The sequence below is a fragment of the Salvelinus sp. IW2-2015 genome, linkage group LG4q.1:29 (genome assembly GCF_002910315.2).
Source record: "Salvelinus sp. IW2-2015 linkage group LG4q.1:29, ASM291031v2, whole genome shotgun sequence".
Lineage (NCBI taxonomy): Eukaryota > Metazoa > Chordata > Actinopteri > Salmoniformes > Salmonidae > Salvelinus > Salvelinus sp. IW2-2015.
In genome coordinates this window covers 28,100,929-28,171,926 of record NC_036842.1, presented here as the reverse complement: position 1 = coordinate 28,171,926, position 70,998 = coordinate 28,100,929, and the positions used below count along the sequence as shown (strand labels likewise).

General features: G+C 43.8%; 4 protein-coding genes across 6 annotated transcripts; 1 reads left to right on the top strand and 3 right to left on the bottom strand.

Annotated features, from left to right (window-relative positions):
- Window positions 1-19,131: 19,131 nt before the first annotated feature.
- LOC111961775 (cytochrome c oxidase subunit 5B, mitochondrial) lies at window positions 19,132-20,958 on the bottom strand. The gene is made up of 4 exons (XM_023984302.2): window positions 20,814-20,958; window positions 20,291-20,361; window positions 19,918-20,017; window positions 19,132-19,706 (listed from the first exon to the last, which is right to left on the bottom strand). The coding sequence occupies exons 1-4, from the start codon at window positions 20,908-20,910 to the stop codon at window positions 19,594-19,596; spliced, it is 381 nt and encodes a 126-aa protein (XP_023840070.1). The 5' UTR covers window positions 20,911-20,958; the 3' UTR covers window positions 19,132-19,593.
- A 383-nt stretch (window positions 20,959-21,341) lies between these two features.
- Window positions 21,342-30,369, bottom strand: LOC111961774 (drebrin-like protein B). Its single transcript, XM_070442631.1, has 16 exons — window positions 29,913-30,369; window positions 29,727-29,782; window positions 29,418-29,530; window positions 29,243-29,317; window positions 29,000-29,143; window positions 28,834-28,918; window positions 24,440-24,537; window positions 24,018-24,169; window positions 23,864-23,918; window positions 23,678-23,743; window positions 23,372-23,474; window positions 22,966-23,151; window positions 22,552-22,626; window positions 22,314-22,447; window positions 22,091-22,160; window positions 21,342-21,867 (listed from the first exon to the last, which is right to left on the bottom strand). Exons 1-16 carry the CDS (start codon window positions 29,993-29,995, stop codon window positions 21,731-21,733), a joined length of 1,632 nt encoding a protein of 543 aa, XP_070298732.1. The 5' UTR covers window positions 29,996-30,369; the 3' UTR covers window positions 21,342-21,730.
- Window positions 30,370-31,835: 1,466 nt separating this feature from the next.
- On the top strand, window positions 31,836-61,025 carry LOC111961773 (transcription factor 7-like 1-B). Of its 3 annotated transcripts, none has more exons than XM_023984298.3 (12): window positions 31,836-32,790; window positions 32,930-33,008; window positions 33,903-34,069; window positions 57,311-57,394; window positions 58,044-58,161; window positions 58,324-58,417; window positions 58,555-58,641; window positions 58,783-58,899; window positions 58,986-59,151; window positions 59,290-59,397; window positions 59,481-59,568; window positions 59,692-61,025. In XM_023984298.3, the coding sequence occupies exons 1-12, from the start codon at window positions 32,605-32,607 to the stop codon at window positions 60,270-60,272; spliced, it is 1,875 nt and encodes a 624-aa protein (XP_023840066.1). In that variant the 5' UTR covers window positions 31,836-32,604; the 3' UTR covers window positions 60,273-61,025. The 3 variants fall into 3 exon arrangements, with proteins under 3 accessions (XP_023840066.1, XP_023840065.1, XP_023840067.1); XM_023984297.3 differs by having other exon boundaries at window positions 32,927-33,008; XM_023984299.3 differs by lacking the exon at window positions 57,311-57,394 and having other exon boundaries at window positions 32,927-33,008.
- Window positions 61,026-63,011: 1,986 nt separating this feature from the next.
- LOC111961772 (caspase-7-like) lies at window positions 63,012-66,872 on the bottom strand. Its single transcript, XM_023984296.2, has 3 exons — window positions 66,041-66,872; window positions 64,553-64,716; window positions 63,012-64,448 (listed from the first exon to the last, which is right to left on the bottom strand). Exons 1-3 carry the CDS (start codon window positions 66,276-66,278, stop codon window positions 63,999-64,001), a joined length of 852 nt encoding a protein of 283 aa, XP_023840064.1. The 5' UTR covers window positions 66,279-66,872; the 3' UTR covers window positions 63,012-63,998.
- Between the last annotated feature and the right edge of the window lie 4,126 nt (window positions 66,873-70,998).

Below are 70,998 nucleotides of genomic sequence, written 5' to 3'. Positions count from 1 at the left end.
AACATAGAAATACATCAACTAGAACACCCCCTAGTCACGCCCTGACCTACAACACCATAGAGAACCAAGGGCTCTCCATGGTGTTGTAGGTCAGGGCGTGATTAGGGGTGTTCTAGTTGATGTAGTTGAAGGGCTCACCATGGTCAGGGCGTGACAGTACCCTCCCCCCCAAAGGTGCGGACTCCGGCCGCAAAACCTGAAACCAAATGGGGAGGGTAGGGGGGGTGACTAATGTCGGTGGTGGCTCCGGTGCAGGTCGTAGCCCCCGACCAGACCCCGAATCCGGCCATGGCGCCGGGCTGAACGCCGTGCCTGGACTGGGCATCGGCGCAGAGGAAGGCTCCGGCCTTGGAGCGGGACTGGATGCCGTGCCTGAACTGGGCACCGGCGCAGAGGAAGGCTCCGGCCATGGAGCGCGGGACTGGACGCCGTGCCTGGACGCCGTGCCTGGACTGGGCACCGGCGAAGAGGAAGGCTCCGGCCTTGGAGCGGGACTGGATGCCGTGCCTGGACACCAGGGCAGAGGAAGGCTCCTGCCATGGAGCTGGACTGGACACCGTGCCTGGACTGGACACCAGCGCAGAGGAAGGCTACTGCCATGGAGCGGGACTGGACGCCGTGCCTGTGCACCGGCGAAGAGGAAGGCTCCGGCCTTGGAGCGGGACTGGACGCCGTGCCTGGACACCAGCGCAGAGGAAGGCTCCTGCCATGGAGCGGGACAGGACGCCGTGCCTAGACTGGGCACCAGCGCAGAGGAAGGCTCCTGCCATGGAGCGGGACTGGACACCGTGCCTGGACCGGGCATCGGCGCAGAGGAAGGCTCCGGCCATGGAGCTGGGTTGGACGCCGTGCCTGGACTGGGCATCTGCGTAGGTTGCACCGTACTGATGACACGTTCCTCAGGTCGAGTGCGTGGAGCCGGCACAGGACGCTCCGGGCTGGGGAGGCGCACCGAGTTTGAGTTTATTTTTACAGGGACAGTGCACATTAATCAACGTTTCAGTAAAAGTGCCGGTTTTAGCCAGCCGGCTAATTTTCAACCGCAGTCCCTGGGCAGGTTATTAAAAACAATTACAATATAGACAGTGAGCACACGCAGAGCAACATAGGACAAGCAAGACATAGCATACAGACAGAGCAACATAGGACAAGCAAGACATAGCATACAGACAGAGCAACATAGAACAAAAAGCAGCAATACAAAATTCATAAAAGCAACAGTGTTTCCACACCTCACAAGCTACAGACAACAGACAACATGGAAAGCGGCAATACACAGCTACGGATTATGTTCACAAATCTGATTGACCTTTAGCCATGTCTTCATGCATTTTGTGAAAGTGTGATATGTGGTGCAGTTATGTGTGTCTGATGGCAGTATATTCCAGAGATGGGAAGTTCTCACAGTGAAAGCGGATTTACTAAAGGTGCTTTTCCTTAAGGGAACTATACAGTCACCTCTCATGGCAGACCTTGCGGATCTGCTGCCATATGTTTGGGTTTTCTGTTTAAACAAAAATACTGAGTGGAGGGGGAGCCAGGCCATTTAGAATCTTGAATACGAGACATGCATCGGTGTATTGCACAAGATTTTCCCAACTCAGGAACTCATGCTTTCTGAGGATGCAACAGTGATGATGGCTATTGGGCTTCCTATCAAGCACTTTGAGAGCCTGTTTGTAGACAGACTGAATATGTTTTAATGTTGTACAGCAAGCTTGGGCCCAACTAGTCAAGCAGTATGTTAAGTGGGGGAGTATTATAGATTTGAAGTACAGTTTTGCTACCTCTGTAGTCAAACAATTTCGTATAAATCGGAAATTAGCTAGGTTGAATTTGGTTATCTGAATTACCTTTTTCACATGCTTTTTAAAAGAGAGGTTGGAATCAAGTATGATGCCAAGGTACTTAAAATCAGATACAACCTGGAGCTTCTCCCCTGACACATATACATCTGGCTCAGTAGCATCTGTTGCCCTCTTTGTGAAGAACATACAAACAGTTTTTTTCACATTGAGATGCAAACACGAGTCACTGAGCCACTTTGTAACCTGGACCATTACAGTAGAGAGTTCTTGTGCAGCTTGTTGTTTGCTCTTRGCATGCACATATATCACTGTATCATCTGCATACATTTGAACTTCAGACCCAGTACAYACAGAAGGCAGATCATTAATGTWCAGGCTGAACAGYAGGGYCCCCAYTATTGACCCTTGGGGCACGCCCACATCATAGCTAAGAGTGGGCGACAGCTCATTGCTCACTCTGACACACTGAGTTCTGCCTTCAAGGTATGATTTCATCTATCTCAAGGCATCGGGAGAAAAGTTGAACTTGGACAATTTTGTGATGAGAATCTCATGGTTAACAGTATCAAAAGCCTTCCTTAGGTCCAGAAACACAGCCCCATCAACGCACCCTTTGTTCATCTTGGACTTCACATTTTCCATAAGAAAGCAGTTGGCCGTTTCTGTGGAGTGTTTCGCTCTGAAGCCAAACTGCATGGAGTGTAATGTGAAGGGGCTGTTGTTGAGGTGGGCAATCAGTTGTTCTGCTACACACTTTTCAACAACCTTTGACATCACGTCAGCAGGGTCGCCCGATTTAAAGATGGCCGTTATTATGGCCAACTTCCATACCCTTGGAAACACCCGAGACCAATAGATGAGTTGGTGACCTTAGTAATGGGGCCAATGAGTGACTCTTTGTAGTTTTTAAGAAAGGTAGAGTCCAGCCCAAACACATCTTTGGCTTTAGAGGTCTTTAGTGAGCTAATCACCTTGTTCACCTTTGACTCAGAAACTTATGATGAAGACAGGTTGAGCGTCATTCACTAGCACTGAGCCCAAGAAACCAGTGGAGGTTTCAATAAAGTAGGAATTGAAGGCTATTGCTATTTCGACTGCATCCTGTGTTAGATTGTTATTCACCATGATTTCTAGTCTTTTTGCAGTGTTACTATGGTCTTTCCCTGTTAACTTTTTTAGATTCTCCAAGATCAATTTAGAATTTCCCTTTGCTTCACCAATTATGTTAATAAAAAAGTTTGCTTTGGCCTTTCATCACCTTATTTCTCAACATGGTAAACCTACGTCTGTCATGCTCTAATTTGGATCTTAGGGATATTTTTTAGAGCATAATCTCATTCTTTCATCAATTTCCATATTTCTCCATTTAGCCAAGGAAGAGTGCTCTTTTGGCCAGGTTTGTATTTGATTTTCTTTAGGAAACCATTTATTGTAGTCTGGATTGTGGATAGAAAAACCTGACTATCAGTTTCCACGTCTGTATAGGACAAGAGATCATTCCAGTTAATTCCCTTAATTGCGTTTTCAAAATTGTTTAATTCACTCTTAGGTATTCTTAGTTGATCCGGCTTTCTAGCAGTAGAGAGGTTAAACCTGCTCTTAGACAGCTTTCTGGCTATAAGTGTCAGATTACGATCAGATAGCTCAGTAGCAACATTGAATGATTTAGTCACTCTCTCTGGTTTATTACTGAACACCAAATCAATCTGTGTTTTAGAGCAACAAGTCACCCTGGTTGGCCCTTTAACTAGCTGTGTAAGGTCAAAGGTATTAGTGATCCGTTTGAGGGTTTTCCTACAAGACTTGTCTTCATAATTAATATTAAAATCTCCCATTAAGATGACCTCTTTCCCAAAATCACATTCCCTAAGCATGTTATTAAACTGATCAAAAAACGAACTTTTGTTGTGTTTACATTCCAATAAGGGTAAAAGACATTTGAGGAGACAGTGTAACGTTCAGGCCAATACATTCTAGTTCATTGTCACATGACCATACAATTTGTTTACATCGGATATGTTCTTTAATGTAAATCATCACACCCCCTCCGCTTCCTTCAATCCTGTCTCTCCTGAAAACATTGTAGCCAGGCACAATCAAAGCAGCATATGGAGAGTTTTTATGGAGCCATGTCTCTGAGAGGCAGASYAAYTCAAGGTTGGYGTCTGTGAGTAGATGTTGAATTTGATCACTTTTTGGAATGACACTACGAATGTTCAAGTGCCCCCCTAGTAGTCCCTTGGGCTTAGCTCGTGGGTCCCAGATGACTCGAGAGTGATTGACACATTGAAAAAAGTTACATTTTCTGTGTTTTCTGACGGCTGGGTTTAGTTTTGTTTTGATTAGGGGCAGTTCAGTAGCGCAATTAACAATCCCTCCTGCCTGCACTGGATGCAGGAAATTAATTAAAACAACTTGCGTACCAGAAGCAGAGTCAGGGATCGCATATAGCGACTTGGGTATGTTTGAAGAGTCAAAATCTATTCTGGAGCCGGGTGAGTCGAGAGAAACCATGGGACCATAGCACTCACCCACTTCCACAGCGGCGACGATCAGTGGACGAAGCCATCCACTGCTTTCCACTCCGGTGAGTATCGCTGGCTCGGTGATGTTAGGCCCAGGATTGAGTTGCACATCCCCGGGGAGCAGGAGGGTAGTGAACAGGTAGTTTAACAGTTTCCGATAAATGTTGGACTTGTGTTTGTTACGCCTAAGCGGTTCAGTGGAATAGGGAGCGAGGTAGACTTGGCCATTATTCAGAACATTATGGTATGTTGTGTACTGTCCGCTCCCGTGGAACGGTGAACCAATGTGTTTGGTGTTAATATTCTCCGGCAGTAGATTTATTGTGTCATCCCAGCAAGGACGCACTGAGATTATCAATAGAGCAACTACATAACTGACAATCATGGCAAAGTACTGGGGATAAAACACATAATTGCGCTTTAACTCTTTGCATGAGTTACTTAGCTGGGGTCGGCCTACACCTGATGTTTTAGATAAAATAACAGCATTCTTATGAGAAGCGGCACCTGCCGCACCACCCTGTCTTCCGTCCTCCATTATCCTGTTAAGGCACTGGAGGCATAGTGCGTGGAGCCGGCACAGGTCACACCGGACTGGTGACACGCACTTCAGGGCGAGTGTGGGGAGCTGGCACAGGACGTACCCGGACTGGGGAGGCGCACTGGAGGCCTGGTGCGTGGAGCCGGCACAGGTGGCACCGGACTGGTTCCCCGCACTTCAGGGTGAGTGCGGGGAACTGGCACAGGACATACCGGACTGGGGAGGCGCACTGGAGGCCAGATGCGTGGAGCCGGCACAGACTTCACCAGACTGCTGACAGGCTCTTCAGGTCGATTGTTGAGCCGAACACACTTGACCAACATCTCTCTCCTCTCTCTCTCCCCCAACTTCTCCATCGTCTCCCTGACGGTCTCTGGCTCTTCCCTCTGCTCAGCCGCCAGCTCCATGTGGCAGTGGACTGAAGACACGCTCCTCATGGCGAGTGCGAGGAATTCGGGCTCTTGTACTCTCCACTGCTCAGCCGACAGCTCCATGTGCCCCCCCACCCCCAAAAATCTTTGGGTTTCTGTTCGTTGCTGTCCTTCCTGAGTCCTCTGCGACTCCCGCCAAGGAAGGGTCTCGCATCCACTCATGACCTCCTCCCATGTCCAAAACTCCTTTACCTCATTAACACGCTGCTTGGTCCTTGTTTGGTGGGATATTCTGTCACGATTGTTGAAATGGACGGACCAAGGCGCAGCTTCTCAACAAAACAATAAACAAGCAATGAAACGTGACCAAACATAGAAATACATCAACTAGAACACCCCCTAGTTACGCCCTGACCTACAACACCATAGAGAACTGATAATGGAATTTATATGTTTAAATTAATGATTAGAATATTCCACCCTGAAACCATATAATTGTATGAAATTGATTAGAATCATAACATTATTATTAATGATGTGTGTAGTTTTAGTCAGTAAAATTATAATTAATGATGTGTGTAGTTTTAGTCAGAATTAGGGTAAAACAATATATCTGTATAATATATCTTTATAGTATCTTAAACACAGACGGTCTGAGAAAAATTCGGTGCCGACCTGGCTATGAGAGATTTGGGATGGGAGTACTTCTCACGGTCTCCCTAATCTTGGGGGAGGACAGGGAGTACTTCTCACGGTCTCCCTAATCTTTGTCGGCTGGGTAGTGATACAGTATGTGCGTAGGATACCTGCTGTTTGTGTGGAAGTATGTGCGCCGCTATAAAATGGATGTCTTTGTATTGTGGACTTCAGAACGTTCTTGTGAATAAACTGTACTAACCTTTTGCATGAGCTGAGTCTTTGCCTAATTATTATTATACCCATGGTCTTACAAACCTCGGGATTGGTCAAAGCTATTGATTGATAGTTATTATCATTGGGATTGAAAATTCTCGTGACAAGAACCAAGGGCTCTCCATGGTCAGGGCATGACAACCTGCAAGGAAACACGTGCCGTCATCATTGCTTTGCACAAAAAGGGCTTCACAGGCAAGGATATTGCTGCCAGTAAGATTGCACCTAAATCTACCATTTATCGGATCATCAAGAACTTCAAGGAGAGCGGTTCAATTGTTGTGAAGAAGGCTTCAGGGCGCCCAAGAAAGTCCAGCAAGCGCCAGGACCGTCTCTTAAAGTTGATTCAGCTGCGGGATCGGGGCAACACCAGTACAAATCTTGCTCAGGAATGGCAGCAGGCAGGTGTGAGTACATCTGCACACACAGTGAGGCAAAGACTTTTGGAGGATGGCCTGGTGTCAAGAAGGGCAGCAAAGAAGCCACTTCTCTCAAGGAAAAACATCAGGCGCAGACTGATATTCTGCAAAAGGTACAGGGATTGTACTGCTGAGAACTGGGGTAAAGTCATTTTCTCTGATGAATCCCCTTTCCGATTGTTTGGGGCATCCGGAAAAAAGCTTGTCCGGAGAAGACAAGGTGAGCGATACCATCAGTCCTGTGTCATGCCAACAGTAAAGCATCCTGAGATCATTCATGTGTGGGGTTGCTTCGCAGCCAAGGGAGTGATCCCACTCACAATTTTGCCTAAGAACACAGCCATGAATAAAGAATGGTTCCAACACATCCTCCGAGAGCAACTTCTCCCAACCATCCAGGAACAGTTTGGTGACGAACAATGCCTTTTCCAGCATGATGGAGCACCTTGCCATAAGGCAAAAGTGATAACTAAGTGGCTCGGGGAACAAAACATCAATATTTTGGGTCCATGGCTAGGAAACTCCCCAGACCTTAATCCCATTGAGAACTTGTGGTCAATCCTCAAGAGGCGGGTGGACAAACAAAAACCCACAAATTCTGACAAACTCCAAGCATTGATTATGCAAGAATGGGCTGCCATCAGTCAGGATGTGGCCCAGAAGTTAATTGACAGCATGCTAGGGCGGATTGCAAAGGTCTTGAAAAAGAAGGGTCAACACTGCAAATATTGACTCTTTGCATGAACTTCATGTAATTGTCAATAGAAGCCTTTGACACTTATAAAATGCTTGTAATTATACTTCAGTATTCCATAGTAACATCTGACAAAAATATCTAAAGACACTGAAGCAGCAAACTTTGTGGAAATTAATATTTGTGTCATTCTCAAAACTTTTGGCCACGACTGTAAGTACACAATTATTCAGACCACTTGACTTTTTCTACATTTTGTTACGTTACAGGCTTATTCAAAAAAAAAAAAATCTTCCCCTCAGCAATCTGCACACAATACCCCATAACGACAAAGCAAAAACAGGTTCATTTTTGCAAATTTACAAACAAATAGAAATTAAATATTACATTTAGATAAGTATTCAGACACTTTACTCAATACTTTGTTGAAGCACCTTTGGCAGCGATTACAGCCATGATTGTTTTTGGGTATGACGCTACAAGCTTGGCACACCTGTATTTGGGGAGTTCCTCCCATTCTTCTCGGCAGATCCTCTCAAGATCTGCACAGCTATTTCCAGGCGTCTCCAGAGATGTTCGTTCGGGTTCAAGTGCGGTCTCTGGCTGGGCCACTCAAGGACATACAGAGACTTTCAGAGTCTCGAAACAACTCCTGCGTTGTCTTGGCTGTGTGCTTACGGTTGTTGTCCTGTTGAAAGGTGAACCTTTGACCCAGTCTGAGGTCTTGAGCGCTCTGGAGCAGGTTTTCATGAAGGATCTCTCTGTACTTTGCATTCCCTCGATCCTGACTAGTCTCCCAGTCCCTGCCGCTAATACCATTCTTCACCCTAGGGATAGTGCCACGTTTCCTCCAGTAGTGACGCTTGGCATTCAGGCCAAGAGTTCAATCTTGGTTTGATCATTTGACAAACTCCAAGCGGGCTGTCATGTGCCTTTTACTGAGGACTGGCTTCAGTAAAGAGATGGTTGTCCTTCTGGAAGGTTCTGTCAGAGTGACCATCGGGTTCTTGGTCACCTCCCTGACCAAGTGCCTTGTCCCCCGATTGCTCAGTTTGGCCGGGAGGCCAGCTCTAGGAAGAGTCTTGGTGGTTCTAAACTTCTTCCATTTAAGAATGATGAAGGCCACTGTGTTCTTGGGTCCTTCAATGCTGCATAAATGTTTTGGTACCCTTCCCCAGATCTATGTGTGTCACGAATCCCGCCGAAGGTGCTTCCTCTTCCTGTTCGGGCGGCACTCGGCGGTCGTTGTCGCCGGTCTACTAGCTGCCACCGATCCCCTTTTCTGTTTCAGTTAGTTTTGTCTGATTTGTTACACCTGTTTCTTGTTTGGGTTTTGATTTGGGCTATTTAAACCAGGTATGCCCGCCTGCTTTTGTGTGGGCTTGTTTTTCTGTTCATGTGTGTATGTATTCTCGTGGACTATTTTCTCCGGACTGTTTGGTCCTGCTTTTGGGCTGGTTTAAGTGATGCGCCTTAGTGTTTGGCGTTACCGTTACTTGTTGTTCTGGATTAAAAGATCACGATTGAACTACCTCTGCTCTCTGCGCCTGACTCCTCCACCCACTACTCCTAGAAGTCGTGACAATGTGGCTTTCCAAATCATGTCCAATCAATTGAATTTACCACAGGTCAATCAAGTTGTAGATACATCTCAAGGATGATCAATAGAAACAGGATGAACCTGAGCTTTATTTCGAGTCTCATTGCTAAGTGTCTGAATACTTATGTAAATAAATAAGTATTTAACCCATCATAGCACTGAGACTGCACTTGTGAAGGTGGTAAATGACCTTTTATCTGTCCTCGTGCTCCTAGACCTTTGTGCTGCTTTTTTATACCATCGATCACCACATTCTTTTGGAGAGATTGGAAACCCAAATTGGTCATCACGGACAAGTTCTGGCCTGGTTTAGATCTTATCTGTCGGAAAAATATCAGTTTTTCTCTGTGGATGGTTTGTCTTCAGACAAATCAACTGTACCTTTTGGTGTTCCTCAAGGTTCCGTTTTAGGACCACTATTGTTTTCACTATATATTTTACCTCTTGGTGATGTCATTCGTAAACACAATGTCAACTATCACTGCTATCCGGGCGACACACAGCTGTTCATTTCGATGAAACATGGTGAAGCCCCAAAATTGCTCTCCCTGGAAGCCTGTGTTTCAGACATAAGGAAGTGGATGGCGGCAAATGTTCTACTTTTAAACTCGGATATAACAGAGATGCTAGTTCTAGGTCCTAAGAAACAAAGAGATCTTCTGTTGAATCTGACAATTAATCTTGATGGTTGTAGTCATCTCAAATAAAACTGTGAAGGACCTCGGCGTTACTCTGGACCCTGATCTCTCTTTTGACGAACATATCAAGACTGTGTCAAGGACAGATTTTTTCCATCTACGTAACAATGCAAAAATCAGGAACTTTCTGTCCAAAAATTATGCTGAAAAATGTATCCATGCTTTTGTCACTTCTAGATTAGACTACTGCAATGCTCTACTTTCCAGCTACCTGGATAAAGCACTAAGTAAACTTCAGTTAGTGCTAAACATGGCTGCTAGAATCTTGACAAGAACCAACAATTTTGATCATATTACTCCAGTGCTAGCCTCTCTACACTGGCTTCCTGTTAAGGCTAGGGCTGACTTCAAGGTTTTACTGCTAACCTACAAAGCGTTACATGGGCTTGCTCCTGTCTCTTATACACATCTAGATGTGTATAAGAGACAGGTCTGGGGGTATCGTTGGACGGGTCCACGGTGTCTCCCGACCCCTCCTGTCTCATCCTCCAGTATTTATGCTGCAATAGTTTATGTGTCGAGGGGCTAGGGTCAGTCTGTTATATCTGGAGTATTTCTCCTGTCTTATCTGGGGTCCTGTATGAATATACTTATACCTGTCTCTTATACACATCTAGATGTGTATAAGAGACAGGTTTAGCCCCCTCCTGTCTCATCCTCCAGTATTTATGCTGCAATAGTTTATGTGTCGAGGGGCTAGGGTCAGTCTGTTATATCTGGAGTATTTCTCCTGTCTTATCTGGGGTCCTGTATGAATATAAGTATACTCTCTCTAATTCTCTCTCTCTTTCTCTCGGAGGACCTAGGCCCTAGGACCATGCCTCAGGACTACCTGGCCTGATGACTCCTTGCTGTCCCCAGTCCACCTGATAGTGCTGCTGCTCCAGTTTCAACTGTTCTGACTGCGGCTATGGAACCCTAACCTTTTCACTGGACGTGCTGCCTGTCCCAGACCTGCTGTTTTCAACTCTCTAGAGACAGCAGGTGTGGTAGAGATACTCTGAATGATCGGCTATGAAAAGCCAACTGACATTTACTCCTGAGGTGCTGACCTGTTGCACCCTCTACAACCACTGTGATTATTATTATCTGACCCTGCTGGTCATCTCTGAACATTTGAACATCTTGGCCATGTTCTGTTATAATCTCCACCCCGCACAGCCAGAAGAGGACTGGCCACCCCTCATAGCCTGGTTCCTCTCTAGGTTTCTTCCTAGGTTTCGGCCTTTCTAGGGAGTTTTTCCTAGCCACCGTGCTTCTACACCTGCATTGCTTGCTGTTTGGGGTTTTAGGCTGGGGTTTTGTACAGCACTTTGTGACATCAGCTGATGTAAGAAGGGCTTTATAAATACATTTGATTGATTGATGTTTATTTATTTTTATTTGCAAACATTTCTAAAAACCTGTTTTCACTTCATCATGATGGGGTAGTGTGTGCAGATTGATGAGGATTTTTATTTATTTAATCCATTTTAGAATAAGGCTGTAACGTAACAAAATGTGGAAAAATTCATGGGATCTGAATACTTTCCAAATGCGCTGTATATAACAGTGGTATCCAGTTGATCTAGTAGATCTGATCCCTGGCCCACATGGAGGATTCCAAGAACTCCGCCATAGTGCAGGATTTCATTTCCACTTCAATTTGATTTGGGTGGAGCCGCCAGCCATGTCAGAAAGTGCATAAAGGAGGGAGATGAAAATCAAGATTCAGTCATTTTTTCAAGGGTGCAGTTAGAGTGGAAAGTTAGTAGATTGGAGAATTAGGGTGGCGAGTGTGTGAATAAAGTACACAGTGTTATGGTGTTTAGGGTGCCGACTTAGCTAATAGTGAAGGTAGATTTGAGTCTGAAGTTATCAGTGTTGGACCAAGCGATCATGGGACCTGGGGGTACCACTTTTTCCAGACCTGGGAGTTAGTTCTGAGGATAAATAGTTTGTTTTAGCTTGAACATGAGCATCTAAAGATATACAAACTCAAAAAGGAGAATGGTGTAATAACATGCTGTTAAACACAACACACACACTCCCCCGCCTCAACATTTGCTTGTTAGCAGACACACCCTCTCCACTGCAATCACAGGACTGTAGGGGCCCGGTTTCCATGACAGCAATTATCACTTTGATCCTCCAATCAGGGGGCAGCCTCAACAGTAAATGTGCTTAATGAAGTAAGTGGTGGCACTGGCTCGCGATGACGGGCTGTGTGTTTTTGTGTAACGGACACCACGCTGCTTGCTTAGCGAGTACCGCTTCCTGCAGAAGCGGTACTCAAACCCATAACCTCAGCCCTGCTAGCACATGAATGCCCTCCTGAAGCGTCTTACCTGTCGCGCCACATGAAAAGCTAACTATTGGGACACTTCAGGCTGAGGAGTGTTTCACACATTGCCAATGTGCTACAATGAAGTTATATTCTAGTGCTTGGCTAGGCAGACGGGTGTTCGCACGCACGAGCGTGCGGGGTGAAATTATTGGATTTGTTTTGCAACGATCGTGTACTGCAACATGGCAGGTTTGGATGAAAGACAGACAGAGGAAAAAAAGAGAGGTGGGGTGTGTGGGTGGGAGACTGACAGGCTAGAGATTACACCGATCTGCTCTATCTGTATGCAGACTATGCTGTCTGCCTTCACCGTAATAACCACCATGCTAATATTGACATGGTTGATAGAGGTTAATAATTGAAAGTGTTGACTATTTATCTCTCTCTCTGTGTGTGTAATCTTTCCATATTCAGGCAGCCTGTAGGCCAGTGCTTTTGTTCCCATCTCTCAGCTGCGTATCAAATAGAAAAATACACGTGTTAATGAGCCGGACGTGATGGGTGGCATATGTGCGTGTTGGCGTGTTAATAGGCTAATGAGCAACAGCTTGATACAACCTCAGTGTGTATGTGTCTGGGAATAAGTTAAACAGACCATCAGCTATCCTTCACAATCAGTTACAGCCAGATGTCAATGAAGTGGCCAAGGCGTCGGGGGCCTCTTTCACAAAAGAGACACCGAAATACAGCGATGTACCCAGAGAACCTGTAGTGAGAACACACACACACACACACACACACACACACACACACACACACACACACACACACACACACACACACACACACACACACACACACACACACACACACACACACACACACACACACACACACACACACACACACACACACACACACACACACACACACACACACACACACACACACACACACACACACACACACACACACACACACACACACACACAAACAGAAATACAGCAGGGTCAGGGAGAGGAAGGTCTGACTGACTCAGATGCATCGGGCTGATCTGACCCTAGTAGCCCCGGGCTAGAGCTGACAGGAGGCTCTTGCAGCAGACATGCCCATAGACATTAAGCCCTCCATGGGGTGGATGACAGGGTCAGACACCCTGGACCTCAAGGAGGGGAGACCAGGCCAGCAGCAGCCTGAAGGCAGGACAGTTTCCTCCACATCAGACCTCTGTGTCTCGGAAAGAAGGAGAGAAGAGAGAAGAGACAGGAGTTGCATTGCAATAGAGTGAGAGTGAGCGAGAGAGAGAAAAAGGAATGAGAAGGAATGAAGAGCAGTAAACAAGTAGCATCCTCTCTGCATCTTAAATTCAGCACAGTTTACGTAATCCTCCTGGGTTCTCCTCCCTAAACCCATGGCCTTTCTCCCTCCTTTCTATTTACCTCTTGACCTCTCTATGCCATTCATCCTCTCCCTTATCACTCATCATATCCCCCCTCTTTTTCTCTCTACACCCTCCCAACCTCCTTTCCTTCAGTATAAATCATTTCCCAGGTTGCCCTGCTCAAGTCTGGCATTTCTCAGACCTGTAGGACGTGACTGTCCTTCTCTCTTCCACCCCCTCCCTCCCCCTTCATCCTATCCACTCTTCCTCCTCTCAAACTCTCCCCTCTAAGTGAGAGTAAATTAGTAGTAATGTGTAGAGGAGAGGGCAGTAAAGAAGGACCAGGAATGATTCCTAAATACGCAGAAAAAAGCATACAGACACACACACAATGATTAATTGGGCATCACTGTCCTTTCCTTTCAGTAACCATGGAAACTCAACTTCATAGGCCACAGGGGATTATAGCCCTGGGCAAATCTCCAGTGACAACCTAAACCTAGGCTATTCCCTCTCCATTTAGTTGCCCTATATGGGGATCAGGGTGCCATTTAAATGTAGTGCACTCTATGGGGATATGGTGTCATTTAAAAGGAGTGCACTATACAGGATTTGTCATTTGAGACACAGTTGGTGCCTTTGAAAGAATCCACATATTTCTTGCCACAATAGCACCACCAGCACTGTGGTAAGACTTGGGTGATCATCAACATACTATGAAAGAGAATGGAATAACACTAATGAGACTATGATTCAAGACTAAAAAACTGAGACATTTGTTGATGTTCTGTCTGATACAGGATGAATTGTGGCGAGAGCATGACAGAGATGTAGATGAGCTTGAAACAAACAGCTGTTCCTCTCTCTAAACTAACCAGCTCTATGACTCCCTTACAAAGTCTGAAGAACTAGCCAGATGAGATATGGTTTTATAATGACACCAATCAGTCAGTGCCTGAATAACATCTGATGTCATTTTGTAGGATGTCCATGGAACATCTGAAGAAAAACACAAAACTGGGATAATCTGGTGGTAAATATTACCCTCTGCTGGTGACTCCACAAGTTGCAGAAGCAAGTCATATCGAATCAAATCAAATATGATGTCGCATGCACTGAATACAACATTGTGAAATGCTTATTTAGAAGCCCTTAACCATCAATGCAGTTAAGAAAATATTTACTAAATCACCTAAAGTAAAAAATAAAAAAAGTAACAATAATGAGGCCATATACAGTGGGTACCAGTACAGAGTCAATGTGCGGTGATACAGGTTAGTTGAGGTAATTTGTACAGGTAGGTGTAAAGTGACTATGCATAGATAATAAACAGTGAGTAGCAGCAGTGTAAAAACAAAGGGGGGGGGGGTAAAGGCAAATCGTCCGGGTGGCCATTTGATTAGCTGCTCAGCAGTTTTATGGCTTGGGGATAGAAGCTGTTCAGGAAGGAGCCTTTTGAACGTAGACTTGGCTCTCCGGCACCAATTGCCGTGCAGAGTCTTTGACAATTTTTTGGGCCTTCCTCTGATACCTCCTACTATATAGGCACTGGATGGCAGGAAGCTTGGCCGTACTCACTACCCTCTGTTGCGCCTTATGGTTGGATGCAGAGTAGTTGCCATACCAGGGTTGATGCAACTGGTCAGGATGCTCTCGATGGTGCAGCTTTAGAACTTTTTGAGGATCTGGAGACCCATGCCAAATCTTTTCAGTCTCCTGAGAGGGAAAAGGCATTGTCGTGCCCTCTTTACAACTGTCTTGGTGTGTTTGGACAATGATAGTTTGTTGGTGATGTGGACACTAAGGAACTTGAAACTCTCGACCCGCTCCACTACAGCCCTGACGATGTGAATAGGGGTGTGTTCGGACCTGCTTTTCCTGTAGCCCACGATCATCTCTTTTGTCTTGCTCACGTTGAGGGAGAGGTTGTTATCCTGGCACCACACTGCCAGTTCTCTGACCTCCTCCCTATAGGCTGTCTCATCGTTGCCGGTGATCAGACCTACCACTGTTGTGCCGTCAGCTAACTTAATGATGGTGTGGGAGTTGTGCTTGGCCACGCAGTCGTGGGTGAACAGCGAGTACAGGAGGAGACTAAGCACTCACCCCTGAGGGGCCCCCGTGTTGAGGATCAGCGTGGCAGATGTGTTGTTGCCTACCCTTACCACCTGGGTGCAGCTCGTCAGGAAGTCTAGGATCCAGTTGCAGAAGGTGTTTAGTCCCAGGGTCCTTAGCTTAGTGATGACCTTTGTGGGCACTACGATGTTGAACGCTGAGCTGTAGTCAATGAACAGCATTCTCACATAGGTGTTCCTTTAGTCCAGGTGAGAAAGGGCAGAGTGGAGTGCAATTGAGATTGCATCATCTGTGGATTTGTTGGTCTGGTATGCGAATTGGAATGGGACTAGTGTTTCTGGGATGATGGTGTTGATGTGAGCCATGACCAGCCTTTTAAAGCAATTTATAGCTACCGATGTGAGTGCTACGGGGTGGTAGTCATTTAGGGAGGTTACCTTCGCTTTCTTGGGCACAGGGACTATGGTGGTCTGCTTGAAACATATACAGTTGAAGTCGGAAGTTTACATACACTTAGGTTGGAGTCATTAAAACTCGTTTTTCAACCACTCCACAAACTTCTTGTTAACAAACTATAGTTTTGGCAAGTCGGTTAGGACATCTACTTCGTGCATGACACAAGTAATTTTTAATTGTTTACAGACAGATTATTTCACTTATAATTCACTGTATCACAATTCCATAATTCCAGTGGGTCAGAAGTTTACATACACTAAGTTGACGGTGCTTTTCAACAGCTTGGAGAATTCCCCAAAATTATGTCATGGCTTTAGAAGCTTCTGATAGGCTAATTGACATAATTTGAGTCAATTGGAGGTGTATCTGTGGATGTTTTTCAAGGCCTACCTTCAAACGCAGTGCCTCTTTGCTTGACATCATGGGAAATCAAAAGAAATCAGCCAAGACCTCAGAAAAAAAATGGTAGACCTCCACAAGTCTGGTTCATCCTTAGGAGCAATTTCCAAACGCCTGAAGGTACCACGTTCATCTGTACAAACAACAGTACGCAAGTATAAACACCATGGGACCACGCAGCTGTCATACCGCTCACGCATTCTGTCTCCTAGATATGAATGAACTTTGGTGAGAAAAGTGCYAATCAATCCCAGAACAACAGCAAAGGACCTTGTGAAGATGCTGGAGGAAACAGGTACAAAAGTATCTATAGCCACAGTAAAATGAGTCCTATATCGACATAACCTGAAAGGCCGCTCAGCAAGGAAGAAGCCACTGCTCCAAAACCACCATAAAAAAGCCAGACTACAGTTTGCAACTGCACATGGGGACAAAGATCATACTTTTTGGAGAAATGTCCTCTGGTCTGATTAAACAAAAATTGAATTGTTTGACCATAATGACCATTGTTATGTTTGGAGGAAAAAGGGGGAGGCTTGCAAGCCGAAGAACACCATCCCACGTATGAAGCACGGGGGTGGCAGCATCATGTTGTGGGGGTGCTTTGCTGCAGGAGGGACTGGTGCACTTCACAAAATAGATAGCATCATGAGGGAGGAAAATTATGTGGATATATTGAAGCACCATCTATGTGATGAAAGAAATAAAAGCTGAAATAAATAATTCTCTCCACTACTATTCTGACATTTCACATTCTTAAAATAAAGTGGTGATCCTAACTGACCTAAGACAGCTAATATTTACTAGGATTAAATGTCAGGAATTGTGAAAAACTGAGTTTAAATGTATTAGTCTATGGTGTATGTAAACTTCCGACTTCAACTGTAGATATTACAGACTCGGTCAGGGAAAGGTTGAAAATGCCAGTGAAGACACTTGCCAGTTGGTCCGCGCATGCTCTGAGTACACGTTCTGGTAATCCGTTTGGCCCCATGACCTTGTGAATTTTGACCTGTATAAAGGTCTTGCTCAAATCGGCTACGGAGAGCGTGATCACACAGTCGTCCGGAAAAGTTTGTGCTCTCATACATGCTTCAGTGTTGCTTGCCTTGAAGCAATAATAAAAAAGGCATTTAGACTGTCAGGTAGGCTCACGTCACTGGGCAGCTCGCGGCTGGGTTTCCCTTTGTAGTCCGTAATAGTTTGCAAGCCCCATCACATCCGACGAACGTCAGTGACGGCGTAGTAGAATTCAATCTTAGTCCTGTAGTGACACTTTGCTTGTTTGATGGTTCGTCTGAGGGCAGAGCGGGATTTCTTATAAGCGTCCGGGTTAGTGTCCCACTCCTTGAAAGCGGCGGCTCTAGCCTTTAGTTCGGTACCGATGTTGCCTGTAATCCATGGCTTCTGGTTGGGATATATACGTACGGTCACTGTGGGGACGACGACGTCGATGCACTTATTGGTGAAGCCGGTGACTGAGGTGGTATACTCCTCAATGACATTGGATGAATTCCAGAACATATTCCAGTCTGTGCTAGCAAAACAGTCCTGTAGCATAGCATCCGTGTCATCTGACCACTTTCGTACTGAGCGAGTCACTGGTACTTCCTGCTTTAGTTTTTGCTTGTAAGCAGGAATCAGGAGGATAGAATTATGGTCAGACTTGCCAAAAGGAGGCCAAGGGGGAACTTTGTATGCGTCTCTGTGTGTGGAGTATTGGTGGTCTACAGTTTTTTTCCCCTCTGGTTGCATGTGACATGCTGGTAGAGATGAGGTAAAACAGATTTGTCTGCCTGCATTAAAATCCCCATCCACTAGTAGCGCCGCTTCTGGATGAGCATTTTTCTTGTTTGTTTATGGCCTTATACAGTCTTGGTGCCAGCATCGGTTTTGTGATGGTCAATATACAGCTATGAAAAATATAGATGAAAACTCTTTGTAGATAGTGTGGTCTACGGCTTATCATGAGGTACTCTACCTCAGGCAAGCAATACCTTGAGACTTTCTTAATATTAGACATCGCCCACCAGCTGCTATTGACAAATAGACACACCACCACCCCTTTTCTTCCCGGACGTAGCAGTTGTACTGCCGATGCACAGAAAACCCAGCCAATTGTATATTATCCGTGTCGTCGTTCAGCCACGACTTGGTGACAAAATATGTTACCGTTTTTTATGTTCTGTTGGTAGGAGTCTTGGACGGAGCTCATCCAGTTTATTCTCCAATTATTGTACGTTGGCCAATAGAATGGATGGTAGAGGCGGGTTACCCACTCACCAAACGAATTATCACATGGCACCCAGAACTGTCCCCCCTGGAACTGTCTTTTTTTCCATGCAAATGACAGGGATTTGGGCCTGGTCTGGGAGAAACAATATATCCTTCACATCAGACTCATTAAAGAAAACAATCTTTGTCCAGTTACAGGTGAGTAATCGCTGTTCTGATATCCAGAAGCTCTTTTCAGTCATGAGACAGAAGCAACAACATTATGTACAAAATAAGTTAATGTGAAAAAAAACACAATTGGTTAGGAGCCCGTAAAACGTAATTTATCCCCTCCGTGCCATTAGCTCGCTCTTACAAGTAGCAGGGTACTATACATTACACATGGCACCACAATGAAAACTGTCAAAATAAGTGCGACAAGCATAGTCCTTGAATGAATACACCATTATATGCGCCGGCTTCTCAGATCCAGATCAGCTAAATAATCTTTAATTTTGGCTCGAGGGCCACATTGGGATATCAAAATTTAACAGAGTACCACTGATTTTATGTGGACAGATTTGCTGGTCAAAATCAACTTACAGCCTAGAAAACTGTCACTCATGTCTAATTATATAGGTCTATTTCTACATACTTTCCATCCGGTTTTAGGGATTTAGTATTATTTATTTTAATTTTTAACATAGGCTGTATTTTGCCCACCCCTGACCTAAACCATCACACTATTCTACATCACCACCGAAACAGTAAGAGGAGTTAAGGAGTAGACTTTATTGATTTGATAAGACCAAGTGTACAGTACATACATCACCGTAAACTGCTGTTTGAATGGAATTGCTTGACAAATAACATTGCGTCCCACACCGTTAGGCCTAGACCTTCGGTAAGTTTTAAACAATAACTGGTCCTGTGATCACAGACTGACATTGAGGTTAGCAGGTTAGATAGATTTTCAAGTAGACGTTAGGATGAGAAAGATAAATTGGACAGCGAACACATGATTAAAAGAAACCAAAGGGTACACACAGAGGCCCAACATTCTAATTTAACACAACTAACTCCCAGTGCAAATACACTTCCTGAAAGAACATTGAGAATTGACGTCACCATCTAACCCCCTTCATCCTAAAGAAGCTGGAATCTTTCAGTGAATGTAATGTCATGTAAAGGTACTAGGTGATGTGTGTATGTATATAAGAGGGTGTGTGTATTTTAGTGGGGCAGCTCATGGGGCACCAGTTTGTAGTGGGAGCCACATGAGGGACAGCGCTGAGCATCGCCCTGATGGAGCCAGAACCACACCACTGCAGTGTTATCCTCCTCACCTAGAGAGAGAGGATGGAGAAAGTGAGAGAGGGGGAGAAAGGGAGGGGGAGGGAGAAAGGGAGGGGGGAGGGAGAGATCAGTTGAAGGAGACATTAGATATGAGTAGGAAGAACAACCCTCAGACAGCCATGACAAATCAGAGTGGTACAGCTTCTGGCCACAGAACTACCAGACAGCTGTAGAAAGACTAATATAAAACTAGTCACATACAGACACAGCCCACAATCCTCTTGGTGGTGATGGAGGGCACCAGATGGGGGTCGGCCTTTGAGCCAGCATACTCTTTGGGCTTCAACATGCTGTAGGGGTCCTGGAAAGAAATCACACAAGACAGGTTCAGTATTAGACCTAGGTATGACTTGGTGACATGGAGAACAAAGCACACAGAAACCTTCTAAGGATCCTAAATGTGGCTAGAAAAAGTTAGAGGCATGTCGGGCCAATGCTGAGAGAAGAGAGTGAGATTACTGCCAAACTAATTAATACTTGACATGTTAAACTACCGGTGTTACGTAAATGTTGGCCAGGGCAACACAGTTGACGCAAATAATATTAATTTCAAACAAATGTAATCTAGACTCACCGCGCCCTGTTGCGCAGCCTTCATAACGATCTTCTCCAGACCAGTAGCCTGTTCCTCGTCGGTGGGGATGCCTGAAAACATGTCAGTGTTAGCTAGCAAGGTTAACTAGTTAGTTGGCTAGTCACTTAGTTGGCATTAGCTAGTTTATTAGCTAGCAAAATTAGCAGTGGGCTACTTCCGCGCTGAGCACATTCGATGATAAAGTCGACACGGATAGCTCGCTAACGCGCTAGCTAGAACCCTAAACTAAGGTACCATCTTTGACTTTGACAAAGGTCGCTATATAAAGCAAAATAGCTCAATATAGGACATGAAAACATCATCTGCTCAGCTAGCTACTTAATGAGAACAAAATGTGGACAGATTGAAAATTGTATTTTGATACAACGAATATTGTGATAACTTGGCTAGGAAACCTTGCGCCATTGCCTGGCAATGCATCGCCTGTCCTTGGCAAGACATCCATATGTCAAATACGATGCTTCCATGGCTTCTGCCCAAAACCTCCACATTACCGACTCACCACCAACCGCCATGCCGCGGGTGAGAGCAGGGACCGGGGCGGCCCGGCAAGTTGTAGCGGCCCTGACGGCCGAGCGAAGCAATAACCTTGCAGCCATTTCTCCTTCTGGTCGAAAGCACTGATGTATAATAAGAGGTCGAAATACAACTGGCAGCACACTGATGACGTTTAATATTTACGTGACAGTCGCATTATTCTGACGTCTGTGCTCTTGCATTTAAAAAAAATAGACGCGTTCAAGGCTCTGGTGGTTGACTAACGTTACCTGAAAAGGTAAGTTATGCATATACTTTATCATGCAAACTTATTCAACCTTTCGTTCCCCAAAACAACTAAGAAAACATTGCAGTCCATTCAGTAGGCCTACATGACATCCTCTGTTAATAATCTATTTTTTATTTAACCTTTATTAGACTAGGCAAGATTAGTCCAAATGAATACACCATCCCCATTTCATAGAAGAGGGATGAGCATAAATAATCCTGAACTCACGAGGCTTCAAATGGTAGAAAAGATTAAGCACATGGAAACAGTTGGACATGCATCTTTATTTATTGAAAAGTGGATCAAAAGCAAAAGTCTGACAACTTCAAGACACATATAAAACCCCAAACATCCCCATAATCCCATAGAAGACTACTAGTCTGAGACCTGACTAAAACCAGACAATCATAAAGAATATAATAGCTCTGTTGTACATTAAAATACAGTAATCAAGTGACAGTCACTTTCCCTGACATCCCTGATAAGCCCCGCACCCCCATTCTCTTCACTTTCTACTTATAAACCTAATCTAATATCTGTGCAGAGAGGGAAACATCCCCCTTCCTACCCCTGTATTGTTCGCATGGGTCGCAGTCAGAATGATCCAACTGATGCTCTAATTGGTTGTACAGGCATGTGGGAGGGCTTTGTAACTACAGGAGCTCAACGTAATTGGCCGGGAACATTCCGTAGTGTCCATCCGGTCCGTAGCCTCTCCACCAACCCTCATCCGCCATGTCTATCCCTGTGATGATGTCATCAGGATCAAAGGTAATCTCAGAGTCGTCAGCTGAGGAGGAGAGGAGAGAAGGATGAAAGAAGATTAAATTCAATACAACTTTATGGATAGAGATGAGATAGGGATGAGTGGTGCCAAAAGAGATGGAAGAAGGGAAGGAATATGACTTGGGACATCAGAGAAGATTAGAAAAGCAAAGAAGGATCAGATGAAAGAAGATGAAATGAGAAAAAAAGAGGGACTTGATTTGAACCCAGAGCTGGGCAACACTCACTGGCTTGGTAGTCATACAGAGCCCTGGCATGCACATCCTGTCCACTGGCCTCCTTTCTCTGCTCCAGCACCTGAGAGAGATTGTTCAAGTGATAGGGAGTTAAAGAAGATTTGAAGAGGAATAAAACAGTGGAGTCATAACACCACAGAATTTTTCAACCTATTTGGAATAATATTTGATAACATGGCTAAGAGCAACGCCATCATACTTCCTGTAGACTTACTGTGGGTGTGTCCTGGTAGATATCATCATAAATGTTATCCTCCTCATTTGTTGCTGCCAATGGCAGGAGCTCGTATACCTCATCTGGGCCAATGTGCCCCTCTCTACCCTGAACCAGGCCGGCAACTGTTGGCTCTGAGAGATTCAATATTTAAAGACCCTCACCAGCTGTAGTTTTTAAGTGCTAACAATGTGAGAGTGGAAATTAGTTCGCGTGTGTGTGTGAGGTGGAGGCCTACCGTCCTCTGGTGCTGTGTCCTGTGTATCATCATCAAAATCATCTGACCAGTACTCCTCTTCAGTGAAGGAAGACTCTGTGACACACATACACACACATATTATTTAGACAGCCTTATCACTACGACATGAATCAGCATGTGGTGGAAAGAGTTAGCTGTATGCCTGTATGCATGCGTGTTTGGCTTGTGGGTTGGACATGTGAGTGTAGGGCAGCTGGTGCCTCAAGCTGTAGGAACACAGTAGCAGGGGTTTCTGGGAGTAGTGAAGTAAGGGGTTAAAGGCTTAGCTATGATACAGATGTGTGTGTGCATTCATGTGTGCATGCGTGTCTGACTTGTGGGTTAGACAGGTGAGAGTGGGGCAGGGGTTAAAGGGTTATCTATGATACAGGTGTGGGTGGGTGCATGTATTACCTGCGGGTTGGACAGGTGAGAGCGGGGCTGCCTGTGCCTTGGGCTCTGAGAGCAGAGCAGGTGTTTTTGGGAGCAGTGGAGCCGGGGCTTCTGGGTGAAGAAAAGCAGGGTATTGTGGGGAACGTGGTTCGATGGGTGTTTCTCGCTCAGTGGACTTCTGAGCCAGGAATTGGCTCTGCAGCTTCCCTGAGGGAGGAGGGGAATAATATGTGCTATATGTTATTGGGGCTAGGGGTATATGTGTTATGGGGGGGGGGGGCAGAATGTGTTATTGATATGTCATAAGGATATATTGATAACTTCATTTAAGTTATTAAGTGTGTTTAGCGTTGACCAGTTTTCTATATCGATTCCCACCTTGTTGCTTATCTATACAACACTATTACAACATTCTAGGTGATTTTACCAGGTCTGGAGCTGGGCGTGTTGTCCAGTGAAGCACTCTGCTCTCTCTTTATAAACAGCTCTCTGGGGTTCAAGGACCTCTGGGAGATCAGACGTGCTGCCTCCTGACACAGACACACACACACACACACACACACACACACACACACACACACACACACACACACACACACAAATTCAGTAATTATGACATATTGAACACAACACACACACACAACACAACCACACAACACCACACACCACACACACACCACACACACACAATCACACAACTCAACACACACACACAGTGAGTGCGGACTCTCACGTTTGCATTTTGTACAGATGCAGGTCTTATCCTCTGAGAGTTCTGACGCTCACTGTCCTGCTGCTCCTAAAAAGCAGACACACACAGAAAAACACACACACACAAATAAGTGTGGAATACTGCAACTCACAAAAGCATTTTGTGCAACGCATAGAAATCACACATAGTACCACAGAGAAGGCTCACCGGTTGATGTTGTTCCTGGTCTCTATACCCTGACTCCTGCTGCTTCTGGTAAGTCCTGTCAAACACAAACACACACACAAACGGACACACACACAGACAATATTATATTATTGAGCATGTGTTTGTGTGTGTCTGCGCATGTGTGATGACTGACTTTGTCTGGTCGATTTGAGAGGTTCTCTCCTTTGCCCTCATTTCTCTCTCTGCAGCCTCCTTTTCATCCCTCTCTTTTCGCTCTCTTTTCACCCTTTGCCTCTCCTCCTCCACTCTCTTGCTCTCCTCCTTCTGACGCACCTCCTCATCTCTCTGAGCGAGAGAGAGAGAGAGAGAGAGAGAGAGTGTGAGAAATGTAACCTTCTGTTGGAACCAAACTCCCAAAGAACCAGCAGCAGAGTAACTCAAAACAGGATTGCATACCGCATACTACTTGCACATTCATCTTCTGCACAATAACAATATAGTATAGTATTACTTTTGTCTGGAATTTTGTTATGTCTTAAGAGCAAGCACTTCAATGTAGCTTACTAGTTACATACGACAAATAAAATGTAGGCTTGGCTATCTGAGAAGGTCTACCTGAGATTGGGCCCAGAAGTTGTCCTTGTTGGTTTGCAGAATCTCATCCACAGCGTTAGTCTTCTGGTACACCGACCCCTGAAACACAACAACACATTCTCTGCTGCCAATGACTGGAACAAATTGCAAAAATCACTGAAGCTGGAGACTCATATCTCCCTCACTAACTTTAAGCATCAACTGTCAGAGCAGCTCACAGATCATTGCACCTGTACATAGACCATCTGTAAATAGCCCATCCAGCTACCTCATTCCATATTGTTATTTATTTATTTATTTTGCTCCTTTGCACCCCAGTATCTCTACTTGCACATTCATCTTCTGCACATCTATCACTCCAGTGTTTAATTGCTAAATTAACTCCCTAATCTTACCTCATTTGCACACACTGTATATAGATTTTTCTTCCTATTGTGTTATTGACTGTACGTTTGTTTATTTCATGTGTAACTCTGTGTTGTTGTTTGTGTCGCACTGCTTTGCTTTATCTTGGCCAGGTCGCAGTTGTAAATGAGAACTTGTTCTCAACTGGCCTACTTGGTTAAATAAAGGTGAAATAAAAAAATAAAAACATTACAGCTGTTTGTGTGTGTGTGTCAAATCAAATCAAATTTGATTGGTCACATACACATGTTTAGCAGAAGTTATTGTGGGTGTAGCGAAATGCTTGTGTTTTTAGCTCCGCCCGTGCAGTAAAATCTAACAAGTAATATATAACAATTTCACAATATATACCCAATATCCTTGTAAAAATAAAATAAACTCAACTCAACTCAATACACATAAATCTAAGTTAAGGAATGGAATTAAGAATATATAAATATATGGACAAGCAACGTCAGAGCGGCATAGACTAAGATACAGTAGAATAAAATAGAATACAGTATATACATATGAGATGAGTAATGCACAATATGTAAACATTATTAAAGTGACTATTGTTCCATTTTTTGATTTGATTTCAAGTCTATGTACAGTTGAAGTCGGTAGTTTACATACACCTTAGCCAAGTACATTTAAACTCAGTATTTCACAATTCCTGACATTTAATCCTAGTAAAAATTCCCTGTTTTAGGTCAGTTAGGATCAACGCTTTATTTGAAGAATGTGAAATGTCAGAATAATAATAGAAAGAATGATTTATTTCAGCTTTTATTTCTTTCATCAGAAGTTTACATACACTCAATTAGTATTTGGTAGCATTGCCTTTAAATTGTTTAACTTGGGTAAAACGTTTCGGGTAGCCTTCCACAAGCTTCCCACAATAAGTTGGGTGAATTTTGGCCCATTCCTCCTGACAGAGCTGGTGTAAATGAGTCAAGTTGGTAGGCCTCCTTGCTCGCACATACTTATTCAGTTCTGCCCACAAATTTACTATAGGATTGAGGTCAGGGCTTTGTGATGGCCACTCCAATACCTTGACTTTGTTGTCCTTAAGCCATTTTGCCACAACTTTGGAAGTATGCTTGGGGCCATTGTTCATTGTGAAGACCCATTTAAGACCAGGCTTTAACTTCCTGACTGATGTCTTGAGATGTTGCTTCAATATATCCACATAATTTTCCTCCCTCATGATGCCATCTATTTTGTGAAGTGCACCAGTCCCTACTGCAGCAATGTACCCCGACAACATGATGCTGCCACCCCTGTGCTTCACGGTTGGGATGGTGTTCTTCGGCTTGCAAGCCACCCCCTTTTTCCTCCAAATATAACGATGGTCATTATGGCCAAACAGTTCTATTTTTGTTTCATTAAACCAGAGGAAATTTCTCCAAAAAGTATGATCTTTGTCCCCATGTGCAGTTGCAAACCGTAGTCTGGCTTTTTTATCACGGTTTGGGAGCAGTGGCTTCTTCCTTGCTGAGCGGCCTTTCAGGTTATGTTGATTTAGGACTCGTTTTACTGTGGATATAGATACTTTTGTACCTGTTTCACAAGGTCTTTTGCTGTTGTCCTGGAATTGATTTGCACTTTTCGCACCAAAGTACGTTCATCTCTAGGAGACAGAACATGTCTCCTTCCTGAGCGGTATGACGGCTGCGTGGTCCCATGGTGTTTATACTTGCATACTATTGTTTGTACAGATGAACGTGGTACCTTCAGGCGTTTGGAAATTGCTCCTAAGGATGAACCAGACTTGTGGAGGTCTACCATTTTATTCTGAAGTCTTGGCTGATTTCATTTGATTTTCCCATGATGTCAAGCAAAGAGGCACTGCGTTTGAAGGTAGGCCTTGAAATACATTCACAGGTACACCTCCAATTGACTCAAATGATGTCAATTAGCCTACCAGAAGCTTTTAAAGCCATGACATAATTTTGGGGAATTTTCCAAGCTGTTTAAAGGCACAGTCAATTTAGTGTATGTAAACGTCTTACCCACTGGAATTGTGATACAGTGAATTATAAGTGAAATAATCTGAATGTAAACAAATGTTGGAAAAATTTCCTGTGTCATGCACAAAGTAGATGTCCTACCCGACTTGCCAAAACTATAGTTTGTTAACAAGAAATTTGTGAAGTGGATGAAAAACGAGTTTTAATGACTCCAACCTAAGTGTATGTAAACTTCCGACTTCAACTGTATATAGGCAGCAGCCTCTAATGTGCTAGTGATGGCTATTTAACAGTCTGATGGCCTTGAGATCGAAGCTGTTTTTCAGTCTTTCAGTCCGAACTTTGATGCACCTGTACTGACCTCGCATTCTGGATGATAGCGGGGTGAACAGGCAGTGGCTCAGGTAGTTGTTGTCCTTGATGATCTTTTTGGCCTTCCTGTGATATCAGGTGCTGCAGGTGTCCTGGAGGGCAGGTAGTTTGCCTCTGGTGATGCATTGGGCAGACCGCTCCACCCTCTGAAGAGCCCTGCGATTGCGCGCTGTGCAGTTGCCGTACCAGGCGGTGATATAGCCCAACAGGATGCTCTCAATTGTGCATCTGTAAACGTTTGTGAGGGTTTTAGGTGCCAAGCCAAATTTATTCAGCCTCCTGAGATTAAAGAGGCGCTGTTGCGCCTTCTTCACCACACTATCCGTGTGGGTGGACCATTTCAGTTTGTCAGTGATTTGTACGCAGAGGAACTTGAAGCTTTCCACCTTCTCCACTGCGGTCCCGTCGATGTAGATATGGGGATACTCCCTCTGCTGTTTCCTGAAGTCCACGATCATCTCCTTTGTTTTGTTGACATTGAGTGAGAGGTTATTTTCCTGGCACCACACTCCTACCTCCTCCCTGTAGGCTGTCTCGTCATTGTTGGTAATCAAGCCTGCTGCTGTTGTGTCATCTGCAAACTTGATGATTGAGTTGGAGGCGTGCTTGGCCATGGGTGAACAGGGAGTACAGAAGAGGGCTGAGCACGCACCCTTGTGGGGCTCCAGTTGTGAGGATCAGCGAAGTGGATGTGTTGTTTCCTACCTTCACCACCTGGGCGGCCCGTCAGGAAGTTCAGGACCCAGTTGCACAGGGTAGGGTTCAGACCCTGGGCCTCAAGCTTAATGATGAGCTTGGAGGGTACTATGATGTTGAATGCTGAGCTATAGTCAATGAACAGCATTCTTACATAGGTATTCCTCTTGTCCAGATACGGATAGGGCAGTGTGCAGTGTGATGGCGATTGCATCGTCTGTGGATCAATTGGGCAGTATGCAAACTGAAGTGGTCTAAGGTGACAGGTAAGGTAGAGGTGATATGATCCTTAACTAGCTCTCAAAGCACTTAATGATGACAGAAGTGACAAGCTAAGGGGCAATAGTCATTTAGTCAGTTACTTTGCTTTCTTGGGTACAGGAAAATGGTGGCCATCTTGAAGCATGTGGGACAGCAGACTGGGATATGGAGAGATTGAACATGTCCGTAAAACACCCAGCCAGCTAGTCTGCGCATGCTCTGATGACGCGGCTAGGGATGCTGTCTGGCCAGCAACCTTGTGAGGGATAACACGCTTAAATGTCTTACTCGCACGAGGCCACGGAGAAGGAGAGCCCACAGTCCTTGGTAGCGGGCCGCGTCGGTGGCACTGTGTTATCCGCAAACGGGCGAAGAAGGTTTTAGCTTGTCCGGAAGCAAGAGGTCGGTGTCCGTGATGTGGCTGGTTTTCCTTTTGTAGTCCGTGATTGTCTGTAGACCCTGCACATATGTCTCGTGTCTGAGACGTTGAATTGCAACTACACTTTGGCTCTACACTGACGTTTTGCCTGTTTGATTGCCTTGAAGAGGGAATAACTACACTGTTTTGTATGTGTTGGTGTGTGTGTGTGTGTGTGTTGTTGTGTGTGTGTGGTGTGTGTGTGTGTGTGTGTGTGTGTGTGTGTGTGTGTGTGTGTGTGTGTGTGTGTGTGTGTGTGTGTGTGTGTGTGTGGTGTGTGTGTGTGTGTTGTGGTGTCTGTGTTCTCTCACCACAGGCCTCTGGGTATTGTTTTTTCTGTGTCTCTTTGGTTTGCAGAATCTCATCCACAGCGTTAGTCTTCTGGTACACCGACCCCTGAAACACAACAACACATTACTCTGTGTGTGTGTGTGTGTGTATGCTTGTGTGTGTGCGTGAGTGTGTGTGTGTTCTCACCACAGGTCCACTGGGTACATCGCTGTATTTCTGTGTCTCTTTGCGAAAGTTAAAGTTGGCCCCCGACGCCTTGGCCACTTTACCCATGATGCTCTCTGGCTCCACGTCATCCTCTCCCCGTGCATTGATGGTCACATGGGCACCCTGCAGGAACGAGATTGGTAAGAGAGAGAGTCTACACAGCGCGATTTTAGAGAATTAACATTTTGGAACATCTCTCTCTTTAAAGCAGGTAAAACTCACCCGTAGGAAGTTACCCATGGAAATGACATGGTTGGCGCACTGTCCTTTCCGAGAGTCCTTTACCCCTTCACCTGTCTAAAACACACACACACAAAGGTGAATGGCTGATTTGACAAAGGTCTCTAGTGATCGTTATGCTTCGAGGGTGGTGTGTGTGTGTGTGTGTGCTACTTACCCAGTTGATGAGGACATATTTACACAGGCCAGAGTTGGGGTCCTTGACACGACAGAAGGCATACATCACCTTCCCACTGCTCAACTCCTCCACCATCTCCTCCAGACCGCCGTCTACATACAGATACACATACACAAACACACAAATCGAACGTGGGTCGTCAACGTTACTGATGACCATGTCAGCCAGCTAAACTAAAGCCTACGTGGTGTGGTGTATCTTCAGTTTTCAGTTATCATACAACAAGTTCCCTGAACCCCCCCCATTACACACATGCACAAACAACTCATATTGCAGACCCACACTCACCTCCCTTCTCTGCCAGGCGGATGTCATTGGTGTTCCCCTCATAGGTGAACAGAGCCCTGTAGACAGACAGAAAAACAACTGGAAGATTCACTCTCTCTTGTCATTGCTGAATCACAAACACACACATACAGATACAACTGTGATACCAAATCAACTGATCTAATCCTTCTCTCAGTTCTTGCTCACCAGTTGGTATCAGACTTCACATCCACCACTTCTTTATACGCGGCCGTGAGCGCTGCTCCATTTTTACTGAGATTCACCGACATTCTCCTGTGTGTCTATCTGTGCCGTGGCATCCACCGCGTCAAAGAAAACGCAGCACCAAAACTTTATCCAGGAAATAAGAAATGGTCTCTTCAGTTGGAGTAGCTGAGATATACTGAATGATGAAAGAGCACTCTAGTGGGTAAAGGTAGAACTTCCAATGACAAGCGAGTCTTGTACCAAGGGGATTCTTTCAGCTTTGTCAAAACTGGGATGGATCAGGACCAAATCGGCAAAAGAATGGTCTCCTCTCTGTGTCAAAGTAAGATTTAAATATTCTACCTAGAGAAATCAAGGAAAGAGAACCGCTAACACACACAGGCTGTCCGAGCTGATTCAGTATGAAGGAACTACTACACACACACCCCTCTGAAACTTGTCGGGGCAGTGTGTGTGTGTGTGAGAGAGAGAGAGAGTAAGAGAGAAAGAGAGAGAGAGAGAGAGAGAGAAAGAAAGAAACCGGTCAGGGCAGAACCGGAAAAGTCAAATTTTTTAGATTGGTGCTGCAGTACTGCAAGTTCTTCAATACAAGCAGGTTGGCAGACTAAATGCTTCCTGCTAACTATTCAGGTGGTGGAAGAGTCTACTGTAAAGGGACTGAAGGTGATTGCTGGTTAGACTACAGAAGGTTCACAAACATCAGCCTTGTTGATAAGTAGATCTCCACTCTTTCTCTATCCTATCAAATACTCTCTATCTCATTATCTCTTTGCTGTTGGTGAGCAGTTCCCTCTCTCCCTCCTTTTCTATCCCTGCCATCCCTCTCTCTCTCTCTTTCTCTCTCTCGTGCATGCTCTCTCTCTCTCTGTGTGTAGATGAGCACCCTACAGCTTCCTCTTTTACACATGCACACAGATACACACACACACACACACACGCACACACACATACTGAACATACACTAGCTTTCTCAGGAACAAAAGAGGGAATTCCTTTTCACCAATGTACACAGACAGACATAGAGGCGTAGACACAAATACACACACACACTATTTCAGATGCAGTCTAAGCCCTTGTCTCCTTTGCTCGTTGGTGGGTGGTTTTATTATGAGGGAGGGGGGCATGACACTCATCATTCCCAACACCCCCATCACACACACGTTTGCACTACACACACATGCACAAACACACTATTGTGCAATAGTATTATGTTAGCTTGGAAATGCCTGTGGTTTGCTAGAGGGTTGAGTGTCAATTTTGTAGCAAGGACCTGCAGTCACATAAACATATATGGGGGGGTGTTAGAGCTGATAACAGACCAAGGGAGGGCTCGGGTTACAGTCCCACAGAAAAAAGTACACATTAAAGAGAGAAGAAGAGCGGGCATTATCAACACCATTATCTTCATCATAATCATTAGCCTACCATTACATCCTTCAGTTCTCTCCTATGAATATGCACATGAAGCCAGCTGGAATCCAATATAATTCAGTGTGGTGAAACAACAGTAAAACTGAGCGATATTCAGTGCGGAGGCAAACTGATTTGTATTTTTAATTGTGCGCCACCCTATGGGACTCCCAATCACAGCCTGATGTGATACAGCCTGGATTCGAACCAGGGACTGTAATGACGCCTCTTGCACTGAGATACAGTGCCTTATACCACTGTATCATGGGTGATCTGGCTGGTAATCCAGACATTGCATAGATATACTTTCCCCCTGACCAATATTTTTTTTCAGCTCAAGAAATCAGATGGGAAAAACTCCTGGCGCCATTGACACATACATCGTTGGACTGGAATTACTCTGCCCAAACGCCTCCCCTACCCACCCACTTTCTTCCTCCAGTCTCCCGTTTTCCCTCCTCCCCCACCCCCAGTCTTCCCTCAGTCTCCCTTCTCCCGTTTTCCCTCCTCCCCCACCCACAGTCTCCCGGCGGCGGCCTAGCTCTTCCTTCCACTCCACCTCAGAAACACCAAGCGACTTGTATTATTTCCCACGCGACCATATACACGCTACACAACCAGCGACTTTTTCTTTTTCTCAACTTTTTCTCAAACTCGCAAGGATTGCATTTTCTATTTTTGAAGGATAATGGACGACAAAATAATTAAGAAAGTAGGCTTATGAGCTGACTTTTCTTCGGGCTGATTTTACTCGGGAGGGTAACGTTAAGTAGGAGGACAACGTATGTGCAGGAGGACAAACTTATGTGCGTGCGTGTTTTAAACTTCTGCGACGTACAACTTTCCATTGTTTTCGTTTTCCCTTTCAGTTTTAAGAGATTGCTAGTTGTTTTTACACCAGTATACGATTATTCGTGGAATCGTCGATGTGGGTTGTAACGTTAGCCTGTTTTTCTAGCCCAAAATAAAAGACGCGACAAGAAACGAGTGGAACAACTCCAGGAATCGACTAGCTAGTTAACTAGTTAGCTTAGCATGGCTAACTAACGTTAGCTAGCTAACAATGAACAGTCGTTGGATGCTTATTTTTGCAGAGTTTGCAACAACTAGTCTTGTTCATGGCTAATCTCGTTACAACCACTGGAAATCCAAATAATACAGTGTACTAGCTAGCTAACGTTAGCAGGGTGTTTTGAAACTCGGTGGGTACGACATCACTTCCACGGCAAGACAACAGTGAGTGTGTTTTTAGAAATTCAAGATGCCGCAGCTGAACGGAGGAGGAGGAGATGATTTGGGAGCCAACGACGAGTTGATCTCGTTTAAAGATGAGGGGGAGCAGGAGGAAAAGACCGCCGAGAATGTGTCCTCTGAGCGGGACCTGGACGATGTCAAGTCTTCACTGGTCAACGAGACGGAGAACAACAGCAGTTCGTCTGACTCCGAGGTAGCTAACTTTACTATCTAGTCAGCTAGGGACAGACGATTGAATCACTATATAAACAACTACGGTACTAACCTTTTTCTTCTCGCTACCAATCTCCAGTGTTTTTTGGCAAACAACGTTTGTGTGTGTTTGTCAGCAGGCAGTCAGTCATAGACGTCCCCAGCATCACATACCGGATTGGGAGAGTTATGTCAGACAGAGAGAGTTCGTTGCAGAAGGTAAAACACCACAAACTCATAGTAAAACTACAACACTGTATACCTGTAACTCTCACTTTGATCCTTCATATGAGTGTCCCCCTCTCCCCCACTTTTCTCTATATCCCCCTCTTCATCCTCTCCTCCTTTATCTCTCCCTCCCAGTCCATTCCTTTATTTCTCAATTCATTTAAAAAAGCTGTATTGAAAGAGTTAGGTCATCTTACACCCCTTACAAGAAACACAGAGCATATAGCAATAAATCAACAACCACAAGCATTCTAGCCTTGGCGGCAGCTCTGCAGAATGGTCACTAGCTGGCACAGTCATACAATCTGATTTTAAACATAACCTTAAACACACTGCAAAACCGAATGCCTAAACTTAAATTAAGACCAAATAGCAAATGTTTGATTATATACATTTTTGTGTTATAGCCAATTATGACTTTGCAGCTGGAACATCTAGTGGAAATCGCTCAGTTCTTCCTCCAGAATCCTCCTCTCTCCAGCCTCATTTCCCCCCCCCCTATCTCCCACACCCTCCCTTTCTCTCTCAATTCAATGAGCCCTGTTGACAAGAGAAGTCACTGTCTTACATGCTAACAAAGCAACTAAACAGATTATAATAGATTGACAACAACCCATCCCTAGTCTATCCCCCAGCTCTGAGGAGGCAGTTGGTCAGTGGTTGTTGAAGTTAACTCTGGCTCAATTTTTTTCAATTCAATTAAGGGATCTATTGACATGGGAAACCTATGTTAACCTTGCCGAAGCAAGTGAAGTAGATAATAAACAAAAGTTAAATAAATGAAAATTAACAGTAAACATTACACTCTCAGAAGTTCCAAAAGAATAAAGACATTTCAAATGTCATTATGTCTATATACAGTGTCTCTCTCTCCCTCTCTCCCAGCTCTGAGGAGACAGCAACACGACAGTGGGTTGTTCAAGGCATCTCTGTACGCTGGCTATCCTTTACTGATGATCCCTGACCTGGGTAGCCTAGCCAACCTGGGACACTTGGGGAACCTTGGCAACCCCTACCTTTCTCCGGGAGTCCTCTCACCCGGCGCCAGGACGGTGAGTCAGTCACATGCACGCAGGAACATGCATCACATACGGCCACTGTTATTGTTCTTATAATTTTTGCAAGTAAGGCTGCTGTACTAACATAGCTGTCTGTGTGGTGTATGGTCTGTGTGTGGTGTATGGTCTGTGTGTGGTGTCTGGCGGTGTGTGTATCGACTGTGTGGGATGTCTGTTATAAGTGTGTTATAAGGGACAGTGAATGATGAGTTGTGTGTGTGTGCGCTCTGACTCTGAGCAGTGTGATGTATCTCATAGCGATTAATGGTGTGTTAACACACTGGCACTACCGCAGCAGACAGGCCTCGACACAGCCCTGATAAACCACTGTTGCTGGAATGTGTGTGACAGAGTGAGCGAGGGGGGAGAGAGAGGCTACAGTATTTCATCACCATCCATGTGTAACTCTGCTACAGTTGTAGCTAATGTTGTTTTTTTGTTTGTTTCCTTTCTGCGTTTTGGGATTGAGGCTAGCGGTCGACCGATTATGATTTTTCAATGCCGATACCGATTATTGGAGGACCAAAGAAAGCTGATACCGATTAATCATCCGTTTTTTATATATATTTGGAATAATTACAATTACAACAATACTGAATGAACAATGAACCCTTTTATTTTAACATAATACATAACAATCTATTTAGTCTCAAATGAAATGTTCAATTTGGTTTAAATATTGCAAAAACACAGTGTTGGAGATGAAAGTAAAAGTGCAATATGTGCCATGTAAAAAAGCTACCGTTTAAGTTCCTTGCTCAGAACATGAGAACATATGAAAGCTGGTGGTTTAATATTCCCAGTTCTTCAATATTCCCAGTTAAGAAGTTTTAGGTTGTAGTTATAGGAATTATGATGCGTCGACTATTTCTCTCTACCATTTGTATTTCATACACATTTGACTATTGGATGTTCTTATAGGCACTTTAGTATTGCCAGCCTAATCTCAGGAGTTGATAGGCTTGAAGTCATTAACAGCGCTGTGCTTCAAGCATTGCTAAGAGCTGCTCGCAAACTCAGTAAAGTGCTGTTTTAATGAATGCTTACGAGCCTGCCGCTGCCTACCACCACTCAGTCAGACTGTTCTATCAAATCATAGACTTAATTACAATAAACACACAGAAATACGAGCCTTTGGTTATTAATATGGTCAAATCCGGAAACTATAATTTCGAAAACAAAACGTTTATTCTTTCAGTGAAGTACGGAACCATTCTGTATTTTGTCGGAACGGGTGGCAACCCTAAGTCTAAATATTGCTGTTACATTGCACAACCTTCAATGTTATGTCATAATTATGTACAATTCTGGCAAATTAATTACGGTCTTTGTTAGGAGGAAACACAGTTCGCAACGAGCCAGGCGGCCCAAACTGTTGCATATACCCTGACTCGGCTTGCACAGAACGCAAGAGAAGTGACACAATTTCCCTAGTTAATATTGCCTGCTAACATGCATTTATTTTAACTAAATATGCAGGTTTAAAAAATTATACATCTGTGTTGATTTTAAGAAAGGCATTGATGTTTATGGTTAGGTGCATTTGTGCAACTTACGTGCTTTTTTCACGAATGCGCTTTTGTTAAATCATCTCCTGTTTGGCGAAGTTGAAGTAGGCTGTGATTCGATGATAAATTAACAGGCCCCCGCATTGATTATATGCAAAGCAGGACAAGCTAGTTAACCTAGTAATAACCACACATGGTTGATGATAACTAGTGATTATGTGAAGATAAATTTTTATTTTTTATACGATAAGTTTAATGCTAGCTAGCAACTTATCTTGGCTTCTTGCAGCCACAAGGTCATTTTGACGCTACACTGGTGTAAGAGGTGGTCGGCCTGCCACGCAGTTTCCTCACGGATTGCAATGTAATCGGCCATAATCGACATCCAAAAAGGCAGATTACCGATAGTTATGAAAACTTGAAATCGGGTATCTTCACTCTGAATCGTGTATGTGTAAGTAGACAAAAAGCTAACATTCCGATCTAAGTCTGATGTGGAAATGTTTCCCTTCAACACAACTGGTAGTAGTTGCTCTTTTTTTGTATACATTAACTCCACACACACACCCTGTCTGCCTGCCTTTGCATTCCCCTCCCCAGGTATTAATGGGATATTGTTGTCATTAGGAGGAGGTGGAGAAGCTGAATGGACCTAATACTGTTCTCAATAGGAGATCATCCCCACACAGTGGTTGATACTCCTTCCTCCTCCCCCAGCCTTCCTCCCCTATTAGATGGTGATAGAGATGCCCACTTCTCTGTCTGAGAGAAGATAAACATACTAATGTTAACCCCTTAAATGTAGGGATGCACCAAAAAAAAAAATTTGACCGATACCCGATAATATTTTTTTTGCTGCCTTTTTAGCATTCTAGTACAGTTATAGTTGAAACAAACACTGACCAAAACATTATTTTGTTGCCATTTACACATGTCCCCATTATCAGTAAAACATAATCAAAACCTATTTCTTTCACTTACTAGCTGTGCTGTTTCGTTGTTCATTTGTTCAATCGTTTCATTCTCAACCAGGATGTCATCATACATGTCAAGCAGTGAAGTTTCAGCTCTGTTTGTCCGTGGCCTCTTCTGTCAGCGGGTCTCTTCAGTGCGCACTGTCACTGTGTCCGTTTCCATCTTGTCCAGCTGTGTCACGTAAACCCTGTTTCTTGTCTGCATCGAAGTAGCGGTCCTTGTACCTAGCATCGAGCATGATGGCAACACAGTAAAGAGGCTCGGAGAGAATGACACAAGTTACTTGTTCACAGCCTCTAGTAGAGTACTTTTGCAAGTTTTGTTGAGCAGGCGTTTCAATGCCATGACAGAGGGTGTCACATCTGCTCCAGGCGCAGTTGATGAGCTTATTTCTCCAGTCAGTTGTACAAATGGAGCTAGCTAGTGTTTTCATGTTTCCAAGTTTCTAACATGTTCTCAAATGCCATTGAAATGGCAGCAGCAGTATGAGAATCAGCACATTCTCGAGCATGCAATAAGGCTTTCCTCAGTACGAAATCCTTGTCGACCCACTGTGCTGTTAGACTCAGCATGCTCATGGGGCTGATATCGATGGTCCAAATGTCAGTTGTGAAACTAATAGCAGTGATGCCCATAGCAAGTAGCTCATGAATGTGCGTTTCAACCATACTGTGTAACTCCGGTAGGGCAACATCTGAAAAATAGTGCCTGCTTGGTAGTGTGTACCGGGGCTCGAGGTGCCCGACCAGTCGGCGAAAGCCAACACCATCCACGACAGAGAACGGTTGATTGTCAAGGGCAATGAATTCCATTATCTTGGCGTTAATGGATTTTACCTTTGAGGTGTCTCGCTGAAATGTTCTTACTCTTTCAAATGACTGCTCAACTTGAACTTGTTTAGTTGTTGGAAGCGTGCACTTAGTTTTTTTTCTGCTTTTGATCTAGGTAGTTGCTGAACGTCTGGGGGTGATGCACTTTCAAATGAGTAATTAGGTTTGTGGTATTGAAAGATTTCACTTTCTCCCCTCATGAAATAATAGCAGCACAAACGTTGCATATGGCCTTTTTGTTATCTTCCTTTGAAACTTCAAAGTAGATCCACACAGCAGACATTGTGGGCCAGGTTAGGAATACGGTGTTGCGCGTGTAGCATTGTATTTTTCGTGGCGTCATTACGTCATCTACCTAACGTTATATAGGTTTGCATGTCAGCTTTGACATCGGTGTTAAACTAGACATTGGTCCGATGTTGGCATTTTTGGCTAATATCGTCCGATTCTGATATCATGCATCCCTACTTAAATTTAAAGTCCCCATATTTGGGGAGCCTATTAGATTTTTTATTCAATTCAGTTCAATGAGAACGGTAGCCCCTAGCTGCAAAAGCAGGGTGTCTGCAGAAAGCTGAGTATCTTGGTTATTGATCTGTGCCTTAAAATCTTTGGTGTGACCTCAATCTGCCTGACTAACCGGTGTCTATATGTAGCCTTGCTACTGTATATAGCCTGTCTTTTTGCTGCTGTTTTATTTCTTTACTTACCTATTGTTCACCTAATACCTTTTTTGCACTATTGGTTAGATCATGTAAGTAAGCATTTCACTGTAAAGTCTACACCTGTTGTATTCGGCGCACGTGACAAATAAACTTTGATTTGACTTACTACAATATATGGGCATACGAATGTATAAGGGCAGGCCAAGCCAATGACCTAATTTCAAGATAGTTGCTACCTACATTCCTGTTAGCGCTGTGGAGCATAAACGAAATAAACACAGAATACGTCGATTCACACCACCGAGAGCCGGGACTCTGCAGATCATGATGATGTCTTATTTGTCAGTCTGTGACATACTGTTATTGATCACCAGCCCGAGAGTCAAAATGTTTATTTTACACAATGTTTTCATCAAACAGCAAACATCTTACAAGGTAAGCTTCCATTTGGTCTGTGTTTGACCTATAGCTACATGGGGGTATGAAATTAATCCTTAGGTTGGTAGGAACAAATCTAGCCTATTACCAATGTTATCTGATGATGTATGACTTAATGGCAACATCGAATGTCCACCAAGTGACTCTTTGCTCATCAAAAATATGACGTCACCTGCTTACATGCCGTAGGCATCCATTACACAGGGCCACTATGGCACCTTGACAGTCTTGTAGCCAATGGGATAAGCTTTTCAGGGATATGCCGTTGGCCTGGGTGGGACAAAGCAAGGCCTAGAACCTTTTATGCGTAATGCAAACTATTGCTACCTGGCTCAGAGACGAGACGCACCGAGCACGCTACATTACATTGTAAACAGATTTCCTCTCTATAATTTCATCGCTTTAGCATAAAATATCGCTTCTCAATGAAGAAAAAAGGGGGGGGGGGGTTTAGAATATCAAACACGAAGCTCGAAAAAAGGCAGCTATGTATACCGATCTCGGATCAGGGGAGCGATTTGGGCGACGATTATTTCGACTCAGCCGAGGAAGATTGCTTTCTAGAAGGATTGGATCCACTTTTAGCTCTGTAAGTAAATTATTTTCATGACTTGATATCGATAATTTACGAAATGCATTTAATTTTTGATAAGTTTTCTGCTATTTGTGCTTTGGATCTGCTATTTGTGCTTTGGATTTAGTTTACATAGAAATGACTTGTTACATAGGCCTATGTTTCATATTAGTTCACTGTTCTAAGTTTCATCCTTGTAACTTTGGAGAGGCCACTAAACTCTCCTAGCCATTGTTTATTTGTGGTTCTCACTGTTTGCATTTTGTGTACTTCACACCTATGTGAGTCACTGTATAGATAAAGTTTAGGCTTAGTGTGTTTACTTTACAGTAATATTTTATAAATATAGTCAACTGTAATTCTGTGTCTTCAACAATATATCCATTTATTTAATTCACAACAGAGTGGAGGAATCAGAGGATTTGGATGATGACATTTGGAAGCCATCCCTCCCCAGCAAGCGCCACCGCCGGTCAACATCTACACCTGCTGTGTCAATCACCCCATCTGATGGTTCCACATCCACTTTTAATAGACCTCTTGAAAAATAAAATAATGTCTTGTGGCACCATTCATCCTAACAGAATTGGTTTCCCCAAGACCAAGGTAAACAACATGACAAAGACAGCAGAGAGGGGGACCATACGGTCGATCAGGACTAACAAGCTGCTTTTTGTGAAATGGAAGATCACTAGGGAAGTAACCATACTCACCACACAGCATAAGGCATTCAATAACAACCATGTCTCAAGGAGGATGAAAAAGGAAGAATATCCCAATTCCTGTTTCTGTGAAGGACTACAATGCTATCGTGGGGGGTGTCGACCTATCTGATGTTCTGATAGGCTACTACCAGGTCCTCCACAAGACCAGGAAGTGGTAGATTTTATTATTATTTATTTTTTTACACTTTGTGGACATTGCTACAGTAAATAGTTTCATTCTCCACAAGCATATGGCCAAAGCAAAAGGTCAAGCTCCTCTTTCCCAGTTGGCCTTCCGAGAGCAGCTGGTGTTGGAAATAGCTGAATTGGGGGCCCAAAGCATCCTCACAACCATCACAAGACCACACACTCAAGGTGAGCGCCACTATCTAACACACATGACCAAAGGAAAATCTACAAGCATTGCACAAAACAAGGGTGGAGGGTAAAATGCCAGATCTTCTGTCCGAAATGCCAGTTTGCTTTTTGTTTCCTGGTAGAGAGGGACTGCTTCAAAGACTCACGACATGCACAAGCTACGGTGAAAGTGAAGTCTAATCATCTACACCTGGGATGTAAAACAAGCACGACTGCCATTTGTAAATAGTAAAGCTTATTTTTATTTTTGCACCTTTTTTTGTGAAGGACACGTGTGTAACCAAGTTCGTTTTTTATGTACAGTATCAGTAAAAAGTTTTGGACACACCTACTCAGTCTAGGGTTTTCTTTATTTTTACAATTTTATACGTTATAGAGTAATAGTGAAGACATCAAAATTATGAAATAACACACATAGAATCATGTATTAACCAAAAAAGTGTTAAACAAATCAAACAAATGTTATATTTGAGATTATTCAAATTAGCCACCCTTTGCCTTGATGACAGCTTTGCACACTGTTGGCATTCTCTCAACCAGCTTCACCTGGAATGCTTTTCCAACAGTCTTGAAGGAGTTCCCACATATGCTGAGCACTTGTTGGCTGCTTTTCCTTCACTCTGCCATCCAACTCATCCCAAACCATCTCAATTGGGTTGAGGTCGGGGGATTGTGGAGGCCATGTCATCTGATGCAGCACTCGATCACTCTCCTTCTTGGACAAATAGCCCTTACACCGCCTGGAGGTGTGTTGGGTCATTGTCCCTTTGAAACACAAATGATAGTCCCACTAAGCGCAAAGCAGATTGGATGGCGTATCGCTGCAGAAGGCTGTGGTAGCCATGCTGGTTAAGTGTGCCTTGAATTCTAAATAAATCACAGACAGTGGCACCATCACACCACCACCTCCATGCTTCACGGTGGGAACCACACATGCGTTGATCATCCTTTCACCTACTTTGTCTCTCACAATGACACGGCGGTTGGAAGCAAAAATCGCACATTTTTACTCATCAGACCAAAGGACAGATTTCCACTGGTCTAATGTTCATTGTTTGTGTTTCTTGGCCCAAGTAAGTCTCTTCTTTTTATTGTTGTGCTTTAGTAGTGGTTTCTTTGCAGCAATTCGACCATTTCTTAGGCTCGTAACTTTAATGAACTTATCTTCTTCAGCAGAGGTAACTCTGAGTCTTCCTTTCCTGTGGCGGTCCTCATGAGAGCCAGTTTCATCATAGCGCGCAATGGTTTTTGTGACTGCAAGTTCTTGAAATGTTCCGTGTTGACTGACCTTCATGTCTTAAAATAATGATGGACTGTCGTTTCTCTTTGCTTATTTGAGCTGTTCTTGCCATAATATGGATTTAGTCTTTTACCTAATAGGGCTATCTTCTGTACAGTAATCCCTCGTTTATCGCGGGGGTTACGTTCCGAAAATGACCCGCGATAAGTGAAATCCGCGAAATAGAAAACTTTTTTTTTTTTACAATTAGCAACTATTACATGTATACAAATACAGTGACTCACGTGTAGGCCGTTTCACTGCTCTTCAGACTGGGCCGCTGCATCCTGACTGCGCTCTGCAGTGGGTTATTATGGGTTTAGGAGATGTTCGAAATTACAAGATAATTTGGCCAACTTAATGTAAATTTGCCAAGCTGTTTTATGTACGTACACATAACTGCACGAGACGACAAAATGATAGCACAATTCGTAGCATGTTTTGATACAAGAAGCGGGAGTGAGTTTTTAGCGAATCAGAATGCAGAGCACAATGCACCAAAAAAAAAAAAAAAATGCATTATGAAAATCCGCGAAATAGCGAATCCGCGATAAGTGAACCGCGAAGTGGCGAGGGATCACTGTATACCGCTCCTACCTTGTCACAACACAACTGATTGTCTCAAATGCATTAATTTGTGGAATTTCTTTCCTTAACTTTTAATAAGGCACACCTGTTAATTGAAATGCATTCCATGTGACTACCTCAGGGAGCTGGTTGAGAGAATGTCAAGTGTGCAAAGCTGTCATCAAGGCAAAGGTTGGCTACTTTGTAGAATCTCAAATATAAAATATATTTTGATTTGTTTAACACTTTTGTTTTTGTTACTACATGATTCCATATGTGTTATTTCATAGTTTTGATGTTGTCACTATTATTTTACTATGTAAAAAAAAAAAAAAAAATATCCAGGAATGAGTAGGTGTGTCCAAAGTTTTGACTGGAACTTGTGTATCTGTTGCTTTTATATTGTTTTTGTAAACAGTTCATTTGTATGTGGGACCAATACATTGGATATGCCTAGGCTAAACTTTCAGGCACTTTGGAAGGTTGAAAAACACTTGGATATGCCCTGTATGTCCCCCGACACTACCACAATGTTTGAGAGATGTTGGTGTTGTAGAGATTTTGTTTTTATAGTGAACAATAACTTTTAGGCACATCCACAGTGCAATTACCACATTCGGACACTTTGGAGAGGTTGAAAGGACACTTGAATGTACTCTGGATAACCCATAACACCACCACAATGTTTAAGTGAGGTTGATATGGTAGAAATTGTGTTTTTACGCTGAACAAATAGCATTTAGGGATTGCAAATATGTAATGGCACTGGAATTGTCTTATTTACAGACAAATCAAATCAAACTTTATTTGTCACATGCGCCGACTACAACAAGTGTAGACTTTACCGTGAAATGCTTACTTACAAGCCCTTAACCAACAGTGCAGTTCAAGAAGAAAATACCAATATATGCCACTTTGGAGAGGTTTAGGGACACTTTGAAAACGTCCCGTGACCACACCTAACACCACTTACTAAAACCCTCTGTCCATTTTTAGTTTAGGTCTATCAATCCAGTTTTTTTCCTGATTGTTCACATGTTGTGGAAGCCATCTAATGTGTTTACAGCTCTGGGAATCAATTCACCAATAGATTGTCATTGAAAGATGACTTTCAAAATAAAAAAAATAAACAGTTATTTTGTGTGTGCGTGATCTTGTGTATTCTGAAGTATGTAACTCCTATATCTGATCTTCCTATCTTATTTCCTCATCTCACAGATGTCTTCTTTCCAAATATACCAAGTTTTGGCATGTCAGAATCATGCAATTACACATGAATAGCAGTAACTTTTGGGTATGTCTATTTAGGCGGAAATCAACATTTTGTCATTACATTTAAATGGTTCACTGTAGAATAGCCAGAAATGGCACCGACAGATAGTGCAGCCGTGCTTCTAGCTCCTAGGCAACTTTACAATATTTTGTTTTTGTACAGTCATGGCCAAAAGTTGAGTGACACAAATATTAATTTCCACGAAGTTTGCTGCTTCAGTGTCTTTAGATATTCTTGTCAGATGTTGCTTTGGAATACTGAAGTGTAATTACAAGTGTTTCATAAGTGTCAAAGGCTTTTATTGACAATTACATGAAGTTGATGCAAAGAGTCAATATTTGCAGTGTTGACCCTTCTTTTTCAAGACRTCTGCAATCCGCCCTGGCATGCTGTCAATTAACTTCTGGGCCACATCCTGACTGATGGCAGCCCATTTTGCATAATCAATTCTTGGAGTTTGTCAGAATTTGTGGGTTTTTGTTTGTCCACTCGCCTCTTGAGGATTGACCACAAGTTCTCAATGGGATTAAGGTCTGGGGAGTTTCCTGGCCATGGACCCAAAATATTGATGTTTTGTTCCCCGAGCCACTTAGTTATCACTTTTGCCTAATTGCAAGGTGCTCCATCCTGCTGGAAAAGGCATTGTTCGTCACCAAACTGTTCCTGGATGGTTGGGAGAAGTTGCTCTCGGAGGATGTGTTGGAACCATTCTTTATTCATGGCTGTGTTCTTAGGCAAAATTGTGAGTGAGCACACTCCCTTGGCTGAGAAGCAACCCCACACATGAATGGTCTCAGGATGCTTTACTGTTGGCATGACACAGGACTGATGGTAGCGCTCACCTTCTCCGGACAAGCTTTTTTCTGGATGCCCCAAACAATCAGAAAGGGGATTTATCAGAGAAAATGACTTTACCCCAGTCCTCAGCAGTCCAATCCCTGTACCCTTTGCAGAATATCAGTCTGTCCCTGATGTTTTTCTTGGAGAGAAGTGGCTTCTTTGCTGCCCTTTCTTGACACCAGGCCATCCTCCAAAATTCTTCGCCTCACTGTGCGTGCTAATGTACTCACACCTGCCTGCTGCCATTCCTGAGCATGCTCCGTACTGGTGTTGCCCCGATTCCGCAGCTGAATCAACTTTAGGAGATGGTCCTGGCGCTTGGTGGACTTTCTTGGGCGCCCTGAAGCCTTCTTCACAACAATTGAACCACTCTCCTTGAAGTTGTTGATGATCCGATAAATGGTTGATTTAGGTGCAATCTTACTGGCAGCAATATCCTTGCCTGTGAAGTCCTTTTTGTGCAAAACAATGATGACGGCACGTGTTTCCTGGCAGGTAACCATGGTTGACAGAGGAAGAACAATGATTCCAAGCACCACCCTTCTTTTGAAGCTTCCAGTCTGTTTTTCGAACTCAATCAGCATGACAGAGTGATCTCCAGCCTTGTCCTTGTCAACACTCACACCTGTGTTAATGAGAGAATCACTGACATGATGTCAGCTGGTCCTTTTGTGGCAGGGCTGAAATGCAGTGGAAATGTTTTTTGGGGGTTTCAGTTTATTTGCATGGCAAAGAGGGACTTTGCAATTTATTGCATTTCATCTGATCACTCTTCATAACATTCTGGAGTATATGCAAATTGCCATCATACAAACTGAGGCAGCAGACTTTGTGAAAATTAATATTTGTGTCACTCAACTTTTGGCCACGACTGTATGTGTTATTTCTTAGATTATTAGGCCAGATTTTTTTTGTGTTATTACGTACAGCCGGGAATAACTTTTGAATATCAGAGCGGCGGTAACTCACCAGCATTATGACCAGGAATACGACTTTCTCAAATTGGATCCTTTGTTCGTACCCCCCAAGGCAGTTTAACTTCTTCGGGATAGGGGGGCGCTATTTTCACTTTGTAAAAAATCGTTCCCAAATTAAACTGCCTCGTACTCAATTCTTGCTCGTACAATATGCATATTATTATTACTATTGGATAGAAAACACTCAAGTTTCTAAAACCGTTTGAATTATATCTGTGAGTAAAACAGAACTCATTTTGCAGCAAACTTCCTGACAGGAAGTGAAAAATCTGAAATCGAGGCTCTGTTCCAGGGCCTTCCTATTCATTTGCTTGAAATCTATGGATATACATGCACTTCATACGCCTTCCACTAGATGTCAAGAGGCAGTGAGAGGTGGAATGGGGTGTCTAGCTTGATCTGAGGTCGAACAAGAGCTCTTGGAATGACGTGACCACTATTTCCTTTGTTCAGCAAGGCGCGGGAAGGAACCCTGGATTGCCTTCTGAAAAGCTTTCGTTATAGACGGCTAATATCTCGGGCTTTGATTTTATTTGATACATGTGATAATATCATCGTAAAGTATGTTTTTTCAATATAGTTTTATCCGATTTATTGAAAGTTTATCGGGAGTTTTGGCTTTTTCCGTTCTCTGCGTTTGGTGAAGATGGACAGCTTCGCGCCACTTGGCTAGCTTTGGTTGCTAATTCGACAGGAGAAAAGGACATTCTAAAACCAAACAACGATTGTTCTGGACAAAGGACCCCTTGTACAAGATTCTGATGGAAGCTCAGCAAAAGTAGGAACCATTTATGAAGTTATTTCGTATTTCTGTGGGAAATGTTTAGTACTATTTTCCGCCCTCATTGCAGGCGCTGTCTCGCTATAACGTAAGCTGTATGTCGTACTAAAGTTATTTTTAGAATTCTAACACGGCGATTGCATTAAGAACTAGTGTATCTTTCATTTGCTGTACAACATGTATTTTTTAGTAAAGTTTATGATGAGTTATTTGGTCAGATTAGGTGAGTGTCAGAAATATATCCGGATATTCTGGGAAAAAGTTGCTACGTTTTCGCAATGTATAACCACGGATTTCAGCTCTAAATATGCACATTTTCAAACAAAACATAAGTGTATTGTATAACCTGATGTTATAGGACTGTCATCTGATGAAGTTTGTCAAAGTTAGTGAAAAATTATATATCTTTTTCTGTTTCTTTGCGATCGCTAACTTTTGCTGCTGATAAATGGGTTGTGTTTTTGGCTATTGTCGTAAGATAATATAATGCTATATTGTGTTTTCGCTGTAAAACACTTCAAAAATCTGAAATATTGACTGGATTCACAAGATGTTTATCTTTCATTTGCTGTACACCATGTATTTTTCATAAATGTTTTATGATGAGTATTTAGGTATGTCACGTTGGTCTCTGTAATTGTTCTAGCTGCTTTGGTGATATTTGTGATTGTAGCTGCAATGTAAAACTATGATTTATACCTGAAATATGCACATTTTTCGAACAAAACATAGATTTATTGTATAACATGTTATAAGACTGTCATCTGATGAAGTTGTTTCTTGGTTAGTGACTAATTCTATCTCTATTTGGGGGTTTTGTGCAAGCTACCTGTGCTGTGAAAGAAATGTCTGTGCTTTTTTGTATTTGGTGGTGAGCTAACATAAATATTTGTGGTGTTTTCGCTGTAAAACATTAAAAAAATCGGACATGTTGGCTGGATTCACAAGATGTTTATATTTCATTTGCTGTATTGGACTTGTTAATGTGTGGAAGTTAAATATTTCAACAAAAAAAATTTGAATTTCGCGCGCTGCCTTTTCAGTGGAATGTGGGGGGGGTTCCGCTAGGGCTAGACAGGTTAAGTGATTCCAGAGGCTGATCCAAAACATCGCCAGAGGAGAAGAGGTGTTCGGAGTGGACTTATCTGGAAGGATTTCCTTCCAATGACACATCAGGAATTGTAACACAATCTGTTTCACGGAAACATTGCTCTCTCGGGATGTACTGTCTGAGTCCGTATAGGTGGGTTCTCAGTTCATCGCGCATACAGGAATAAATATCTCTCTGGGAAGGAGGGTGGGGGTGTATGTTTCATGATCAACTACTCATGGTGTGATTGTGATAACATACAGGAACTCAAGTACTTTTGTTCACCCGACCTACAATATCTCGCAATCAAATACCGACCGTGTTACCTCCGAAGAGAGAATTATCTTCGGTTATAGTCACAGCCGTGTATATTCCCCCCTCAAGCCGATACCACGACAGCCCTCAAAGACCTTCACTGGACTTTATGCAAGCTGGAAACCACATATCCTGAGGCCGTATTTATTGTTGCTGGGGATTTTAACAAAGACATTTTTAGGAAACCGCTGCCGAAGTTCTATCAACACATTGACTGTAGTACTCGAGCTGCTGAAACAGTCGCCCACTGCAACTCCAACTTCCGAGATGCCTACATAGCCCACCCCTGCCCTCCCTTAGGCAAATCTGATCACAACTCCATTTTGCTCCTCCCTTCCTATAGGCAGAAACTCAAACACAAAGTACCCGTGCTAGCGACTATTCAACGCTGGGCTGACCAATCGGAATCCACACTTCAAGATTGTTTTGATCATGTTGACTGGGATATGTTCCGTGTACCCTCTGAGAATAACATTGATGGATACACTGATACAGTGACTGAGTTTCTCATGAAGTGTATAGGAGATGTTGTACCCACTCTGACTATTTAAACCTACCCTAACCAGAAACCGTGGATAGATGGAAGCATTTGTGCAAAACTGAATGCGTGAACCACTGCATTTACTCATGTCAAGGTGACTGGGAATATGGCCAAATACAAACAGTGTAGTTATTCCCTCCGTAAGGCAATCAAACAGGCAAAACGTCAGTATAGAGACAGTGGAGTCGCAATTCAACACAAGACGTATTTGGCAGGGTCTACAGACAATCACGGACAACAAAGGGGAAACCAGCCTAGTCACGGACACCGACGTCTTGCGGACAAGCTAAACACCTTCGCCTGCATTGAGGACAACACAGTGCCACAAAAGCGGCCCGCTACCAAGGAATGTGGGCTCTCCTTCTCTGTGGCCAACGTAAGACATTTTAAGCTTGTTAACCCTCGCAAGGCTGCTGGCCCAGACGGCATCCCTAGCCGCATCAGAGCATGCGCAGACCAGCTGGCTGGTGTGTTTACGGACATATTCAATCTCTCCCTATCCCAGTCTGCTGTCCCCACATGCTTCAAGATGGCCACCATTGTTCCTGTACCCAAGAAAGCAAAGGTAACGACTAAATGACTATTGCCACGTAGCACTCACTTCTGTCATCATGAAGTGCTTTGAGAGACTAGTCAAGGATCATATCACCTCAACCATTACCTGACACCCTAAACCACTACTTAAATAATGGGAACTAGTCCCTTTAATAATGTTTACTTATTTTGCATTACTCATCTCTTATGTACAGTTGATGTCGGAAGTTTACATACACCTTAGCCAAATACATTTAAACTCAGTTTTTCACAATTCCAGACATTTAATCCTAGTAAAAATTCCATGTCTTAGGTCAGTTAGGATCACCACTTTATTTGAAGAATGTGAAATGTCAGAATAATAGTAGAGACAATGATTTATTTCAGCTTTTATTTATTTCGTCAAATTCCCAGTGGGTCAGTAGTTTACATACTCAATTAGTATTTGGTAGCATTGCCTTTAAATTGTTTAACTTGGGTCAAATGGCCCATTCCTCCTGACAGAGCTGGTGTAACGGAGTCAGGTTTATAGGCCTCCTTGCTCGCACATGCTTTTTCAGTTCTGCCCACAAATGTTCTATAGGATTGAGGTAAGGGCTTTGTGATGGCCACTCCAATGCCTTGACTTTGTTGTCCTTAACTTCTTATGGCTGAAGGGGCAGTATTGAGTAGCTTGGATGAAAGGTGCACAGAGGTGCCCGTATTAAACGGCCTGCTCCTCATTCCCAGTTGCTAATATATGCATATTATTATTCATATTGGATAGAAAACACTCTGAAGTTTCTAAAACTGTTTGAATTAATGTCTGTGAGTATAACAGAACTCACATGGCAGGCAAAAAACCTGAGAAGTTCCACTTCCTGTTTGTATTTTTTCTGGGGGTGCCAATTTTCAACCAAGCTCTCATTGAAATCACAGCGAGTCATTGATGAGTTTTCACTTCCTATGGCTTCCACTAGATGTCAACAGTCAATATAACTTTGTCTGATGAATCTAATGTGAAGGGGGGCCGAAGGAGACAGGAATGAGTAATCACTTCCACGGGCTGATCACGCATTCACCATGCGCCTCCACATGAGGAGGACCTCCGTTTCACCGCTCTTCTGAAGTCAATTTAATTTTCCGGTTGGAACGTTATTCAAGATGTATGTTAACAACATTCTAAAGATTGATTCAGTACATCGTTTGACATGTTTCTACTGACAGTTACGGATTTTTGGGACATTTCGTCACGTTATAGTGGAGGCGCTTTGTGACTTTGGAATTGTTTACCAAACGCGCTAACCAAAGTAGCTAATTTGACATAAATAACGGACATTAACAAACAAATCAAGCATTTATTGTGGACCTGGGATTCCTAGGACTGCATTCTGATGAATTCATCAAAGGTAAGGAAACATTTATCATGTATTTTCTGGTTTCTGTTGAGTCCAACATGGCGGCTAATTTGGCTATTGTTCTGAGCTCCGTCTCAGATTATTGCATGGTTTATTTTTTCGTAAAGTTTTTTGGAAATCTGACACCGGTTGAATTAAGGAGAGGTATATCTATAATTCCATGTGTATAACTTGTATTATCATCATCATATATTTATGATGAGTGTTTCTGTTGAAACGATGTGGCTATGTAAAGTCACTTGATGTTTTTGCAACTAGTGAATCTAGTCGCGTCAATGTAAACTCAGATTTTTTTATATTAATATGAACTTAATAAAACAAAACATGCATGTATTGTGTAACATGAAGTCCTATGAGTGTCATCTGATGAAAATAATCAAAGGTTAGTGATTCATTTTATCTCTATTTCTAGTTTTTGTGAAAGCTATCTTTCGCTGGGAAAATGGCTGCTTATTGTGGTTTTGTGGTGACCTAACATAATCGTTTSTAGTGCTTTCGCTGAAAAGCCTATTTGAAATCGGACACTTTGGTGGGATTAACAACAAGATTACCTTTTAAAATGATATAAGACACATGAATGTCTGAGGAATTTTAATTATGAGATTTCTGTTTTTTGAATTTGGCGCCCTGCACTTTTTTTGTTTTTGTGATATCGATCCCGTTACCGGGATTGCAGCCATAAGAAGTTTTAAGCCATTTTGCTACAACTTTGGAAGTATGCTTGGGGTCATTGTTCATTTGGAAGACCCATTTGCAACCAATCTTTAACTTCCTGACTGATGTCTTGAGATGTTGCTTCAATATATGCACATCATTTTCCTCCCTCATGATGCCATCTATTTTGTAAAGTGCCTCCTGCAGCAAAGCACCCCCACAACATGATACTGCCACCCCCGTGCTTCACGGTTGGGATGGTTTACTTCACGGTTGGGATGGTGTTCTTCGGCTTGCAAGCATCCCCCTTTTTACTCCGAATATAACGATGGTCATTATGGCCAAACAGTTCTATTTTTGTTTCATCAGACCAAAGGACATTTCTCCAGAAAGTACGATCTTTGTCCCCATGTGCAGTTGCAAACCGTAGTCTGGCTTTTTTATGTCGGTTTTGGTGCAGTGGCTTCTTCCTTGTTGAGCGACCTTTCAGGTTATGTCGATATGACCTGTTTTACTGTGGATATAGATACTTTTGTACCTGTTTCCTCCAGCATCTTCACAAGGTCCTTTGCTGTTGTTCTGTGATTGATTTTCACTTTTCGCACCAAAGTACGTTCATCTCTAGGAGACAGAACGCGTCTCCTTCCTGAGCGGTATGACGGCTGCGTGGTCCCATGGTGTTTATACTTGCGTACTATTGTTTGTACAGATGAACATGGTACCTTCAGGTGTTTGGAAATTGCTCCCAAGGATGAACCAGACTTGTGGAGGTCTACAATTTTCTTTCTGAGGTCTTGGCTGATTTCTTTTGATTTTCCCATGATGTCAAGCAAAGAGGCACTGAGTTTGAAGGTAGGCCTTGAAATACATCCACAGGTACACTTCCAATTGACTCAAATGATGTCAATTAGCCTATCAGAAGCTTCTAAAGCCATGACATCATTTTTTTGAATTTTCCAAGCTGTTTAAAGGCACAGTCAACTTAGTGTATGTAACTTCTGACCCACTGGAATTGTGATACAGTGAATTATAAGTGAAATAATGTCTGTAAACAATTGTTGGGAAAATTACTTGTGTCGCGCACAAAGTAGATGTCCTAACCGACTTGCCAAAACTATAGTTTGTTTGCAAGAAATTTGTGGAGTGGTTGAAAAACAAGTCTTTATGACTCCAACCTAAGTGTATGTAAACTTCTGACTTCAACTGTATATACTGTATTCTATTCTACTGTATCTTAGTCTATGCCGCTCCGACATTACTCGTCCAAATATTTTTTTATTCTTAATTACTTTGGATTTGACTGTATTGTTGTGAAATTGTTAGATTTTACTTGTTATATATTACTTTACTGTTGGCGCTAGAAACGCAAGCATTCCGCTACACCCGCCATAACATCGGTTAAACATGTGTATTTTACCAATAACATTTTATTTGGTTTAGCTGAACCATAGCATACCATCTATCCTCACAGAAATATGGACCAAAAACTCTAGGGGTGAAATCAGATTCAGTCACAAAAGGAGATATCTCCTCTCCAGGACTGGAAGTAAAACTTTTATATAATTTCAGCCAGTAATTTTGAAAGTGGTGCTCACGAGCCAAAATGGGTCCCGTAAAAAAAAAAGTACTACATCTGTTTCGTATGATGTTACGTCCTGCTATGATTATTATTTATAATAACATATCATACTGACAATTTTTTTAAAGTGTACAATATGTTGCAAATTTGTTGTGCTTAAGATCCCGGGCTGCATCTTTAAGTCTAGCTCTCCAGGACCAGGGAAACCCGAAAAGCTGTTTCCCATGGATACTGTAAACCCAGGGAGGGTTGTTCAGGAACCCTTTCCCCTTTTAACATGCACCCTTTTTCCCTTATTTTTCTTTCCTTCTCCATTTTCTCCCCATTTTTCATGGTATCCAATTGGTAGTTAGTCTTGTTCCATCGCTGCAACTCCCGTACGGACTCGGGAGAGGCGAAGGTCGAGAGCCGTGCGTCCTCCGAAACACAACCCAGCCAAACCGCACTGCTTCTTGACAATGCCCACTTAACCCGGAAGCCAGCTGCACCAATGTGTCGGAGGAAACACTGTACACCTGGTGATCGTGTCAGCGTGCATTGCGCCTGGCCCGCCACAGGAGTCGCTAGAGCGCGAAGGGACAATAACTTCCCTGCTGGCCAGCGTCCACTCTTCTGGGAAGGGTTCCCACTAGATGTTGGAACATTGCTGCGGGGACTTGCTTCCATTCAGCCATGAGAGCATTAGTGATTCATCACGCCAAAGAACGCGTTTCCACTGCTCCAGAGTCCAATGGCGGTGTGCTTTACACCACTCCAGCTGACGCTTGGCACTTTGTATGGTCTTCTTAGACTTGTGTGCGGCTGCTCGGCCATGGAAACACATTTCATGAAGCTCCTTACGAACATTTATTGTGCTGATGTTGCTTCCAGAGGCAGTTTGGAACTTGGCAGTCAGTGCTGCAACCAAGGACAGACGATTTTTACGCGCTTCGTCACTCGTTTGTTCCTTTCTGTGAGCTTGTGTGGTCTACCACTGAGCCATTGTTGCTCCTAGATGTTTCCACTTCACAATAACAGCACTTACAGTTGACCGGGGCAGCTCTAGCAGTGCAGACATTTGGAAACGGGGCATCCTATGACTGCTACGCTGAAAGTCACTGAGCTCTTCAGTAAGGCCATTCTACTGTCAATGTTTGTTTATAGAAATTGCATGGCTGTGTGCTCGATTTTAAACGCCTGTCAGCAACTGGTGTGGCTGAAATAGCAGAGTCCGCTAATTTGAAGGGGTGTCCACATACTTTTGTGTATATATAGTGTACCTTCGACCTTCATTTGAAAAGAACTTCGCTTGGAAAACAATAAAAAGCGGCAGTAGTACTGTTTGTCCGTCTTGAGACACCGTGGCCAGTATACACTTCCTCAAAATAATTAGACTAAGAACTCGGAATCTGTCATGAATTGTGATGTTTTTGCTGAGGAGATCTTAGTCACTCAATGTTAGATTTAACTTCCGTGTTTGGTGAAGTGAAGAAATGAGCATGAAAACGAGTCATGTCTCGTTGAATGATGACAAACACTTCATTGAGGAGTCCCTACTGTTGACCAATCACCAACGAAGGGGCATAGACTTTGGCTTGCCTCGAGGGAAAAATTCTTGCCTGATGCCAAAACGTCACAAAATGTCGTCATAATATATGCATAAACTGTTTCGGATGGGAAGCTTGCAGAAGCCTTTAGAGTTAGGCAGGAGATGTGAAGATGGCGCCGAAGAACATGGCTGACGTTTTACATTCTCCCAACCAATTCTGCAATTTATCTTATTTTTTAACTTATTAGGCAACAACACATCTGCCACGCTGATCCTTAACACTGGGGCCCCTCAGGGGTGTGTACTTAGTCCCCTCCTGTATTCCCTCTTCACCCACGACTGCGTGGCCAAACACGACTCCAACACCATTGTTAAGTTTGCTGACGACACAACAGTGGTAGGCCTGATCACCGACAACGATATGAGAGCCTATAGGGAGGAGGTCAGAGAACTGGCAGTGTGGTGCCAGGACAACAACCTCTCCCTCAATGTGAGAAAGATAGTGAAGAGGCGACTCCGGGATGCTGGCCTTCTAGGCAGAGTTGCAAAGAAAAAGCCATATCTCAGACTGGCCAATAAAAATAAAAGATTAAGATGGGCAAAAAAGAACAGACACTGGACAGCGGGATTCTGGCCTTCTAGGCAGAGTTCCTGAGTCGCCTCTTCACTGTTGACGTTGAGACTGGTGTATTGCGGGTACTATTTAATGAAGCTGCCAGTTGAGGACTTGTGAGGCGTCTGTTTCTCAAACTAGACACTCTAATGTACTTGTCCTCTTGCTCAGTTGTGAACCAGGGTCTCCCGCTCCTCCTCCTTTTCTGGTTAGTGCCAGTTTGCGCTGTTCTGTGAAGGGAGTAGTACACAGCGTTGTACGAGATCTTCAGTTTCTTGGCAATGTCTCGCCTGGAATAGCCTTCATTTCTCAGAACAAGAATAGACTGATGAGTTTCAGAAGAAAGTTCTTTGTTTCTGGCCATTTTGAGCCTGTAAACGAACCCACAAATGCTGATGCTCCAGATACTCAACTAGTCTAAAGAAGGCCAGTTTTATTGCTGCTTTAATCAGCACAACAGTTTTCAGCTGTGCTAACATAATTGCAAAAGGGTTTTCTCATGATCAATTAGCCGTTTAAAATGATAAACTTGGATTAGCTAACACAACGTGCCATTGGAACACAGAAGTGATGGTTGCTGATAATGGGCCTCTGTAGATATTCCATAAAACATCAGCTGTTTCCAGCTACAATAGTCATTTACAACATTAACAATGTCTACACTGTATTTCTGATCAATTTGGTTTATTTAATGGACAAAAATGTGCTTTCTTTCAAAAACAAGGACATTTCTAAGTGACCTCAAACTTTGGAGTTTTATATATTTTTTACCTAACTAGTTTGCAGAGAGAAACTGACGTGGACTTAAATTCCTTTGTTTCTCTCGCTGAACTTCAAAAAGGATTCTGTTGTATTCTGCAATCAAATGTTTTTGCAACATACAAAGAAAGCTAAATGATGCTACCTACTGCTGTTTACAGCTTTTTATTTATTGTGAATAGTGTTTACAAAACTGCTTATGAAACCTATTATGCTAAATGAAGGAGGGTGGGGGGTGTTGGTTTGTGTCTTGGTGTTTTATAAGAAGCAGTATGTTTAGCCTCCAGCTGTGCAGTGACTTCATGATAGAGCAGCTAACTCCTTATTGTTCAGGGATAAAGAAAAAGAGAAAGGGAGAGTGTGTGTATATATGTGTAGGCTTCATCAGTATGGTATTTCTAACAGCTGGTTTCAGTTAGAGCTACAGCCAGAACTTCCTGGGCTTGGTGCTGTGTGTGTGTGTGTGTGTGTGTGTGTGTGTGTGTGTGTGTGTGTGTGTGTGTGTGTGTGTGTGTGTGTGTGTGTGTGTGGTAACAATAGAGAGTATGGAGGAAGAGCTGCTCAGCCTCTCACACACTTTCTCTCCTTGTGCAGTGAACACACACTCCCTGCACAGGCAAACACTTATTATGTTCTTGTGGTCCTCATTATTTTTGTTTTATTTGACCTGCTACACAATGGGACCCTTATTGTGTGTGCTATGTTAGTTTTTTCCTCAACTGTAGTCAGCGACTCAATGTAGCATGTTGGTATGCTATGAACAAAAATAACATTTTGTGATGGCGAATTCATCAGTGACCCCTCATAATCACAACACAAGGAGTTCTACTATGACTTTGGAAGTGCAAGGCTGGACGAACCAAGTTTCGGGCCCTGGGATGGAACATTTTAAAGGCCCATCTCTTGGAAATGGAGAGAACGTTAAACAAATGTTCTGCAATTCTACACATTTTATCATGGGGCAGAGAGAGAACTTTGCAGTTTTAAAGTTTAAATTGTAGTACATTTATGCCTGTAATTTTTGCATACCAATATCCATCCCAGGCCCAGGTGGCCAAGGTTTACACAAACTGTAGATTAATAATATTGTATTACACTCTCTAAACTTATTCCACGGAGCCCTTGGCCAACATTTGTTTGATCTGTTAGTAATATTAATTCTAAAAATAATCTACTCCCTGCAGTACATCCGCAGTCATCCCTGTCAACTTTGAGAACCCCTGCATTATACCCGTCACACACGTTCTCTCCCCCTCTATGGCACATCTTACTACTCCTCTCTCGACCTCTAGGTCACTTTCCACCTCAAGATTCTTGTCCCTACACAGATACTAGACCTCTCTACTCCTGCAAATTGCCATGTCCATTTTTAGCCCCCTCGCTTATCCCTTCTTCCTTCCTGTCTCACTTCCTTTGAGTGGAGACTGACCCCTGAGCTGTTGTGGTTTACGTCAGTGTTTCCCTTATATGCATTTAGCAGTGGTGCACTGCCGCTGCTAAATTGTGGCCAGGGTTTCGGGAAGGTAAAACATTTTCAGTGGAAGCTTAAACGGCTAAAACCAGATATAAAGTATGTAGAAAAGATTGAGAGCAATACAGTTTTTAAAATTAGATTATATTTGAGAACTAACAATCACCAAAATAAAAACTACAGTCAGGGAGAATCTGAAATTCCAAAAATGTCACGGCATGGGCCCCACATTGATTTGTTTCAGTAACTCAGATAGCATAAGAGCAAGGCATAAGCCATGACCATTGCAGAATTGCAGGAGATTAGCTTTGAAACTGCAATTTGTCTCTTAGCCCCCATGACAAATGTATAAAATTGCAGGAAACAAGCTTCAAAACTGTAAAATATTCTATCTTCCTCATGGTAAAATGTGTATAATTGCAGGAAATTGGTTTTAAAATAAAGTTGAAATAAAAACACATTTTATTTTAGTCCGCAGCCAAGAGGGCCTCTAAAACTGCACCATTGCCCATGCCCATGCCCACTACCACTCCACCCCTTCCACCCCGCTAAATTTGCCACGGCTGCAGAAAAAAAATCCTAGGGGAAACACTATGTTTAAGCGCTGGCTTTTCTAAAAGCAACCGTTCCCACACATAAACCCTAATGTAGAGAGACGTGCAGCTGGGGCCTGACTGATACACTCACCACATAGGGGGGGTGTGTGTGTGTCTGTCTGCATACATTAATCTGACCCAGACCCATGTGGAGAGTCATCGGAATTCACTCTCTCAACCTCTCACACTCTGTAACACACACACACCTATTGCACACACATCCTCCCTCGTACGTCCCTCCACAGACACCCCTCTTCATACCTGTTTCACGATATGTCATATTTGTCCATTAAATCTTTTTTAATATGTAGTGCATGCAAACAATGAATCAGTCGTATGTTTTAAATCACTTTCGCTCGCTCTCTCTAGTATCTACAGATGAAGTGGCCCATGCTGGATGTTCCTGGAACTTCTGCTTTAAAAGACCCTCGCTCTCCCTCCCCTGCTCACATGGTGAGTGTGTGTGCACTACAGTCTAGTGACTGTGCAGTGACATCACTTGCCCTGACACATAACATGTAAAAGGACAACTGTACGTAGCAAGTAAGCTTCTAGCTACATACTTTACTGAAGTACCTTGTTTGTATTACAAAACTTACCGTGGTTAGTTTCCCTGCTCTGCTACTATCAGCCATTTAGCATGTCTCCTGGAATATCCACACATGGCACTCGGGTGACCTGAATTGCGTCCTCCCTCACCCTCTCCATGCTCACTCACACACACACCCTCCTGACCTCCCTCAAACCTGCTGTAGACAGACACTAGCAGGAATGTTAAAGCTGAATGGTGTTAATCCGTCCAGAGACAATGAGGACTTTAGCACCTCCGGGTGGTGTGTGTAGCGATGGCTGTGTGTGTTCTGATACAGAGACCAGGACTGCGCGTGTGTATGAGATGAGTGTGTGTATGTAACGGAGTGTGTGTTGGGTATCTGAGGATATCCCTGAAGACCTGGTGGAGGACTCGCTCCCTCTCACTGATACAGCCAGTCAGCCCAGAAACAACCCCAGGCCCTAGGGCCAAGGCTCATGTCGATTTGAAAGCATTGTATAGCTGTTCCAAATCTAATCCCTCTCTATCTCCCTCTCTTTCTCTCTCTAGTCCAATAAGGTACCAGTGGTGCAGCATAGTCATCTGTCCCCCTTCTCCCCACTCCTGTCCTACAGTCCAGACCCCTTCCCCCCACGGACACCCCCTCCTCACCTCTCAGCTGACACGGGTATGAAAGTTCCTCTCCTCTCTCATCCCTCTTTCTGCTTTTGTCTGGAATACTCAGTATTAATGTTGAATCCTAGGTGATTCACATTTTACGTTTGATATCTGTCAGATGACACTTGTTGCTATATAACAACAGATTTATATGTTGCTCTCCCCTCTCCAGGTCTTCCCCCCACCCCCCACCCAGCAGAGCTCTCTCCTTACTACCCTCTCTCTCCTGGAGGCATGGAACACATGACACACCCGCTGAGCTGGCTGTGAGTCACACACACGCCCATTCAAACTCTCATGATAAATACAATAATGGTTTAGTTTATTTTGCCAACATTTTTTAGCACAACATATGCTATTACAAAAGTGACACTGTTACCCCTCCCTCGTTTTCTGTCTCCAGGCAGGGCCAGTCCATGTACGGTATTCCAGTGGGGGGGTTTAGACCATCCTACCCTGCAGCTCTCGCCTTGAACTCTTCCATGTCCAGGTACAGCTCACCTAATCACTTACACACATCCACGTATCACTCCTCTGGAGACTACATACTGTGAAGACTGTACTTCTGTAAAGATTGCAAACATGTCATTTAATTGTTATTTATGTTTGTGGTATGGTGTGTGTTTGACAGCTTTGTGTCCAGTCGTTTCTCACCCCACATGGTCCCGCCTCCCCAGACGTCAGTCCCCCACCCTGCCATCGTTTCCACGGCGATCAAACAGGAACCGAGAGATGGCAACCAGCACGGGTACGTACACACACAGCTCTTTAAACCACACACCTTTCTCACACCCCTGTTGCTGACTCCGTAACTCTGTGCTGTGTTGTGTGTAGGAGGTGTGCTGTGTCTATGGGGGACAGAGAGAAGGAGGAGAAGAAGCCTCACGTGAAGAAGCCTCTGAATGCCTTTATGCTGTACATGAAGGAGCAGAGACCCAAGGTGGTGGCTGAGTGCACCCTGAAGGAGAGCGCTGCCATCAACCAGATTCTGGGACGCAGGGTGAGTGGCAGTGTGTGTGTATGCGTGCTCACAAACGGTCATTGTTTGTATGATGTGTGCGTTCATGCTGAACGTTGTGGTCAATGCCCTATGCTCCAGAAGGGAGTGTGTGTGTTAACCCTGTGTGTCTGTCTACAGTGGCACACTCTGTCTCGTGAGGAGCAGTCTAAGTACTATGATATGGCCCGCAAGGAGAGACAGCTACACTCCCAACTCTACCCTGGATGGTCAGCTAGAGACAACTACGTAAGTAGTAATTATTTAGTAGTGATTTGATTGGTTGCTGTGTGGTGGTGGAGGATGTGATGTGATTTTGTGTGTGTGTGCAGGGGAAGAGGAAGAAAAGGAAGAGAGATGGCAGGCCAGAGACTGCTCCAGAGGGACAGATGACACACCCCCAGTCAGCTGCTCCAGAGGGTAAGAACCACCTAATACATTCAAGATCAGAGCAATATGAGAAGTGACCTACTCTGTTCTACTTAATGACATGACTGCAAAGTAACAGCAAGACTGATCAGTGTGTTTTTATTTTGTCTATAGAGCACTTCTCCGCGCAGCTCAAGAAGTCGTGTGTGTCCTATGGAACTCAGGAGAGACCCAGTGTGTCTCACACACACCTGACACACACACACCTGTCCCAGGCTAGTCCCGCCTCCTCTCTGGACTCTCCAGCCACGCCCACCACTGCTCTGGCCTCCCCTGCCGCTCCCGCACCCACACACACCGAACACACACACTCACACTCCGAGCACACACATCCTGAGCAGGTCCAGCCCCTCTCCCTCACCACCAAACCCCCTCGTCTGCAGTCACACAGGGACACACACGGTCAGGCTTACACCCACATCCAGTCTCACACACATTCACATTTATTAACTCACACACACCTCCCCCCGCCCCCTACCCCCAATACCTCTTCATCTTCATCCCCCTCCTCTCATCCCCCATTTTCTCTCCACATGAGCTCATCCAGCAAACAGACTCCACCACTTCTGTCTCGACCAATCCCCTTTGCCTCTGGCTTAGCTCCTCCCACCTCTATCCACCAATCAACAATGAGCTCCCATCATGCCATGCTCCAGTCCCAGCCACTCTCCCTCGTCACTAGAAATAATAATTAAAACCCAAAGACGCTAACCACAGATCTATGATCAGATTCCTCTAAGGCCAGCCGTAACCTTAAGCATTACACTACCCCTAACCACAGATACCTCTAAACCCTGTCTAATCATGGGTGGGATGAAAAAATATCTGACCCCCTATCAGTGTGTTGGAGAGTCCTCTCTACTCTGTGGGCAGGGGTGAACAACTCCTTGAGGGCTACATGATGCTCCAGCCTAGCACCACACACAATTTAAATAGTGTTTGAATAGAGGTTTAAATGAAGATCATTATTCATTGATTAGCGGAATCATGTTAGTGCTGGGCTGGGGGGGAAAAGCCTGCAACACCCACTGTTGCTTTAGGATTAGGGTCAATTTCTTCCTACTTTTTTATTGTTTTTTTTTGTCTGTAAATAAACTTTTTTAACCTTTTATAGATATTAGACCTAGTTTTATATTAGTATGAAAAGGAAACAATTATTGGTCAATATTTGACCACACCTCTTTTAACTTGGCTTCATGTAACTACATTTTTTTGTCAAATGGTATTGCAACATCCTACCTTTTTTTTGTATTAATTTGTCCAATTTGCTACTTGTATAAAATACAAAAAAGTAAAGGTACATTTTTTAAGAAAAATAGATCAATGTACGTTTCAGTCTTTGTGGTAGTAATGTGTGTAGATCTGGTTTCCCTCCCTCCCCTATTCTTTTATAACCCCCCATATGACCCATATGAGTCTTGATAATAAACATCTACTTATTTCTGAAACGTGTCTGTTCCTGTGTTGTCTTGCCTTTGGTAGCATAGTCTTTCTAATTAACACACTGCATCTTCAATGGATCTCATCATCGAAGGTGAGTGTTTCCTATGAACCTCAATGTTTGACCAGCACAAATAAAATGTGCGTGCTTAGTCCCCTCCTGTTCACCCATGACTGAGTGGCCAAGCACGACTACAAAACCAAGTTGGCTGGCGATAATGGTGGTAGGCCTGATCACCGACAACGATGAGACAGCCTATAGGGAGGAGGTCAGAGACGCCAGGATAACAATCTCAATGTGAGCAAGACAAAGGAGATGATCGTGGACTACAGGAAAAGGATGGCCGAACACACCCCCATTCACATCGACGGGGCTGTAGTGGAGCGGCTTATGTTCCTTGGTGTCCACATCACCAACAAACTATCATGGTCCAAACACCAAGACAGTTGTGAAGAGGGCACGACAGCGCCTTTTCCCCCTCAGGAGACTGAAAAGATTTGGCATGGGTCCCCAAATCCTTAAGTTCTACAGCTGTACCATCGAGAGCATCCTGACCGGTTGCATCACCGCCTGTTATGGCATCTGACCGTAAGGCGCTACAGAGGGTAGTGCGTTCAGCCCAGTACATCACTGGGGCCAAGCTTCCTGACATCCAGGACCTATATACTAGGCGTTGTCAGAGGAAGGCCCAAAAAATTGTCAGACTCCAATCGCCCAAGTAATGCTGTTCTCTCTGCTACTGCATGGCTAACGGTACCGGAGTGCCAAGTCTAGGTCCCAAAAGGGTCCTTAACAGCTTCTACCCCAAAGCCATAAGACTGCTGAACAATTAATCAAATGGACACCCAGACTTTTTACATTGACACCTCCGCCCCCTTTGTTTTTACACTGCTGCTACTCACTGTTTATTTTATATGCATAGTCACTTTACCCCTACCTAAATGTACTTATTTTTTATTTTTTTTACTTTAGTTTATTTAGTAAATATTTTCTTAACCAAAAATGTAGTTCAAGAAATTAAGGGCTTGTAAGGTCTACACCATTTGTTTTTGGCGCTTGTGACAAGTAACATTTGATTTGGATTTGATTTAGATATGATCTGTTCAAGAACAAGTTTCCCCAACTCGACCTTTATTACTACAATAAAGTGCACAGTCACTGATCTAATCGTCTTACAATCGGAACAAGGCTGAACTTGGGTATTTGGCACGCAGACGTCGTGTGTCTGTACTAGCCCTGGGTAAACTCAGAGCAGGTAATTTAGGGGTTAAGAGCAAGTAACTAAATGGTTGCTGGTTCGAATCCCCGACCATGTAAAACATATGTTGATGTGCCCTTGAGCAAGGCACTTAACCATAACTGCTCCTGTAAGTCCTGGATAAGAGCGTCGGCTCAATGGCTAAAATGTAAATGCATAGGTGTATGGTATCAGTTGCTCTACTAAATTTAATCAGCTGGTTGAAGGAACTCCCAGGTTAATGATTAAACATGTAACTCTTATGGTCATGACCTCAGAGTTCCTCAGCAGAGAGTCCGTCTTACGGGTGGCAGGGTAGCCTGGTGGTTAGAGCGTTGGACTAGTAACCGAAAGGTTGCAAGTTCAAATCCCCGAGCTGACAAGGTGCAAATCTGTCGTTCTGCCCCTGAACAGGCAGTTAACCCACTGTTCCTAGGCCGTCATTGAAAATCAGAATTTGTTCTTAACTGACTTGCCTAGTTAAATAAATAAAAATATTTTTTTAAATTACTGTAAATGAGTCTTGAGAGCGGAAAGTGATAGTGCTGAGAAGTACATTTGTATCAGTAATGAATCAGATGTGTTTATGAGGTGGTTTATCAGTGTGCTTTGTTTGTGGTAGGTAATTATGTGCCAGAGTGTATCAGGTGACAGGCGTTCATGTTATGTGTTCTTCTTTCCCTGTCTTGTCTGTCTGGGGAAAGGCCTGTAGTCCTTCTCACAGCTCAGTATGTGGGTTCAAAGAGTAAAGATACAATCCAGCAATCTTTTTACTTTTCCTGTTGGAAAAACAATATCCCACTTATACAGTAATATACACGCACTTAAGGGTAAAAAAAGAACACGTTTTTAGCAACAACAAAAAATTACACAAGTTCAAACTTCTTGGAGTCAGCCATTCAAGGAGTTGGTCTGATGGACTCCCCCATACTTGCGGGAACAATAGTTGAGAAATAGAGAACCCCACTTGTGCCATGTCATGAGGATACCTGGGCCACTTATTGAGATGTTCCTTTTGTTTAAGTAAATGAGGTGAAAAGGAGACTATAGTGTGACTTTAATCTTTTAGTCTACCTGGACTGGTGTTCCTCCTACAGCACTCAAATCTGAGCCTGCTGGTGCACTGATCTGGCGTAAAGCTGTGTCTTCTTCAACTTACTCTCCATCTCACTGTACCAGTCAGAGCGCTACAACTTAGTCATGTATTGTCTCAGTTAAAATACTAAAAACACCTTGAACATTATATTTATCAAAGCAATGAATGAAAAAAGATATTGTCACACGCAAAGTCGTTTTTAACACACTCAACATTGAGCATGCGTGTTCAACTTACATTTAATGGTTTCAAATAGAAGCAGAAGCTTAGCCATAGGTTGCCATTTGAATTAAAGAAATAGACTCAAGTAACATAGTATACCGTTCATTATCTATAATATTTTAAGATGCATCAGTTGTCTGTAAAGGAAGACGCCATAATCATCTACTCTGAGGTGAAACCATCAACACCTCCAGATCTGTTCCTTTATCCACATATCTGATCTTCACAATGTTCTGTTTCTATTATGCACACGAACATGCACACAAGTAACAGAGTGGAAATTCTGTCCCAACCTTTGCACGAACTCACAACCCTCTGGCTAACAACACATTGAAAATCATCCGTACTAATGTAGCTGACAGAGCAAGTCTACCCTATCAATCTGTGAGCGACAAGTGTCTTTAGATCTCACAAAGACTTTGGGTTTAGCTTATAGATGGTTTGCGAGGTCTGTTGTACTCTGGGTTGACCAATGTCGTTGCAGAAAGCCCATTGGCCCCGCCCTCCTTCCCGCGCTCGGCGAATGGGAACACCTCTCTGGTCAGTCTCGATACGAAGCAAGGCATTTCCTTCTTCCCCCCCAGCAGACGACCTTTGGCCTGGAAGCCAAAGGCTACACGGTGGGAGAGGCGTGTCAGGAGGCGTGTCAGCTCCAAGGCCCTGCCCCCTTCCTCCTCCAATAGGATGCAGAGTGTCTGGAGGAAGACAGCACCCAGAGGGTGCATGAAGGCCCCGTAACCTGGCGTGGTGGCGTACATCACCGCTGTATCCATGGGGATGGACAGGTACTGAGACAGAGTGTCCTCAGTGACATCACTTCCTGCTGAATCCGTCTCCACTGTCACCCCATCATCCAGCTCACCCCCACGACACGCCTAAGGAGAGAGGGAGAGAGAGAGAGATGATTACTAATGATGATTGTCATATCACTGACTGATTTTTTGTTGTGGATGTGGTGATTGATGATAATGGTACTGACCTGGATAAAGAACAGTTTGGTCTTTCCCTCCATGTGTGAGTTGTTGAAGCAGGAGAAGATGTGGGACAGTCTAACCGGCCTTCCGTCCGCCCCGAACACACAGCCCTCCTCCCCGTGAGACGACAGCACTGCCAGGAAACACTCCTTCACCGGCCGCTCGCTCTCTGCAATCAATCAATTAATGAAATTGTATTCATTTATAAATGTTTTGTCAGAAAGTGCTTTACTGGCCTAGACCCACTAAGAGCTAACAGCAGCACAGTGGCAAGGAAACAGTCCCTAAAAGGAAGAAACCTTGAGAAGAACCAGACTATGGGTCGGCCCATCCCTCTCTGGCTGTACTGGTTAGAAGAAGAAACATTAATATAACATTATCTCCCCTGTTGGGTCATGTGATGATGGTGGTATGCGATTCCTCAGAACAGTTTGCTTTAGTGAAAGATTAGCTTATCCATCTGTGATCCTGTCTGCAGGGCACAGCACGGTGTGTGCATATGTCCGCAGGTATTTGCACAGTAGTTATTAAACAGGTGTGTATAGGACTGTGTCATCCTTTATTACTAGGACATTCTGTCTCGTGAGTGTGCGTGTGTGTGTTTGTGTGTGTCATCATTTCATTCTGTCTGCACGCCATACATACAGTATTTCAAATCTCCTATGATTACTACTGTAAGTAACTGTAAATAACAATGAATGGCAAATAATCTTTCCTCTGCCTCCCCCTGAAGGGGACGAGACAGGTTAAAGAAGGATTTTTAAGCCTTGAGACAATTGAGACATGGATTGTGTGTGTGCCATTCAGAGGGTGAATGGGCAAGACAAGAGATACGATCTGTTAGGAAGGTGTCCTAAATGTTTTGTTTTGTACACTCTGTTTATGTGTGTGTATACACTGACTGTACCAAACACCTTCCTAATATTGAGGTGTGCTCCCCCTTTTGCCCTCAGAAGAGCATCAATTCGTCGGGGAATGGACTCCACAGGGATGCTGGCCCATGTAGACTCCAATTCTTCCCACAGTTTGGTCAAGGTGGGGTCTGGCATCTACTACCATACCCTGTTCAAAAGCACGTAAATCTTTTGTCTTGCCCATTCACCGTCTGAATGGTACATATATACAATCCATGTCTCAGGGCTTAAAATTCCTTCCTAACCTGTCTCCCGTTCATCTACAATGATTGAAGTTGATTTACCTAGGGACATCAATAAGGGATCATAGCTTTCACCTGGATTCACCTGGTCAGTCTATGTCATGGAAAGAATAGGTGTCCTTAATGTTTTGTACACTCAGTGTAGGTTTTCAATTGTTTTGTATTCAGGGCTGCAGTGGACTCTGTGACCGTCCCCTAATTGCTAACATTATGTAAGAACTCTGATACGTTTGATAAAATGGATAAAACCATGATATAAAGTATTTATTATTGTTTTAGAGCTGATGTAGAGCAGGGGTGTGTGTGTATAAGGTATGTGTGTGTCTGTGTGTGTTACCTGTCTTGAAGAGTGTGTACATCTCATGAGAGGTGAGGTCAGTGTGTATGTCCACTCTGTATCCCAGTCTGGTCAGGGTACGGTGGAGTCTTTTGGCGTCTTTCTCTGCCCCCGGCCTCCTGCACAGTGGTACACCGTGGTCAAAGTTCGACACTGCGACCAGGACAGCGCGGTTACACTCCTCATTGCCAGCCTTTGTCCGTCTCCACAGCGCCATTTCCAAAAATCTAGAGACCATTGGTCCAGTTGGTCGCTGCAGTCTGGTACCTCTCAAGGTTTATACCAGTCCCTTTGGAGTATCTACCTATCCCTTGCCTCTGTCGTCTCTGCTTGCTCTCTGGGGGTTTAGGTCGGATTCACTGTCTCTGACAAATGTACTAGTATATTGTGCACAAAGTCCAATGTGATAGAAAGAGCGTAGATCAGAGTGCCGAATGGAGTGACTTCTCTCTTGGGGTCCACCTGAATACACCACCAGCAGGTAACACCCACCTGAATACACCACCAGCAGGTAAATATCCACCTGAATACACAATCAGCAGGTAAAAGCCACCTGAATACACCACCAGCAGGTAAAAGCCACCTGAATACACCACCAGCAGGTAAATATTTACCTGAATACACCACGAGCTGGTAAAAACCACCTGAATACACCACCAGCAGGTAAATATCTACCTGAATGCATCACCAGCAGGTAAATATCCACCTGAATACACCACCAGCAGGTAAAAGCTACCTGAATACACCACCAGCACGTAAATATCCACCTAAGCTGTGTCTCAGCTTCTTTAGAATGTCAGTGTAAAGTCTGTGTGTTTATGAGTCAGGTTCAGGTGTGTATGTATTTATACTGCAGCTGAACACTGTTCCAACTTGCAGACAGATGGGCTACTGCCAATAGCCCTGCCCTTTACACTAACACACCTGGAAGGCCAGAAGCGGTATGTCAGGATCACATGCTGTTGCGTCACAGTATTACCTAACTCTGCTCTTTCTCTGTTTTTCCCTCATTTCCTCCTCCATTCATCTACTATGTTCTTTTCTGTCTGCTGGGAAAGCCATATCAGGGAAACCCGTGTTAGCTCATCTCTGGACTTAACCATATTTCACAACCTATACTATAGCAATGGATAACCAGCTCATCTCATTTGTAAAGCTCTGGATAAGAGCGTCTGCTAAATGACTTAAATGTAAATGTAAAGGGCTTGCTGGGCAGACCGTCATCAATACCTTCACTTTCACAAAGACAGTCTCAAAGTCACATTATATAAATAGGAGTAAGTGGTTCTGAGTAATCACATTACTCAGGGATTGCCAATTTCAGAAAATTTAACCAGCTATATTCACCTACATAACCAGAAAGAAGTAATCAATTCAAGGTTTGTATTTGATTAATAATAATCAAATGCAAGCACTTGAAATGTTCACTGAACAAAAATGTAAGCGCGACATGTAAAGTGTTGGTCCCATGTTTCATGAGCTGAAATAAAAGATCCCAGAAAGCTTATTTCTCTCAAATTTTGTACACACATTTTTTTACATCCCTATTAGTGAGCATTTCTCCTTCGCCAAGATAATCCACCCACCTGACAGGTGTGGCATATCAAGAAGCTGATTAAACAGCATGATCACTACACAGGTGCACCTTATGCTGGGGACAATAAAAGGTCACTCTAAAATGTGCAGTCTTGTCACACAACACAATGCCAAGTTTTGAGGGAGCGTGCAATTGGCATGCTGACTGCAGGCATGTCCACCAGCACTGTTGCCAGAGAATTTAATCTTAATGTCTCTAAAATAAGCCACATCCAACATCCTTTTAGAGAATTTGGCACTACGTCCAAATGGCCTCACAACCGCAGACCACGTATAACCACGCCAGCCCAGGACCCCCACATCCGGCTTCTTCACCTGCGGGATTGTCTGAGACAGTAGGTTTGCACAAGCGAAGAATTTCTGCACAAACTGTCAGAAACTCAGGGAAGCTCATCTGCGTGCTCGTCGTCCTCACCATGGTCTTGACCTGACTGCAGTTTTGCGTCGTAACTGACTTCAGCGGGCAAATGCTCACCTTAAATGGCCACTGGCACTCTGGAGAATTGTGCTCTTCGCGGATGAATCCCGGTTTCAACTGTACCGGGCAGATAGCAGACAGCGTGTATGGAGTTGTGTGGGCGAGCGGTTTGCTGATGTCAACGTTGTGAACAGAGTATCCCATGGTGGCGGCGGAGTTATGGTATGAGCAGGCATAAGATATGGACAACGAACAGAATTGTATTTTATCGATGGTAATTTGAATGCACAGAGATACCGTGATGCACATTGTCGTGCCATTGTTGTGTAATTTGAATGCACAGAGATCCTGAGGCACATTGTCGTGCCATTCATCCACTGCCATCACCTCATGTTTCAGCATGATAATGCACGGCCTCATGTTGCAAGGATCTGCACACAATTCCTGGAAGCTGAAAATCTCCCAGTTCTTCCATGGCCTGCATACTCACCAGACATGTCACCCATTAAGCATGTTTGTGATGCTCTGGATCTGGATCTATGTTTTACAGTTCCCGCCAATATCCAGCAACTTCACACAGCCATTGAAGAAGAGTGGGACAACATTCCACAGGCCACAATCAACAGCCTGATCAACTCTATAAGAAGGAGATGTGTCGTGCTGCATGAGCAAATGGTGGTTACACGAGATACTGACTGGTTTTCTGATTCACACCCCTACTTAAAAAAAGGTATCTCCATCAAATGTATTTATAAAGCCCTTCTTAGATCAGCTGATGTCACAAAGTGCTGTACAGAAACCCAGCCTAAAACCCCAAACAGCAAGCAATGCAGGTGTAGAAACACAGTGGCTAGGAAAAACTCCCTAGAAGGGCCAGAACCTAGAAAGAAACCTATGAGGGGTGGCCAGTCCTCTTCTGGCTGTGTCGGGTGGAGATTATAACAGAACATGGCCAAAATGTTCAATGTTCATAGATGACCAGGTCAGATAATAATAATCACAGTGTTTGTAGAGGGTGCAACAGGTCAGCACCTGTCAGTTGGCTTCCATAGCCGATCATTCAGAGTATCTCTACCGCACCTGCTGTCTCTAGAGAGTTGAAAACAGCAGGTCTGGGACAAGGTAGCACATCCAGTGAACAGGTCAGGGTTCCATAGCCGTAGTCAGAACAGTTGAAACTGGAGCAGCAGCACGACCAGGTGGACTGGGGACAGCAAGGAGTCATCAGGCCAGGTAGTCCCGAGGCATGGTCCTAGGGCTCAGGTCCTCTGAGAGAGAGAGAGAAAAAAAGAGAGAAAAAGAGAGAGAGAGAAAGACAGGAGAAATACTCCAGATATAACAGACTGACCCTAGCCCCCCGACACATGAACTATTACAGGATAAATACTGGAGGCTGAGACAGGAGGGTCGGGAGACACTGTGGACCCGTCCGACAATACCCCCGGACAGGGCACAACAGGCAGGCTCCGAGACAGGATTGTGTCGAGGCACAGATCTGGGTAATGGTACCGAAACTTTTCTGCAGCATTGAAGGTCCCAAGGAACACATTCTTAAATGCAAGAAGTTTCTGAATGTCCTTGAGGTGCCCAGCCAGAGCCCGGACTTGAACCCGATCGAACATCTCTGGAGAGACCTGAGAATAGCGGTCCAGCGACGCTCCCAAGGGTGTTTAGACACAGACTACGTGAATATTGGTCTATCTGCTATGCTTGTACTGAAGTTTCAGTTGTCACATCTCTTTCTATGACACATCCAAACCCGTAGGGGGAACGAGAGACATTCTGGTCGTGAGATACTGCTTATGTCGTCCACATGCCGCAGCAGAAACGTGGAAAGCCAATAAGGGAAATCTTTTACACTGGCCCGGGTTGAACCAGGCAATGGCTGTCACGTCATCGGGGGCGAAAGTGAGGAGGGTGGAGCGCCAGCGTAAAACAGGTGAGATTAATCGCACCCCCTCATTCATGCGAAATAGTTTTTTGTTAAATAAATTAGGTTACTTTCTTTTCAGTTACAATAAAGCATGAATTATGTTAAGAACTGTTTAGAAGAGTTTGTGGGTGTTTTTCGAATGAACCCGAATGAACCCTAGCAACATGATTTTGAGGAAGAAGGGTTGAAGGAAGTCGTTAAGATGGCGGACAAGGAAAAAAGGAAGAAAGTAGAACACATTATGAATAAATATGGAGTGAGGGATTTACAACAGCCTTCTGGAAAGATCTGGTGAAGGTGAAGATGGCAGATAAAGGAAAAAGGTGAAAAGTGGAATATGTTTAAATGGAATATGGAATGGAGGATCGCACAGAACTTTTAGAAGAGCTGAGGAAAGGGAATGTGATGAGAGTGAGGGTGAATTAATTGTGGTGACAGGTGCAGTGATGACTGCTGAGAAGGTGCTGAGTGTAGAGGGAAGTGGTGTGGTGAGGAGGGTTGGTATCAAGTGCAAAAAGGGGGATTCTTGCTCTAGGAGCTGAGATGGAACATGACGATAGCATAGATGTAGTACCTGCGGTGAGGACTGCCGAGTTCAGGCCTCGTCCTGAGGATGAAAAGGATGTTTCTGGTCCAATGGGAGTGAGGTTTGTGGAGAGAATGGATCCTTGTATTTTGGCTGATCCATATGTGGTGTCAGTTTGGGTGGAGAAGAGGTTGCGGACGGTTGAGTTGGTGAGAGTAACTCGGAGTGGATTAGTGATGATTTATTGTGTTTCTTCAGTCCAGAGGGAGCCGGCACTCCAGATCATGCAATCAGAGACAAGAAATAGGACTTGATTTGCTCTCCGGAGCAGGGCGTCGTTGAAAGGGGTGATAACGGGGTGCATTAAGTGTTGAAGATGATCAGTTGAAATTGAATATTCACGAGGAGAAGACATTGTCTGTCCTGTTGAGTTTTGATGTAGAATCTTTGCCGGACAAGGTCAAGTTAGGAAGTGTAAGTTACCC

What these genes read in the sequence shown, in the direction of transcription:
- LOC111961775 (XM_023984302.2), bottom strand. Translation starts at nt 20,910, where the DNA reads ATGGCTGCAAGGTTATTGCTTCGCTCGGCCGTCAGGGCCGCTACAACT. An exon ending in CCGCGGCATGGCGGTTGGTG is followed by an intron (nt 20,362 to 20,813) that starts GTGAGTCGGTAA and finishes ACATGTTTTCAG; the next exon opens with GCATCCCCACCGACGAGGAA. An exon ending in GAGGATTGTGGGCTGTGTCT is followed by an intron (nt 19,707 to 19,917) that starts GTATGTGACTAG and finishes CTCTCTCTCTAG; the next exon opens with GTGAGGAGGATAACACTGCA.
- LOC111961774 (XM_070442631.1), bottom strand. Translation starts at nt 29,995, where the DNA reads ATGTCGGTGAATCTCAGTAAAAATGGAGCAGCGCTCACGGCCGCGTAT. An exon ending in GTGAAGTCTGATACCAACTG is followed by an intron (nt 29,783 to 29,912) that starts GTGAGCAAGAAC and finishes GTCTGTCTACAG; the next exon opens with GGCTCTGTTCACCTATGAGG. An exon ending in ACAATACCCAGAGGCCTGTG is followed by an intron (nt 24,538 to 28,833) that starts GTGAGAGAACAC and finishes TTGGCAGCAGAG; the next exon opens with AATGTGTTGTTGTGTTTCAG.
- LOC111961773 (XM_023984297.3), top strand. Translation starts at nt 32,605, where the DNA reads ATGCCGCAGCTGAACGGAGGAGGAGGAGATGATTTGGGAGCCAACGAC. An exon ending in GCAGTTCGTCTGACTCCGAG is followed by an intron (nt 32,791 to 32,926) that starts GTAGCTAACTTT and finishes TGTGTTTGTCAG; the next exon opens with CAGGCAGTCAGTCATAGACG. An exon ending in CCAGTCAGCTGCTCCAGAGG is followed by an intron (nt 59,569 to 59,691) that starts GTAAGAACCACC and finishes TTTTGTCTATAG; the next exon opens with AGCACTTCTCCGCGCAGCTC.
- LOC111961772 (XM_023984296.2), bottom strand. Translation starts at nt 66,278, where the DNA reads ATGGTCTCTAGATTTTTGGAAATGGCGCTGTGGAGACGGACAAAGGCT. An exon ending in GTACACACTCTTCAAGACAG is followed by an intron (nt 64,717 to 66,040) that starts GTAACACACACA and finishes GATTGATTGCAG; the next exon opens with AGAGCGAGCGGCCGGTGAAG. An exon ending in CCAAACTGTTCTTTATCCAG is followed by an intron (nt 64,449 to 64,552) that starts GTCAGTACCATT and finishes CTCTCTCCTTAG; the next exon opens with GCGTGTCGTGGGGGTGAGCT.